This window comes from Mauremys reevesii, linkage group 14 (genome assembly GCF_016161935.1).
Source record: "Mauremys reevesii isolate NIE-2019 linkage group 14, ASM1616193v1, whole genome shotgun sequence".
Classification (NCBI taxonomy): domain Eukaryota; kingdom Metazoa; phylum Chordata; order Testudines; family Geoemydidae; genus Mauremys; species Mauremys reevesii.
In genome coordinates, this window is record NC_052636.1 from 6599279 (window position 1) to 6670975 (window position 71697).

The following is a 71697-nucleotide window of genomic DNA, read 5'->3' on the forward strand; positions in this document are numbered from 1 at the left end:
TAACGTCCATGTTTTGCTCCAGATCATCCCATCCTCTCTGGGGGAAGGGAATGGCTGCAATGGAGCTGGCTCAGGTAAGGGATTCTCAGGGAGCTGGTGGTGGGTTCTGCTTGGAGGAGAAAGGGAGGGGACAGAATGTGACAAACCTGCCGAGTCTTGTGTACTCTAAGGTGTGATGGGTTGTCACCTGGGGTGCAGTCTGGGGGCTTCTGGGAACTGCTGTGCCTCTAACCCTCAAGCTGGGCTGGCCCTTCTCACACGGCTTTGCTGGAGATTCAGCCTTGTTATCACCCAGTAGGACAGCAGGTGGCACAATGCATCCAACTAAGCTACTTGAGTGCTTTACCTGAGCCACTCAAGGACAGATAGAAGAGAACAGCCAATTTCCCAGCAATATGTGTTAGCAAACAGATCAAAGCAGATTACTTAGCAAGTAACCAAAAACTCAAACCAAGCTTAACATATTGGATGGATAGAATTTGAATTAGCAGTTTCTCACCCTGACTGATGATACAAGCAGCCCCCCAAGTTTCCATACACAAGCTAGAAATCCCTTTACCCTGGGAGCAGCACATCCCCCAGTTCAGTCTTTGTTCCTCAGGTGCTTCCAGGAGTTCTCTTGTGTGGAGAATGAGGCCAAGAGATGATGACACCCCCCCCACCTTATGTAGCTTTTCCATATGGCAGGAACCATTTGTTCCAAACTCAGTTCCCAGTCCAGTTTGTGGAAAAATACAGGTACCAAAATGAAGTTAATTGTCATGTAGTCTGGTCACATGCCCTAGAGTGCCCTGCTGAGTCATAGTAGCCATGACTCATAGGCTGGCTGAAACATTCACAGGAAGGCTAAGCGATTCCACAGTCCATTGTCTTTGTTGATGAGCCATCAGCACTGTCTGGCTTCTTCATTGTTCTACCTGAAAGGCTTGTTGTGGGTGTTACCCAGAGTAAGCACATTTGAAAGACAGATACAGAGTCAATATCCATAACTTCAGATACAAACATGATCCATGCACAAAAGTAGGATAATCATATTCAGCAAATCATAAACTTTTCCAGTGACACCGCACGACTCATCTTGTACAAAATGCCTCATAATTATGTCCTAATCATATTATAATTCTGCCACTATGTTGAATATGGGGGTGTAGTGTGAGATAGGGCCTAATTTTAAGGCACAGGAGTTGGGAATGGAACTTCCCGTCTTTGTGGAACAGGAAATAACCCTCCAGTCAGGGCTGGGAAACTTTCCCAGACTCCGGTGCTGAAACCTGAACCTACTGACACTGCATTAGTTCCCCCACCCCCAGTCTTTGTGGCAACTACAAACTTTATCAGTGATGATTTTATATTTTCTTCTAGGTCATTGATAAGAATGTTAAATAGCACAGGGCTAAGATCCAATCCTTCCGGGAACCTGCTAGAAAGAAATCCATTCCACCATGGTTCCCTATTTACAATCCCAGTTTTTAATCTATTTAATGTATGCCGTGTGTATTTTGTACCTTTCTAGTCAAAATATTGTGCTGAACCAACTGATATGCCTACGTATATTACATCAGTACTATTAGCTGCAACCAAACGTTTGATCTCATCCAATAAGGATATCCAGTTAGTTTGATAGGATCTATTGTGTCTACACCTTTTTAATTGGTACTAATCATATTACCCTCCTTTAATTCTTTATTAATGAAATCCAGTATTGGCTGCTCCATTCTCTTGCCCAGTATCGATTTCAGACTAACACTCTTGTAATTAGCTGCATCATCTCTTTTATAGTTTTTAAATATTGGCACAGCATTAGCTTTATTCCAGTCTTCTGGAATTTCCCAAGTGTTCCAAGTCCTAATTAAAATCAATATTAACAGTCCACCACGCTCCTCCAGCAGGTCTTTCAGAACTCTAGTTATCTGGACTCACTGATTTAAACACATCTAACCTTTAATAGCTGCTGTTTAATGTCCTCGTGAGTTATTGTTAGAAAGGAAAGACTGTCAGCGTCAACATCTTATGATATGAGTTACATCATCTGTTTTTCTCCAAATCCAGGAGAGAAATATTTATTGAATAGTTTTACCTCTTCTGCATGATTGTTGATAATTCTGCCATTTCCATCTAGTAATGTACCACTACCACTGTTAGGATTAATTTTGTACTTCTTAAAACTTCCTTCTTATTTTCATTGGTTGATCATTGATTTCTGATAACTTCCCTTAACAATTTTCTACAATTCTGACCGTCTAACTTATAGTCTTTACTATTGACTTCCCTTTTCTTCCATATATTTTATTTAAAGAGTGTTGGGATTCCTACCAGGGAGCTACCAGCAGGGTCCAGAGACAGCTCCATCTCCTATATTAAGCTCTGGCTAGTAGCTATATGATAAATGTGAAGACTCTGCCTCCGTCTGTCAACTGGGAGACACAAAGGTTCTCTCTTTCTACCCTCTGATGCCACCTGGCTGCTCTAAGCAAGGTGGGGTGGGACTCTGTTAACATGTGCCTCCCGGAGCTTCCATTTACCTGGTGCTGCTGTTCCGTGAATAGTGGGGTTGTGAGTGGGGCAGCAGGTACTGAGTGTTGGACTCTTTCTCTTTCAGGGGCCGGTGACCTTCGAGGAGGTGGCTGTGCATTTCACCAGGGAGGAATGGGCTCTGCTGGACCCTGTTCAGAGAGCCCTCTACTGGGATGTCATGCAGGAGAACTATGAGACGGTGACCTCGCTGGGTAAGAAGTCCTGTCCCTGGGTTATTAGAAGCTGTGGGGTCTCTGAAGAACCTGAGTAGTAATAACTTTATACCTTTATTCTTCATACAAGTTTTGACAAGTTTCCTTGCCCCCTTTTTGCCTTATCTCCCACCCACTAGTATCATTTTTGGACATGTGCCTTTTTGGTGCCGTCAGTCATTTTAAAATTGCATTGAATGTATCCTTTTGGCTACATTAGCAACTACATTAGTAACTGCAGCTTTCATGCCTTTTCCTCATTTTAATAGGAAAATATGCCTCCTGTAGAATTCTAAATTAAATAAATAGGTGTGTGATTCATTCATGGCTTGTGTGGCAGTCAGATGAGCTCCTCTTTTGATAGGAGAGCACATAATGTTGCCATTCAGGTGAAGGGAGAACAGAGCTGTGGTAGAGGAGCAGAAGGGGGGGAGTACATAATTCTGGGGTGCCAGGACATGGGGTGTGTGTGTGCAGGGTTAGAGCTAAGAATCAGCAGAGAGGAGGAGGTTGTGAGAGACGAGGAGGGAACACAAGAAGCTCCCAAGGTGCTGGGAGGTGGTGACGGCTGAGAGTAATGGGAAGAAGGGGAGGAGTGTGGGGAAGGGCACCCAGGAAGTGGGCTGGGTGGGTCAGTGGGCAGGAGGAGAGGTTTGGGGATCTAGAGCTGTGGGGGATCCCAGACCTTTAACCCTGAATCCCTACCCAAACCTCAGGTAAATCCCAGGCTTCAGCATAACCACTCTCACAAAGCCTCAGCTTAATATAAGGCCCTGAACTGTAGCACGCTTAGGCTATGTTTACACTACCGCGGTCTGTCGACCTGCGCTGCGCAACTCCAGCTACATGAATGACATAGCTTGAGTGGACGTAGCTTAGGTCGAGTTACAGCAGTGTGTGCACTGAGGGGGGTACACGGGAGACCTTCAGGGGTAGAGTCTGGAGCAGAGAACTGGAGAGCGACTTGCAGTCGCTCTGCAGTTGATTTGGCAGGTCTTTACTAGACCCGATAAATCAACCACGGCTAGATCGATCTCAGAGTGTCAATCCCGGCTGTAGTGTCGACCTGCCCTTAATAACCCATTTATCTGTGTTCACCTCCTTGCCCCTCCACGCATGGTCCAAGCTAATAAGCGATTCTCTGATCATGACATGTTACGTCTAGTGAGTATGAAATTGCCCACAAGACGTGAGACTGGGTCATAGATCGTAAAATCAGGTCGGGGTCAAGAAGAGTGAGAGTTTGGAGAGAGTCTTGTCCCCCCTCTCCCCATCTGCAGCAGCCACAAGCTGTCTTCCCTCCAGGCTCCTTGGATCTCTGAGCCTGTCCCTCCTGAGGTTGCGTGGCCCAGTTCTTGTTTCTGACCTTCTCCTTTTCGGGAAGAATTAGAGGCTGTTGCTCCTGAATGTTAGTGTGTAATTCCCCAGCCTTCTCCTCCCACTGGGGGAGTTTAATTCTCCCTCCCATTACCCCTGAGTCACTAGATTTCCTAATTCCCCAAAATGTGCTTTTGCGATGTCACAGTTCTGGGGTAGCGAAGCCTTTGACCTGCCTCCATGGTCTGCTCACGGAATGGCCCGTCAGGTATCAGGCCTCCAGCCAGCCCCTCTCTATGGGCAGGGACCCACCTGCCTCTCGTGTTTGACCAGGGTGTGAGGATTGCAGCTTGTCCTCCACTGTGTTCACTGGACTAACGGCCAGTTCCTGTGCTTTGCTTTCTCTCCAGGGGCTGTGAGCAGTGTGTGTGTGTCTGAGACAGAGGTGGGACTTTTGATGATACTTGTATGATGCCAATACACGCCTCAGTTTCCTGCTGTGATTGGTATTGCTATGATTCTAAAGAGCAGGAGACGTGAGGTGTTTTGTCACGTAGCTGTCATGGGGTGATATGAATGGGTCATTAAGGACTGGCTGGGAGTAACCTACATCAATGGAATACCCAACAGAGACAAGGGAATGATTGTCACCCACGGGGCCTGGGGTCTTCGGCGGCGTATCCCCCTTATCCGCTCTGACACCGCAGAGCCTTGCCTGTGTCCCCGTTCCCTGTTCCTGTTCCCCCTCCTGTTTGACTCAGTTTATATAGTAATATGCTCAGCTGTACCTTTGCTTAACCAATCATTGTACTGAAATTTAACTAACCAATCCTAACACACTGAAACATAATTCTCTAACCAATTGTATCCCACCACCCTCATTAACTTACACCTAGCAAAATTAATTATACAGCAGATAGAAACAATTAGAGAACCAGACTGATTAACATTGTAAAAGTGGTGGCCATAAAGATAAAACAATACAGAAATGAGGGTTTCACAACCACAACCATTGAGAAGTGATTTCTTGCCAGACAGGCTGCTGTCAAACTAGGCATCCGAAGAAGTGAGCTTTAGCTCACGAAAGCTCATTCTAAAATAAATTTGTTAGTCTTTAAGGTGCCACAAGTACTCCTGTTTTTTTTTAGGTTTTCTTTAACCATTTTAAGATCTGTTTCTTTATCTGGTGGTGATGGGCGCTATCAGGACAGGATCATCTTCCTAACAGCCCAGTAGCACCTTATTTCAGTGTGACTGGTTTGGGATGTGAGGATGTGACCCTTCGCTTCCCAGCTGATGGCTGCCCCTGCTGCTTAGCCAAAGGCCTTAGCCTAAGAACAAGGCCTCAGACGATCCTAGTGCGAGAAGGCCCAGACACAGGCAGACTGTGATTTTGATTCTTTGTTTTTATACCCCTGTGTAGCAGGCTGGTCCCTTTCTCCTGCCCTGAAGGATTAAAAACAGCCCTGGGAGGGGGCTGTGGCTGGAGAAAGCAGCCTTTAGGCTGAGGTGATTGGGGGAAGTGGCTGCAGCTGGGGCCATGCCCCAGACAGACTCAGCTGGCCCTAGAAAGACAGACAACTCGGGGCAGACAAGAGTCTCCCTCTGCCTGTAGAGGAAGAAGGGCCTGGCTGCAGGGAGCTGGACACAGGGTACCTGAGTGGAGCAGGGCTGGGGAAAGGCAGAGAAGCTGGGGAGCTCCTGCCTGGAAAGCCCCAGGCTGCGGCCTAGCACAAAGCCAACAGGTACTGGGGGTTGCAGAGGCAGCCTAGGGGTAGGCAAAGGCAGCAGGTCCAAACCCCTTTGCCTGTGGTGAGTGGCTGACACTGCAGCCTGCCCCAGTGAACGGGGGCTAGATGGAGACTAGGCAGTAACTGAGGCAAAGTGGGGATAGTGGCTTGGGGGTTCCCCTGGGAGGGGAGACCCAGATTGGTGGGGTACTGCCAGTGGGTAGCACCCCAAATAAAGGGACACCGGGTCCAGGGAGGGGCAGGGGGGCCAGAGGACAGGTGGATCACCGGCCTGCAGAAGGCGCTCCAGAGCTGGAATGAGCTAATTCCCAGGAGTCACCAGCAGAAGGCACCGCAGGGGTGAGTCCGCTCATCTACACCCTGTAACTAGCTAAGTGATAAAAATACACCTAACAGTGGGTTCTACCCCTTCCCCCATTCTGTGTCTGTCTTGCGTATTTAGATTGTAAATTCTTCAGGGCATGGCCCAGCTACTATTCTGGGTTTGTACTTGTCCTAGCACAATGGGGACCCATGTTAGTTGCTCCTTAGGCACTAAGGTAATTCATATGATTTATTATAATAACTCTCCTGCCACTTGGAGCCAAGGAAGCTGGCCTTGGGATGTTACTGCTTAAAAATGAGCTGGGGGTTAAAACCATGGAATATTCTTTGTGACAAGTATCCCACAAATTCCACTGACCTCCCTCATTTTCTTTGCCTGCAGTAGGGTTTCTAAATTCCAAACCTGATGTGATCTTGCAGCTGGAACAAGGGGAAGAGCCATGGGTCCCAGACCTCCAGGGCTCTGAGAAAGAAATGCTTCCAAGAGCTGCCTGCACAGGTGAAGAATTGGTTAAACCAACTCAAAAACTGTGTGGGAATGCAGGAAACATTTGGGATGCCCTACAAAGACCCTATGAGCTCTCCAAGTTCAGGATTGTTCCCTGCAGATATGGAATCATTATGGCAGATGTCACTCATGGCTTCACTCCTATTCTGACTGACAACTGGCAGCAGGTCCCTCCCCGATCTCACTTTCCCCTGAATTGTTTACGAAGTTAAAGCAGGTAATCCTATAGATGCAGACGAGTTGCAGTCTTAGATTTCAAAGGCAATAGAAGCTTCTGTAATAAGCAAGCTCTATATCTTCCTTAGGACTAACCCCGGCTAATCAGCTGGGGATCTCTTCCTGATGCGTAAAAACTTTGCCCCCCAGAGTCCAAGCAGCATACAGATAATCAGTTCCTTCTGTGTGGGGTTTTTCATCCCCTTCCTGCCATGTGCTCTGAGCTGCCAGCTCAGCTAATGGGAAATCAAGAGCACAACAACAGCCTTGTGTTTTCTTTAACGTCCCATAATAGTCTCTCTGGTGTGGATGGACCTTTCCTGCCAGGCAGGGTGTAATGCATTCGGCTGTCAATCAGCACTTCACCTAGGTAAAGTCTCTCTCCTGTCTGATGATTTACAGAGCCACAGAGGCTCACAATGGAGCTAGTCAGATATTAACCCAGGCAGCAACTCACAAGCATTTAATGAAGTCTAAACATGTTCTTATAATCCTAATACCTGTTTTAACAATACTAACACAGATGAGTCAGACCGATTCCACTGTGCGTTTGTCCATGTTCAGTTAAGACACAGAGGCTTGTGTAAGAGCTAACACCTCATCTGCCAGTGTCACAGGCAGGCTGGGCAGGGATGGTGTCTCTAGCCTCTGTTTGCCAGAAGCTGGGAATGGGCAACGGGGGGGATCACTTGATGATTCCCTGTTCTGTTCATTCCCTCTGAAGCACCTGGCATTGGCCACTGAGCTAGATGGACCATTGGTCTGATGCAGTGGGCAGCTCTTATGTTCTTATGTTCACAGTCTGTATGAAGAGTATCTGCTCATTGGGACTCGCTGGGGAGCCACAGAAAGGAACAAGATGTGCTGAGGCAAGAAGGCCCAGTTTCAGCACCCCCGGGGTCACACTTCCCAAAAGCTAAAACTAGGCCCAGCCCATGAAGGGGGCACTGCCAGGAGAGATTGGATAAAGGCTGGAGCATCAAACAACTTTGTAAACCTGAGAGAGCTGCCTTGGGGACAGTGACAGGGAGAATCCCCAGAGTGACTCCTTTGATTCCGCTCGTCTCTGGCCTTTCGTTCATAGAATCATAGAACTGGAAGGGACCTCGAGAGGTCATCTAGGCCAGTCCCCTGCACTCAAGGCAGGACTCAGTATTATCTAGACCATCCCTGAGGTGTTTGTCCAGCCTGCTCTTAAAAATCCCCAGTGATGGAGATTCCACAACTTCCCTACACTATTTGTTCTGGAGTTTAACCACTCTGACAGTTAGGAAGTTTTTTCCTAATCTCCATCCTAAATTCCCCTTGCTGCAATTTAAGGCCATTACTTCTTGTCCTATCCTCAGAGGTTAAGAATTTTTTCTTCCACATCCCTGTAACAACCTTTTATGTACTTGAAAACTATTATCATGTCCTCTCTACTCCAGACTAAACAAACCCAGTTTTTTCAATCTTCCCTCATAGGTCATGTTTTCTAGACCTTTAATCATTTTTGTTGCTCTTCTCTGGACTTTCTCCAATTTGTCCACATCTTTCCTCATATGTGGCACCCACAAATGGACACAGTACTCCAGTTATGGCCTAATCCACACAGGGTGGAGTGGAAGAATTACTGCTTGTGTCTTGCTTACAGTACTCCCTCAAATACATCCCAGAATGATGTTTGCCTTTTGCACTGTTGACTTATACTTAGCTTGTGATCCACTATGGCCCCCAGCTCCCTTTCCGCAGTGCTCTTTCCTGGGCAGGAATTTCCCATTTTGTACATGTGCACCTGATTGTTCCTTCCTAATTGAAGCACTTTGCATTTGTCCTAATTGAATTTCATCCTATTTACTTCAGGCCTTTTCTCCAGATCATTTTGAATTTTAATCATAGAATATCAGGGTTGGAGTATCTAGTCCAATCCCCTGCTCAAAGCAGGACAAATCCCCAGACAGATTTTCTCCCCAAATCCCTAAATGGCCCCCTCAAGGATTGAACTCACAGCCTTGGGTTTAGCAGGCCGATGCTCAAACCACTGAGCTCTCCCTCCCTGGTCTATCCTCTAAAGCACTTGCAACCCCTCCCAGCTTGGTATTGTCTGCAAACTTGGTAAGTATAACAGAGGATGTTACTGGGAGGGTTTCACCGTGTCTCAGAGGGTTACACCATGGTGGGAGGGGGCTAGGCCTGTACTGGAATAAGGTCACTCTGTGCTTCACAGTGTGGCAGAACCTAGAGTGTCCATTAACAGGGAAAAATCAGGGGGGAATCAGCATGTGGAATGGACAAAAGCCCCCTCTGCATTCTCTCACATTGCCCTTCTCGTCCTGGCAGGCTACAGATTAACGTCCACGTTTTGCTCCAGATCATTTCATCCTCCCAAAGGGAAGGAAATGGCTGCAATGGAGCTGGCTCAGGTAAGGGATTCTCAGGGAGCTGGTGGTGGGTTCTGCTTGGAGGGAGAGGAGCAGTAAATGCATAGGAGGGTAGGAGTTGCTGGAGGTGGTGGGAGGCAGGAAATATCTCGGGTGGAGAAAGGGAGGGGACAGGATGTGACAAACCTGCTGAAACTTATGTAATTTAGGGTGTGATGGGTTGTCACCCCGGGGTGCAGTCTGGGATGGTTCTGGGAACCGCTGTGCCCTCTAACCCTCAAGCTGGGCTGGCCCTTTTCACACTGCTTTGCTGGAGATTCAGCCAGCCTCTCCAGGCCCTGTTATCACCCAACATGACAGCAGGTGGCGCCATGCATCCAACTGAGCTACCTGAGTGCTTTACCTGAGCCACTCAAGGACAGATAGACGACAACAGCCAATTTCCCAGCTCCCCAACCTTGCACACCTGCTGTAGTATAAATTTAGAATTATACCATCTTATAGTGCACAGGGATCTGTATAATGTAAGCTCATTAATATAGTTCGCCTTCCCCTCGATATGGGAAAGATGTGCACAACAAGCCTGTGCTAACCAAGCTCAGCTTTTCCCCAAACACTTCATTCAAAATGCACTGATTAAGATAAAGCATAAAACAAGTTTATTAATGGCAGAAAGGTAGATTTTAAGTAATTATTGTTAGAACAAAAAAGGAGCCGGTTGATCCAGAGGCGGATATGAATACAGGCTTCTTTATTGTGTTACTTGTTCCCCTTGACCCAACTATCGAGTAAGTACTGGATAAGTTACATCACATGCCTTTTATCTAAATTTGTATGTAAACACCTACATCCGTTACAACACCCCAAAACCCCTTATTAAGTAGTAGAAACACTCATACAATTAGTATACCCACCCCTATCCACTATCACAGTATTACACATATCATAGAGGCATTTTTACCTTGAAAATACCGTTCTTTGCAATAACGTGTTGCTACAAATTTCCTAAACAGCAGTTCTCAGGGTATGGAGGAAGGGTCAATGAGCAGTTCTCGGGAGGGAGGAAGGGGCCATAAGCCAGGGCTTGTTTATGTAGCTGGGAAAGGAAGGGGAATGGGGAGATAACATTTCTTTTACTTTCTTTCACACAAAGGACATTCATTCCAGCAACTACACTTCTCATGCAGCTGCATCAATGTCAATTCTTACAAGCAACAGAGAGAGAAAAAATATGGCAACTTATTTGTTAAGCAAAGAATTACTGCCTGCTTATGCCTTTGTCCCCAATGCATGTCAGCACATGAGCAGCTTCCCAGCTGTTTTACTGAACCCTAACGTATCCCAACACTTCTAAGTGATAGCAAACAGATCAAAGCAGATTACTTAGCAGATAACCAAAAACTCAAACTAAGCCTAACATACTAGATGGATAGAATTTGAATTAGCAATTTCTCACCCTGACTGATGGTACAAGCAGTCCCCCAAGTTTCCATACACAAGCTAGAAATCCCTTTACCCTGGGACCAGCAGTTCCCCCAGTTCAGTCTTTGTTCCTCAAGTGTTTCCAGGAGTTCTCTTGTGTGGGGTGTGACATCATCTCTTGGCCTCATTCCCCACCTTATGTAGCTTTTCCATATGGCAGGAACCATTTGTTCCAAACTCAGTTCCCAGTCCAGTTTGTGGAAAAATACAGGTACCAAAATGGAGTTCGTTGTCATGTGGTCTAGTCACATGTCCTAGCATGTCCTGCTGAGTCATAGTAGCCATGACTCATAGGCTGGCTGAAACATTCACAGGAAGGCTAAGCTCTTCCACGATCCATTCTCTTTGTTGATAAGCCATCAGCTCTGTCTGGCTTCTTCATTGTTGTACCTGAAAGGCTCGTCGTGGGTGTTACCCAGAGTAAGCACCTTTGAAATACAGATACAGAGTCAATATCCATAACTTCAAATACAAACATGATCCATGCACACAAATAGGATAATCATATTCAGCACATGACACATCTTGCACAAAATGCATCATAATTATGTCCTAATCATATTATAACCATACCACTATGATGAATATGGGGTGTAGTGTCAGATAGGGCCTAATTTCAAGGGATTTGGGAATGGAACTTCTCCTCTTTGTGGAACAGGAAATAACCCTCCAGCCAGGGCTGGGACAACTTCTCTGACTCCCAGTGCTGGAGCCTGAATCTACTGCCACTTCATTAGTTACCACCACCCGCAATCTTTGTGGTACTGCAAACTTCATCCGTGATGATTTTATATTCTGTTCTAGGTCATTGATAAGAATGTTAAATAGCACACGGGCAAAAAGCAATCCTTGTGGGAACCCGCTAGAAATAAATCCACTTGACCATGGTTCCCCATTTACAATCCCAGTTTTTAATCTATTTAATGTATGCCGTGTTTATTTTGTATCATTCTAGTTTTTTAGTCAAAATATTGTGCTGAATCAAGTCATATGCCTTACAGAAGTCTAGATATATTACATCAATAATATTAACTGCAACCAAACTTTTGATCTCATCTAATAAGGATATCCTTATTTTCTCTAAACCTTTGTTAACAGGTACTAATTATATTACCTTCCTTTAATTCTTTATTAACAAAATCCAGTATTGACTGCTCCATTATTTTGCTCAGTATTGATATCAGACTGACACTCTTGTAATTAGCTGGGTCATCTCTTTTACACTTTTTAGTATTGGCACAGCATTAGCTTAATTCCAGTCTTCTGGAATTTTCCCTGTGTTCCAAGTCCTAATTACAATCAACATTAATAGTCCACCACGCTCCTCCACCAGGTCTTTCAAAACTCTTGGATACAAGTTATCCAGACCTGCTTATTTAAACATATCTAACTGTAATAGCTGCTGTTTAATGTCCTTGTGAGTTCTTGTTGGAATGGAAGGAGTGTCGTCGTCAACATCTTATGATACGAGTACAGCATCTGTTTTTCTCCAAATCCAGGAGAGAACACTTATTGAACACTTTTACCTCTTCTGCATTATTTTTGATAATTCTGCCATTTCCGTCTAGTAATTTATCACTACCATTGTTAGGATTAATATACTTTTCAAAACTTCCTTCTTATTTTCATTGATTGGTCATTGATTTCTGATAGCTTCCTTGACGAGGCGGTTCTGGCGGGACCCAACTGAGAGTGCCAATTCAGGACCACTTGCTCAAACAGGGCAGTCACAGCCCTAGGCTGGGGTTTTTCCACCTCTAAGGCAAACCAAACCAGCCAGACAAAGAGGACTTCGGTTTCACCCCACTGGCTAACCACAAGTCACACGAGCAATTTCCTTAGACACTCCAGTCTCCCAGTGCCACCCGTCCCGGGGAGGAATGGTTATGAAAACCAACACCCCAATAAAAGAAAAAGGTTCTCTCGATTCCAAAGAATCAAGCCCCAGACCCAGGTCAATATACACATCAGATCTTACCCACAAATCACGCTGTTGCCAATCCTTTAAAATCTAAAGGTTTATTCATAAAAGGAAAAAGGTAGAGATGAGAGGTAGCATTGGTTAAATGGAATTAATTACATCCAGTAATGGCAAAGTTCTTAGTTCAGGCTTGTAGCAGTGGTGGCATAAACTGCAGGTTCAAATCAAGTCTCTGGAGAACATCCCCCGCTGGGATGGGTCATCAGTCCCTTGTGTAGAGCTTCAGCATGTAGCAAAGTCCCTCCAGAGGTAGAAGCAGGATTGAAGAAAAGATGGAGATGAGGCATTAGCCTTATATAGGCTTTTCCAGGTGTAAGAACCTCTTTGTCCTTACTGTGGAAAATTACAGCAAAATGGAGTCTGGGGTCACATGGGCCAGTCCCTGCATACTTTGCTGAGTCACAAGGGGTGTCTGCCTTCTCTCCATGGGTCAGTTGTGTAGCTGATGGTCCTTAATGGGCCATCAAGCAGGCTAGGCAGAGCTAACACCAACTTGTCTGGGATGTCTCCCAGAAGCACAGCACCAGCTTGAAATACAGACAGTATGGAGCTAATATTCATAACTTCAACTACAAAATGATACATACATACAGACAGCATAATCATAACCAGCAACCCATAACCTGGTCTTAGACACCTCATATTGACCCCCTTTACATCAGATTTGGTGCCACTACAGGACCTTGGTTGCAACCCATGTTCTATATGGTCCCAATTTATATCAGTAACGTCACACTTCCCTTACCAATTTTCTACAATTCTGACCGTCTAACTCAGGGGTGAGCAACCTTTCAGAAGTCTTCATTTATTCACTCTAATTTAAGGTTTTGAGTGCCAGTAATACATTTTAACATTTTTAGAAGATCTTTCTCTGTCTATAATATATAACTAAACTATTGTTATATGTAAAGTAAATAAGGCTTTTAAAATGTTTAAGAAACTTCATTTAAAATTAAATTAAAATGCAGAGCCCCCCGGACTGGTGGCCAGGACCCGGGCATTGTGAGTGCCACTGAAAATCAGCTTGCGTGCTGCCTTCAGCACTCATGCCATAGGTTGCCTACCCCTGTTCTAACTAATATTCTTTACTACTGACTTCCCTTTTCTTTCTTATATTTTATTTGGGGAGTGTTTCCTACCAGGGAGCCATTAGTAGGGTCCAGAGCCAGCCCCATCTCCTATATCAAGCTCTGGCTAGTAGGTATGTGATAAACGTGAAGACCCTGCCTCTGTCTGTCAGCTGGGAGACACAAAGGTTCTCTCTTTCTACCCTCTGATGCCGCCTGTTTGTTCTAGGCAAGGTGGGGTGGGACTCTGTTAACATGTGCCTCCCGGAGCTTCCATTTCCCTGGTGCTGCTGTTCCGTGAATAGTGGGGTTGTGAGTGGAGCAGCAGGTACTGAGTGTTGGACTCTTGCTCTTTCAGGGGCCAGTGACCTTCGAGGAGGTGGCTGTGTATTTCACCAAGGGGGAATGGGCACTACTGGACCCTGTTCAGAGAGCCCTCTACAGGGATGTCATGCAGGAGAACTATGAGACGGTGACCTCGCTGGGTAAGGAGTCCTGTCCCCTGGGTTATTAGAAGCTGTGGGGTCTCTGAAGAACCTGAGTAGTAATAACTGTATACATTTGTTCGTCATACAAGTTTTGACAAGTTTCCTTGCCCCCCCTTTTTTTGCCTTATCTCCCACCCACTAGTATCATTTTTGGATATGTGCCTTTTTGGTGCCGTCAGTCATTTTAAAATTGCATTGAATGTATCCTTATTGAATACATTCATAACTACATTAATAACTGCAGCTTTCATGCCTTTTCCTCATTTTAAGAGGAAAATATGCTGCCTGTAGAATTCTAAATTGAGTAAATAGGTGTGTGACTCATGCCTGGCTTGTGTGACAGTCAGATGAGCTCTTTTAGGAGAGCGTGTAATGTTGCCGTTCAGGATCCCATGGGGGAAGGGATAAGCGAGCCATGGGAGGAACGGAGATGGGGGGTAGTAGATATGCCAGGACATGGGGCGGGTGTGTGCAGGCTTAGAGCTAAGAAGCAGCAGGGAGGTAGGAGGCTGTGAGAGACGAGGAGAAAATACAAGAAGTTCTCAAGGTGCCGGGAGGTGGTGCTGTCTGAGAGTAATGGGAAGAAGCGGAGGGGAATGTGGAGGAAGGGCACCCAGGAAGTGGGGTGGGTGGGTCAGTGGGAGGGAGGAGAGGTTTGGGGATCTGGAGCTGTGGGGGATCCCAGACCTTTAACCCCAAATCCCTACCGAAGCCTTGTTGCTTTAGAGCCTCCACTCCAGTTTTATTTCTGTTCAGTTTCACTTTATTATACATTTTTTCCCCAAATATTATTATTTTAACACTTGACCCCCCTCCTCACATAACCTCCCCATCTCCTATGCACAGCGACCCCGGCCACCGATCCTGAGTCCTTGCTGTATCCTCCCTCCCAGAGCAGGGCCCCTACCCAGGCACAAATGGGCACTTCGTTGATGATGTCACAGGCTGGTATAGTCTGTACAATTTTTACACCTATAAGATTACATATTCCGAAGCCCTTCACACCAGTCGGGCTTATCTCTATACGCCGATACAGTCTGTTCCCTTCCCAGCTCTGATGCTGCAGAGCCTTGCCTGTGTCCCTGTTCCCGTTCGCCCCCTAACCAACATTCATGGGACCTCATCTGGAGCACTGTGTCCAGTTTTGGGCCCAACACTATAAGAAGGATGTGGAAAAATTGGAAAGCATCCAGCGGGGGGCAACAAAAATGGTTAGGGGACTGGAACACGTGACTTCTGAGGAGAGGCTGAGGGAACTGGGATTATTTAGTCTGCAGAAGAGAAGAATGAGGGGGGATTTGATAGCTGCTTTCAACTATCTGAAAGGGGGTTCCAAAGAGGATGGATCTAGAGGTACGTCTTCACTACCCGCCGGATCCGCGGGTAGCAGTCTATTTCTCGGAGTTCGATATATCGCGTCTCATCTAGACGTGATATATTGAACTCCGAACGCGCTCCTGTCGACTCCGGAACTCCACCACCGCGAACGGCGGTGGCGGAGTCGACGGGGGAGCCGCGGACGTCGATCCCGCGGCGTGAGGACGGGTAAGTAATTCGAACTAAGGTATTCGACTTCAGCTACGCTATTCGCGTAGCTGAAGTTGCGTACCTTAGATCGAACTCCCCCCCCAGTGTAGACCAGGCCTAGACTGTTCTCAGTGGTAGCAGATGACAGAATAAAGAGTAATGATTTCAAGTTGCAATGGGAGAGGTTTAGGTTGGATATTAGGAAACACTATTTCACTAGGAGGGTGGTGAAGCCCTGGGATGAGTTCCCTACGGAGGTGGTGGAATCTCCTTCCTTAGAGGTTTTTAAGGTCAGGCTTGACAAAGCCTTGGCTGGGATGATATAGTTGGGGATTGGTCCTGCTTTGAGCAGGGGTGGGACTAGATGACCTCCTGAGGTCCCTTCCAACCCTGATATTCTATTATTCCAATTTCCTTCCCCCCTCCAGTTTGACCCCATTTATAGAGTAATAGTCTCAGCTATACCTTAACCAATAATTGTGCTGAAATTTAACTAACCAATTCTAACATATTGTGACATAATTCTCTAACCCAGGCGTCGGCCACCTTTCAGAATTGGTGTGCTGAGTCTTCATTTATTCACTCTAATTTAAGATTTCATGTGCCAATAATACATTTTAACGTTTTTAGAAAGTCTCTTTCTATAAGTCTATAATACATAATTGAACTATTGTATGTAAAGTCAGTAAGGTTTTTAAAATGTTTAAGAAGCTTCATTTAAAATTAATTAAAAATGCAGAGCCTTCTGGACCGGTGGCCAGGACCTGGGCAGTGTGAGTGCCACTGAAAATCAGCTCGTGTGCCGCCATAGGTTGCCTACTCCTGCTCTAACCAATTATAAACCACTACCCTAATTAACTTACACCTGGCAACATTAATTATACAGGAGAGAGAAACAATTAGAGAACCAGACTGATTAACAATGTAAAAGTGGTGGCCATAAAGATAAAGCAATACAGAAATGAGGGTTTCACAACCACAACCATAGATAAGTGGTTTCTTGCCATACAGAATGCTATCAAATTAAGGTTTCTTTAACCATCTTAAGATCCAGACAGGACTGTCTTCCTAACAGCCCAATAGCACCTTATTTCAGTGTGACTGATTTGGGATGTGAGGATGTGACCCTTCGCTTCCCAGCTTATGGCTGCCCCTGCTGCTTAGCCAAAGGCCTTAGCCTAAGAACAAGGCCTCAGGCTGTCCTAGTGAGAGAAGGCCCAGACACAGGCACACTGTGATTTTGATTCTTTGTTTTCATACTCCTGTAACTAGCTAACTGATAAAAATACACCTAAGTGTGTGGGGAAGGCTTTGCAGGCAGGCCTGAATATCGCCATTCTAACAGAGGGTTCTACCCCTTCCCCCATGCTGTGTCTGTCTTGTCTATTTAGACTATAAATTCTTCAGAGCACGGGCCATCTACTATTCTGCATTTGTACTGTGCCTAGCACAATGGAGACACACTGTTAGTTGGTCCTTAGGCACTTAGGTAATGCGTATGATTAATAATAATAATAACTCTCCTGCCACTTGGAGCCAAGGAAGCTGGTCTTGGGATGTTACTGCTTAAAAATGATCTGAGCTTAAAACCATGGAATATTCTTTGTGACAAGTATCCCACAAATTCCACCGACCTCCCTTGTTTTCTTTGTCTGGCATAGGGTTTCTAAATTCCAAACCTGATGTGGTCTCACAGCTTGAACGAGGGGAAGAGCCGTGGGTCCTGGACCTCCAGGGTTCTGAGAAAGAAGTGCTTCCAAGAGCTGCCTGCACAGGTGAGGACTTGGTTAAAGCAAGTCAAAAACTGTCCGTGAATACAGGAAACATTCGGGATGCCCTACAAAGACCTTGTGAGCTCTCCAAGTTCAGGATTGTTCCCTGCAGATGTGGAATAATTAGGCAGATGTCACTCATGGCTTCCCACCTATCCTGACTAACAACTGGCAGCAGATCCCTACCTGATCCCACTTTCCCCCCTCCATGTTCTGGTGAAATGCAGACCAAAACTGATCCCTTCCTCTCTCCTCTGGGGAAAATCAGCTCCTGATAGGTTTGATCTCTCCTGCACATATTTTGGTTTGTTCATCCCTTTTAAAATTCCTGTCTCTGAGATTTCCTTTCTCTCAGGCATAGGGAGTGACCTATGTCTGGATTCTCTCTGTCTCCCATCAGGTGATAGGATGGTGCGTGAGAATGAGGAGCAGAAACCCCAGCAGGAAGATGCTGAGCAAGGAGCACCACATGGGACGTTATCAGAAAGACCCAAAGGGAATGTTTCCAGGAGTTGTGCACTCCGAGAAACAGTAAAAGCCTCTGAGACTCAGCAGAGGCCAGAGGAGAACTTCAGTAGCCTCTCAGACCTTATTACACATGAGAGAATCAACTTGGAAGAGACACACTACACATGCCACAAGTGCGGGGAAAGCTTCAGTCAGCGCTCACTCCTTATCAGACATGAGAGAATCCACACAAGAGAGACGCCCTGCACGTGCGCTGAGTGCGGGAAAAGCTTCAGTTGTTGCTCAAACCTTATCAGACATCAGAGAATCCACACAGGGGAGACTCCCTACACATGCGCTGAGTGCGGGAAAAGCTTCAATTGGCGCTCAAGCCTTATCACACATCAGAGAATCCACACAGGGGAGACGCCCTTCACGTGCGCTGAGTGCGGGAAAAGCTTCAGTCAGCGCTCAACCCTTATCAGACATCGTAGAATCCACAGTGGAGAGAGACCCTACACATGCTCTGCATTTGGGAAAAGCTTCAATCAGATGTCATTCCCTATTAGATATCAGAAAATCCAAATCGGAGAGAACTGTAAGAAATGCCTTTATTAGGGCTTTCCAAAGATTTGTTTTAAAAAATCACATTTGCTAATTCCAATATAGTGATCTTTGCACCATCTTCACTGTGGTCTCTCAGCTCTGCCAGATGAGTTGCCTGCTTCTCCCTTTTGCAGCTCACCCTTCTTTGGGGTCAGTCCTGTGATCTTTTCTATCAGCTCCTTCCCTTTTGACTTGTAGGAGCGTGTGTCCCTCCAGCCAGGAATTTCATCAGCTCCAGGTGGGAGAGAGGGTTGATGCCAACAAGCTACCGTGAGGCAAAAGTTACCTGTGCCTTACATCCACTAGGACTGTACATGGAATTGGGTGCTCAAGTTAGTGATTTTGGTGTAAAAAGACAATTATAGTTGTAGAGCAGAAGCAGCCCAGGGAGTGAACCTAACAGACAGTGATCAAGTGATCTCTCTCCTGCCATCCATCTCCATCCTCTGACTAACAGAGGCTAGGGACACCATTCCTTACCCATCCTGGCTAATAGCCATTAATGGACTTAACCTCCATGAATTTATCCAGTTTTCTTTTAAACCCTGTTATAGTCCTAGCCTTCACAACCTCTTCAGGCAAGGAGTTCCACAAGTTGACTGTGCGCTGTGTGAAGAAGAACTTCCTTTTATTTGTTTTAAACCAGCTGCCTATTAATTTCATTTGGTGGCCCCTAGTTCTTGTATTATGGGAGTAAGTAAATAACTTTTCCTTATCTACTTTCTCCACATCACTCATGATTTTATATACCTCTATCATATTCCCTTAGTCTCCTCTTTTCCAAGCTGAAAAGCCCTAGCCTCTTTAATCTCTCCTCATATGGGACCCGTTCCAAACCCCTAATCATTTTAATTGCCCTTCTCTGAACCTTTTCTAATGCCAGTATATCTTTTTTGAGATGAGGAGACCACATCTGTACATAGAATTCAAGATGTGGGCATACCATGGAGTTATATAAGGGTAATAATATCATCAGTCTTATTCTCTATCCCCTTTTTAATGATTCCTAACATCCTGTTTGCTTTTTTGACCGCCTCTGCACACTGCGTGGGCATCTTCAGAGAACTATCCATGATGCCTCCAAGATCTTTTTCCTGATTTGTTGTAACTAAATTAGTCCCGATCATATTTTATGTATAATTGGAGTTATTTTTTCCAATATGCATTACTTTACATTTATCCACATTAAATTTCATGTGCCATTTTGTTGCCCAATCACTTAGTTTTGTGAGATCTTTTTTAAGTTCTTCACAGTCTGCTTTGGTCTTAACTATCTTGAGCAGTTTAGTATCATCTGCAAACTTTGCCACCTCACTTTTTACCCCTTTCTCCAGATCGTTTATGAATAAGTTGAGTAGGATTGGTCCTAGGACTGACCCTTGGGGAACACCACTAGTTACCCCTCTCCATTCTGAGAATTTACCTTAATTCCTACCCTTTGTTCCCTGTCTTTTAACCAGTTCTCAGTCCTTGAAAGGACCTTCCCTTTTATCCCATGACAGCTTAATTTATGTAAGAGCCTTTGGCGAGGGACCTTGTCAAAGGCTTTCTGGAAATCTAAGTACACTATGTCCACCGGATCCCCCTTGTCCACATGTTTGTTGACCCCCTCAAAGAACTCTAATAGATTAGTAAGACATGATTTCCCTTTACGGAAACTGTGTTGACTTTTGCCCAACAGTTTATGTTCTTCTATGTGTCTGACAATTTTATTCTTTACTATTGTTTCAACTAATTTGCCCGGTACCGATGTTAGACTTACTGGTCTGTAATTGCCGGGATCACCTCTAGAGCCCTTTTTAAATATTGGCGTTACATTAGCTAACTTCCAGTAATTGGGTACCGAAGCCGATTCAAAGGACAGGTTACAAACCATAGTTAATAGTTCCGCAACTTCACATTTGAGTTCTTTCAGAACTCTTGGGTGAATGCCATCTGGTCCCGGTGACTTGTTAATGTTGAGTTTATCAATTAATTCCAAAACCTCCTCTAGTGACACTTCAGTCTGTGACAGTTCCTCAGATTTGTCACCTACAATTTGGCAATGTTTATGCTCCTTTCTAGGATTTGACTTCCACTTTTTAAAGGAAGTATTTTTGTCTCTCACTGCTTCTTTTACATGGTTGTTAAGCCCCGGTGAGTCTTTTTTAGTTCTTTTACTGTGTTTCTTAAATTGGGGTATACATTTAAGTTGGGCCTCTATTATGGTGTCGTTAAAGTGTCCATGCAGCTTAAAGGAATTTCACTTTAGTCACTGTACCTTTTAATTTCTGTTTAACTAACCCCCTCATATTTGTATAGTTCTCCTTTTTTGAAATCAAATGCCACAGTGTTGGGCTGTTGAGATGTTCTTCCCACCACAGGGATGTTAAATGTTATTATATTATGCCGTTTATTTCGAGCAACTGCAGTTATTCGGGAGAGTACAGACAGGCAGAGTTTCCCCTCCCGAGGTAGTCTCGGTTAGATAAACAATTAAGGCAAGCATTTATACCTTTTGCGACATACACTGAGGAGCAACAACTGCATTTTGTTTGTACATATTCCTTTCTGATAGCTTACTTCTCTCAGCAATTTCTGCTACAATCTGCATTCTATTCTTATCTAACACAAGGTCGAAAACCAGCATCTCTTACAGTTCTTTTCTGCTCGCCCACGCCCTGCTTGGAAGTCTCCCGTTATTAGCTGTTAGTTAGCCTGGTAAATATCAAGTCCCTGAGAAAACACAGTTATACGAAGCAAAACAAAATCACAAACAGAAATGTCATTGGAAATTCAAAAATTAAAAAGGAAAATGCAATTCCCATCACTTCATTGTATCTGGGCCATTCCTGCATCGAGAGTACCCACTAAGGGCCCTGTGTGCTTATGGGAAACCTGGAGGAACTCATAGCAGAGCCTGAACATGAAACTCAACTGCTCCCAGGTGCCGCAGTAAAACCCTTTCCCTGCTGTGATGTTGATGATTTTATGAAAATATGCTAATGTGTGAATATAATGTAACTGGAACATGCTTCATGCAAAAGGTCTCTTGTGCAGTATCATTACAAAGCTTATTATCTACTGTGTGTGTTCAGCCTATTTGTATGAACCGATCATTCCTGTATCTGAAGCTAGAAATATGAACTATAACTCTGAGGTCCTGTTGTAATGATGCAAAGTGTGGGCCATTAATAGTGGTTTGGACTCCTGATGGCTCCCATTAACCAGGACAATTGACTGGAGATCGCTCTGTCCTGCACCATCTGTGAGTCAGGCCAGGAACAATGAAGGCTTGGGGTCTCACAGGGCATGTGACCATGTCACCTGGTACAGGAATCCATCTTAAACCTGGGGCTTTTCCCCAGGAGAAAGACAAAAGATTCCTGCCTTGTACCAAAGCTGTTTAAGGGGGTGGAACAGAAGAAAGGTGGCTGCAGTCATGAGAAATCCCCTAGCTACCACCTGAGCTGGAACGAGGACTATACCAGGTGAAAATATTGGGCCCAGACAAGAAATAAGTCTAGTCTGCAAAAGAAACTTATTGGAAGATCTCTGAGGATGAGATTTTATCTGTATTGAGTTTCATACTGTATTAGTCTTAGACTTGCATGTTTTTGTTTTATTTTGCTCTATGGAGAATACAAACGCCACAGAGTAGGAAAAGTTAATGCCTTAGAAAAATCTGTGTGTGTTACAGTGTCTAAGAGCCACTCTCCTATAGCTTCTTTTCTCTGATTTCCTTTAGAAAATCTGAAGCAGGGAGCAGAAAACTATTGTCTTTTCTGAGGTGTGAGCTCAGGACCTACTAAGTATGAGACTGACATGCTGCCAACTATGCTAAGAAGGCCCAGGAAAATGTTTAGGCTCAGTGCATATAGGATCCTCCTACAGCAGTGACTGGAGCAGGGAAGGAACTGGAAGAAGCAGAGAGATCTGGTGCCCACAGACCTGTCCTGGCATCTTTCTCAGCAGCAAAGAAATCAATTTGCCCTTCCAGTGAACAATCTACTGGAACTAATGGCAGCACAGGGGAGATGTTTCTAAAGTATTCACCCACCTCTACATTTTAGAACTTACTCTCCTTTTTCTAGTGTAGCACTTTGTATATGAATTAGGCAAAACAAACTACATAGGTAAGAGAAACAAGGGCTTGAGAGAAAGCTTGAACTCATAACCCCAACAGATGGCCCCTCTGCACTAACCAGTTGCACCCCTAAAGATGTTTTTTAAACACATTTGGGAAGCAGGCAGTTATCAGTCTCTGTGCTTCACACCTTTGCCTGGTAATTGAAAGGCTGCTGGTTCAAACTTAACTCAAGATGCGGCCTTTCAGCGATGAGACTCCAGTGCATTTTAACAGGAAGAAAATCTCTATTCTGGCTTTGCCCCATTTGACTCCTTCTGCCCATCTTCTCCCCCTCCCCCAGTCTCTTTCCTTCCCCACTGGGGCCATGCAGAGAGGAGCCCCAGTCAGTCTCTGTCACAGAGTCTGTATCCCATAAAGGGAGGGAAGGTTTACTTTAAAACATTGATAATGGGGAGGGGAGTGGTGCGTGGTTAGGGGGAGACAGGATGGAGAACTAACAGTGGGGCACAGAGAGATTCCCCCAGATTTGGGAGATCCCCTGCTGCCCCCCCATCAGCCAGCTGTGAGAAGAACAACTGTGGGGGTGGGGGGTCTCCACATGCTGCCCCCGCCCCAACTGCCAACTCTGCCAACTGTGGCAATGGGAGCTGCGGGGGTGGAGTCTGCGGGTAGCAGTGCTCAGAGACGCCCCCGGCCCTCCAGCTTAGGGGCTGCGGGTTGCTTTCGGGAGATGCCTGAGGTAAATGCTGCACCCCTCACCCTCTCCTGCAACCCCTGCCCCAGCCCAGACCCCACATCTTCACCCAACCTCCCTCCAAGAGCCTGCCCCCCACACTGCCTACTTCACCACAACCCCCTGACTGAGCCCAGACCCTGCACCCAAACTCTCCCAGAGCCCAACCCCTCTCTCTCCCACACCCAAACTCCTTCCCAGAGCCTTACACAGGTGTGTGGGGCAGGACTTGGTCCCATTCTGGGCACCACCAAAAATTATACAAACCTCCTGCCCAACCGTCTGCTGATGCACCTCAGCCCACACCCATGCAGGGTTTGAAGCTTTCGTTGCTTAAATTCCAGGATGCGGAGGGATTTCAGCTCCCCTTTGCCCAGAGGGAGCCTTCACCCCACTCCTAACCAGGTTCTTGTCCATGGGATCACTGTAGGGGGGCTGGGTCCCTCGGTGTCTTTTCTCTGTCTAGGTGCAATAACTGGGGGCATCTGAGCACCCAGGACCTTCTGTGGGGCTGCCATTCCCCTTCCCCTTCTGTGGTCCCATCTGCCATTGACTCCAGCCTTTTTTCTATCCATCGTCAGCACCATCCCAAGCCAGCAGCACTCGCCTCAAAAAGACAGAGTCCAGTGGCACCTTACGGACTAACAGACATATTGGAGCATAAGCTTCCATGGGTGAATCCCACTTTGTGAGATGAATGTAGTGGAAATTTGCAGGGGCAGGTATAAGTATGCAGGCAAGAATCAGTCTAGAGATAACGAGGTTAGTTCAATCAGGGAGGATGAGACCCTCTTCTAGCAGTTGAGGTGTGATCACCAAGGGAGGAGAAACTGCTTTTGTAGTTGGCAAGCCAGTCACAGAATTCCCACTCCATTCATCTGACGAAGTGGGGATTCACCCACGAAAGCTCATGCGCCAATACGTCTGTTAGTCTAGAAGGTGCCACAGGACTCTGTCGCCTTTTACAGAGCCAGACTAACACGGCTTCCCCTCTGATACTCAAAAAGACAGTGTCCCCTGCTGGGAGTAAATCACTGACCTCTCTCTACCCTGCCCCTCTGTTTCCTTGCCTCTCAGGCTGTGCAGATGGGACCTTTCCCTCCAGTGCTGGAGGATTCGCCCTTCTCATCTACCCTTGTCCCAAGCAGACAGCGGGTGGGAATCTTAAATGTACCGCGGTGACTTAGGAGCAGAACCCCCCCAGACCTTCCATGCAATTATCACTTGCTCCTCACTGAGCAGGACTGAAACTGGTGCAGGGAGACTGGTGGGCCACATCCCCTCTGGGCATGAGCAAAGCAGCAGGGTGAAAAAATGATCATGGAGATGCTGGGGATTGAACCCAGGGCCTCATGCACACAAAGCATGTGCTCAACCACTGAGCTACATCCCCTAGCAGGTTGTGTTTGCTATGGGTTACACTCAGAGCCCTCCTGTTTCCAGAGCATCCAGTGACCTATAAGCTTCACAAGAAGCCCGTTCCCCTCTCTGAGGACCAATCCTGCTCTCCTGGAGGTGACTTGTTCATAGGGGTCACTTTTCAGCAGGGCCAGATTCTATGTGTGGGGCACAGAGTGTGGGTGCCCTGGTCTCAGGGTGCAGAGATACACTCAGCCCTCTCCCCTGCATTGGGTTGGGGGTGCGGCAATCCCCTGCTGCAAGGTCATAGTGGGAGATGCTGTGAGAAGCTCAACACCTCACCCTGGTGGCAGCAGTGGTGTGGGAAGCTCCAGGTATTTCTAGGATCTACTATTTCCACCTGCCTGTGAAGTCCAGCCTTCCCCAGCACATTCACTGCAGTGCAATTGGGTCACTGTTTCCATGGCTGAACAGCAAAGAATGGCTCCCAGTTTCCCTTCTATTGCCAGCAGGATTAGCCTGTGTCAGTGCTTAATGAGGTGGATCTTGTTGTAGATTGTTATTCATTCCCTACCTTGACAATTCACACAGTCCCTTTCCCAGGCAGATTCCCAGCCCCTCAGTGATCCTGGTAGCAGGGGTTGGGTCCTGAGATTTTCAGGGTTCTTTTCCCCTCCACCTGGAGTGAACTCAGCTTTTCCCCCATCCCAGACAATCCATGAAATAGCAGCAGCAGCATAAAGAAAGAGGGGAGGGAACATCTCACGGCCAGGGGCCAGGGCTGGATGTGCCCAGAGCCCCCTGCTTGTCCATTGTTTCCATGGAATTTGGCCCCCTGCTTTGCACAAGGGACAGAGAAAGATCTTGCTGTTCCTGTGTCTGTGCAAAGAAAATTGTGCTTCTGTATGAAAGAGAGGCGGGAAATGGCCCCATGATGGGGCAATAGCCTCAGGATTAAGAGCAAAGGACAATGATGGGAAAGTTCACAATTGACTCAGTAGTTGCATACAAAGGTGCACGTTTGGCAGTTACACTGGGAAATTCTGGCTCCTTCTCAGGCTCAGGGTGGCCACCCCGGTCTAGATGTAGAAGTGACAACATTTAAACTTGAGAGAGGAGCCAATTTCCCCATCATTTCACACCTTTACACCCAAACACGATGACTTTCTGAATGAACCCTCCTCGTTCAGCCAGAAGATCTTGGGGTGGATGTAGGAGTCATTGGGTAAAATTCTCTGGACTCTGTTCTGAATCAGGTCAGAGCAGAGGTACCTAGTGATCTAGTCTGGCTGTAAAATCTATAGATCAACACCATTAATATGAAATTAATCCTCAGAAACGGCTGTTCCCCACCCAGACCCCAGCAAAGGGCTCTCCAAGGAAGGGGGCTGTTGAGGAAGGAAAGAAGAAAGATGTCCTTCTCCCTCTGGAGGAACTGGGCTCTGTGCTTTGGACAGAAAGGAGGGGAAGGAAATGGCCACACGATGGCAGCAGAACCTAAGAAATGAAACACAATAGGCTTATGTCCACACTGCAATGTAACACCCAGGGCTGCCCCATACCAGCTCAGGCTCCCAGGGCTTGGGCTGTGGGGTGGTAAATTTGCAGTGTAGACATCTCGGCTCAGGCTCAGTACCGGGCTCTGAGACCCCACAAGGCTGGGAGGGAGTTTAGCAAGTAAAAAAGGTAGAACGGCAGTGGAGTATTACCCTGGTCTCAATGGCATTTCTCCATCAGTCTGTCTGCTTTGGGGCAGGGACAATAACATGTCCTGCTGCTTTTGTTATTTCAAAGGGCGGTTTAGGATTTTCATTCTCACACATGGTGCACGAAGCAGGACTCAACCCTCAGTGTAAACTAAATGAGCCGCCCATAGATTCTGGCAGCCACAATGAGGCATTTGGTGTGAGAGCTCAGACCTGCCCCTGTCCCAGAGGGTCGGGGTCATCTGTGAGAGGACTGGACCACTGACCTATCAGCTCCTAACTCCCAAACTTTCAGTAACTCTATCATCAGTGCCTGTGAGTGTAATTTAAACCATCAAAAGAGTCATAGTGGGCTAGACCATAGTCTGGACTTCGGGTCTGGAAAAGAGCTGGCACAATCCATAGACCAGGTTGTTATATAAAATGCACATGGATTTTAACCCTTCACATACAGTAATGGGAAAGTTCTTGGTTCAGGCTTGTAGCAATGATGGAATAAACTGCAGGTTCAAATCAAGTCTTTGGAGCACATCTCCCGCTGGGATGGGCCATTCAGTCCTTTGTCTAGAGCTTCAGTTTGTAGCAAAGTCCCTCCAGAGGTATGAAGCAGGATTGAAGACAAGATGGAGATGAGGTATCAGCCTTTTATAGTCTCTTGCCATGTGGTCTTTGCTTTCTTTGTCCCAAGGACACTCTATCCAGCACGTGGCATAGAAAAACCTTAGCGTTCTCTCCATAGGCAGGTCCCTGCATACTTTGCTGAGTCACAAGGCGTATCTGCCTTCTCTCAGTGGGTCGATTGTGTAGCTGATGGTCCTTAATGGGCCATCAAGCAGGCTAGGCAGAACTGACACCAACTTGTCTGGGGTGTTCCCCGGAAGCAGATCACAAGTTTGAAATAATGACAGAACAGAGCCAATACTTATAACATCAACTACAAAAATGATACACATCTAGAGATGGCATCATTATAATCAGCCAATCAGAACCTCTCCATAGACCCCTTACATGACAACCTTTCTATAATATTGGCTTCAAATATAGAACAGCGGTCGCAACGGTGATCTATACAGTTACAGATTATGTCAATAACGTCACAGGAGGTGACACGGCATCAGTGAGACTGATACTGGAATACTGCCTCCAGTTTTGGTGTCCTTAGTTGAAAAACATGTTGTGAAACTGGAGCTGGGGCAGCAAAGAGCCACCAAATGTCCTGAGGGCTGGAGAAAAATGTCTTCTAGTGAGCTATTGAAAGAGCTCAACCTGTTTAGCTTATCAAAAGAAGGTTGAAAGGTGACTTCATTGAAGTGTTGAAGTGCCTTCAGGGAGAGAAAATATTGGCTATTAAGGGGCTCTTTAATCTAGCAGAGAAAGGCATAACAAGACCCCGTGGCTGGAAGGTGAAAAGAGACAAATTCATATTTCAACTAAGGCAAAAATATTCAACAGCGAGGATGATTCACCACAGGAACAAGCTACCAAGGAAAGTGGTGGATTCTCCATCTCTTGATGTCATTTAATGAAGACTAGATGCCTTTCTGGAATGTGTTTGCCCCAAAAGTAGCTATTGTGTCCTACAGGAGGCCTGTGACATGCAGGGGGTCAAATTAGATGCTCTAATGGTCTCTTCTGGCCATAAAGTCGAGTAATTTCTGAAAAACTGAGTGTAGCATTGGGAGCAGCGTCTGATGTTTCCCTGTCTAGCCGGCTTGCTGCCTAGAATGAACGCTCCTTGAGTGGGGTGATCCACAGGGAGTAGCTCAAACCTGCAAAGTGCCTGGCCAGGGGCAGGACATTGGCACAGCAAGGGAGGGGTGTGGCAGTGACATCACAAAGGCCTTTTGCAGGACTTCAGACTATTGGTCAAAGGCGGTGGGAGGTGGTGACCTCACAGAGAGATGCTGACATCAGCCAGGCAGGACAGGGGTGAGGGGCCAGGGAAACCTCAGAGACCCCTGTGGCTTTGCTCCAGCAAGTCTCCTTCTCCAGGTCTCTCTTTGAGGACCGAGAGAGTATTCGGGTTCATGGACGTGAGCACCAGGAGGAACCTCTTCCAAGTTTTCTCCTTCCCTTGTAGTGATTTTACTAGAAAACAGCCGTCCCTGTTTAGAAGGTAAGAGCCTCCTGGAGGTTTGAAACCTGTTCAGTCTGATCCATGTGGTGACAGTTGAATTCTAGGCATGGAAAACACGAGCTTAAGGAAGCAGAATTTTATTGTGCACCTGAGATTTTGTCCCTCAGAATCACTGGAGACATTAGGGTTTGTCCTTTTTGTTTCACCTTTTCCTCCCTCCCTCCCTCCTTTCTCTTTGTCTCTTGCTTCTTTTGTCCTTTCTCCTGTTCCCCTCCCAAGACCAGGGGGTGGATGGGTGGGTGGGTGTGGCGGGGGGAGTGCTCTGCAGCTCCCACTGTGGGAGATCCATCCAAAAATGTGGGGCTGAAATAGTGCTCAGGCAGTCAGGGCCAGATTAACCTTTTGTGGGCCTCAGCACCAAACATATTTGTAGGCCCCTATATAGTCACTGTGGGCTCTGAGTGTGGGCCTGGTGGGGCAGTGCCATTGGTGCCTTAGCATACCCACTACTGAACCTCAGAGACATTTTTCATTTTGATCACACACCTCTCCGTGACTATATGCATTGCCCTACACAGCTCCTCAGCCCCCAGGTTTTCTTATTTAGCTGTACACCCATGTGGGTTTACCAGTGTCCACAGTGAGCAGAACTTTCATAGTGATCAAGGAAACTCCCCACAAATTTATCTCCTTCCTCATTCAGACCTTCTCTAGCCATGTCTCCAGTACCCCCCACGTCACCAGTCACCGCATGTGATCCTAGTCTCAGCTCAGAGTTCTAAAGCCAGCAGACACCTGATCAGTTCTGACAGATCCCTCCCTCAGCAGCCATCCTGCCATGTGAGCCAGCCACCTGCAAACACCATCTCCCCGAAGTCAGGACTTAGCCCTTGGGAATCTGAAGCCACCAGCCTCTCTCCCTCTGCTCCCATCTACATGCTAGTCTGCTACCTGGTCACCACCACCTCTCCCCATACTTGTTTCCTTTCCACTTTGGACATGCTCCCACCCAGCTGGAAGCTTCCTCTGCCAGCCTGACCTGCTCCCTCTTTCCCTGCTCCCCTTGACATTCCTGTCCTACTGGTGACCTCTGTTCCTTGAGGTGAACTCCAGTGTCTTTAGCTGCTCTAGCTTAATGGCCCCAGTAGTCACAGAGCCACCTGCAGCTTCTCTGGCTACAGCCATGGGGCCAGTTCCCAGAGGCCAGCCTTAGCCAGCTGCAGCTACTAGCCGCAGGAGGGGTGGCAATGGCAGGGCTGAGCCTGCTTGAACCTTGCAATGGCTGCACTAGGGACTCTAAATCCTCAGCCCTGGCCCTAGGCAGCTGCAGACTCTGGAGTTAGGCACTTCCCTCCTCTAGGCCATGGCTTTAAATACCCGAGATTCCCATCACCTGCAGCAGAGGCCACCAATTCTCATGCCCCCCTCAGCCAGCACCTAGTCGTGCAGAAAGTGCAGCCTGAGTGATTTTGGAGGCTGGGGTGGCAGGAGGTTCCCGTCCCTGAGCAGCAGCTCTGCAGCAAGCTCATGTGCTTCCCAGTTGGGACATTAGCCGTTACTGACAAGGTTTGTCTGTGTTGTTCTTTTATTATCTCATTGTTAGGTGTGAGAAGTATAAACTGTTTAATATGTTCAATGAGTTGGTTAATAAGATGTTGCTGAAGTAAATCACTGGCTTTAAAATAAGATCCAATCTGGAGCATATGAACTATTGACCCCTGGACTCCATCTCTGAGAGGGGACTTGTTTACCATCAGGGGACAGGCTCAAACCAGTCCAAACCGGTTTTTCCCGCCAAAACCAGCCCTCAGCGTTCCATCTCCTCAGCACTTTTCCCGCCACAGAAGTGATATAAGGATGTGCTCAGCGCCTGCGCGGGGCCGTCCCCCCCCAGCGACGGCCCGTCCACGGTCGGGTCTTCCCAGCGCTCCCGAGCCGGAGAGCGACGAGCCCCCTCGGTCCCGCCGTGAGACTGAGGACCAGGAGGCCTGTCACCCCCATTCCTGCCGTCCTGCATCCCTGGTGTCCAGCCTCCCACGGAGCCCCGGGAGTGAGAGACCCCGGGGCACTGGGGCTGGGCAGGAAAGTGACTCTGCCCCGGGGAACCTGGGAGAAGCCTCAGAGCTGCCTCAGCCCCAGTGGGATTTGGGGGGCAGAGACTGGGGCCTGGCGGGGGGGATCCCCTGTGGGGTGGGGGGAGATGGGGGGTGTCAGGCAGGGAGGGGAGAAGCTGGAGTTGTGGGGAAGGTCAGTGGGACGCGGCGGGGTTGAACTGTCTCTGGGCAGCCAGGAAATTCCCGGGTGGCGGGCGGGCGACGGGGGGAGGGGGGTTAATTGGATCCTGTCCCTGTTTGTGCCACTTGCCTCTCGCCCCCGATACAAATTCTCTCTAGTTCTGCCCCTTTTCTCTCTCAGTATCTCACATGGGATGGGGCTATAAAATCTGGGGCGATTTCCCCCCCATCCCCTCCAATGATCACCTCTCCCATCTCCCCCGATTTCCCCCGTTCTCCCCACGAGTCTCAAACGTCAGTTTAAAATCTTCTCTAGTGAGGGGCATTTTCCCACCCATTTTATCTGCAGCGATTTGTCCTTGTTTAGGTGGGAAATTGTTGCCCTGAGTCATTCCCCAGCACATGGCTGCCCCTGGAGTGGGGGTGGGATGGCTCAGTGGTTGGAGCACTGGCCTGCTAAACCCAGGGCTGGGAACTGACTCCTTGCGGGGGCCATTTGGGGATTTCGTTGGGGATTGGCCCTGCTTTGAGCAGGGGGTTGGACTAGACACCTCCTGAGGTCCCTTCCAACCCTGATATTCTATGAGATGCCTGTTCTCTGCCAGGGCAGAGAAGGGAGGCGCACGTGTCCCCCATGGGGACTGCCCAGACCCCCGTTTCCCAATCCCAGTTGCTGCCCCCTAACTACCAACACAGTTACCCCCAACCATCAGTTGCCAGTCACCCACCCGTCCCCCACTGCTGCCCCCTTCCTTTATCCAGGGACCTTCCAGCTCCCCCTCCCTTGCCCTTTTAATCAGCTCCTCAAAGGGCTCCCTGCTGCCCATGGCAATGGTGGGGGTGGGGGAACCATCACTTTGTGTTTATGTATTGGACAGTCGTATAAAATCCAGTCCAACAGTCCCCATTTTCATAAAATCATAGAATCATAAAATCTCAGGGTTGGAAGGGACCTCAGGATGTCATCTAGTCCAACCCCCTGCTCAAAGCAGGACCAAACCCAACTAAATCATCCCAGCCAGGGCTTTGTCAAGCCTGACCTCAAAAATCTCTAAGGAAGGAGATTCCACCACCTCCCTAGGTAACCCATTCCCGTGCTTCACCACCCTACTAGTGAAAAAGTTTTTCCTAATGTCCAACCTAAACCTCCCCCTCTGCAACTTGAGACCATTACTCCTTGTTCTGTCATCTTCTACCACTAGTTCGTTAACAGCAATATAAAATCCCCTCAGATCTTGGTGTTTTTCTCTCATGTTATCAAATACGCAGTTTGTGACACATTTTCTGTGCAAATCTCAAAGGTTCATATAAAATACCTAAACCTTTGCCCCACTGCTCTCTAGTTGTCTGTTTCTAATTGAATATGCCCTGAGATTTTCCCCTGTCTCTCTAATTATAAAATACCAAGAAAATCTCAGGTTTACACCTTTGCTCAGATTCTTGAACCTGGATATAAAATGTTTGCAAATGTTGCCCATTTCCTCTTTATTCATTTATCAGATATTGATGTGAAACACTCAGATTTTACCTCCTATCAACAACTGATATAAAATCCCTCTGATTTTCCACTTTCCTCTCTATAATTTGCAAAGTGGATCCAAAATGTCTCAGATTGGGAACTCTTTCATTTCTGAACGTTGCTCTCAAAGCTCAGGTTTTGCCTCTTTCTGTGTCATTATCAAATGTCAGTTAAAAATCCTCTGGGGTTTGAGGCTGTTCCCCATGTTTCTAAATCCCAGCAATTTCTTCCTTCGAGGGAACCTGTTGCCTTGAGTTCTTCTCCATCCTGGATGTTGTAGGGGGTTAAATTGCCAGAGATCATCTTTCCCGTCTCCTTTGTGAATCATTTGTTCCCTACTTTATCTCTGTTAAAATGTTTGCCGAAGAAAGAGACCAGCCACATATTTAATACCCATCAAAGTCAGAGGCCTCCCCATGTTTGGGGATCAGTGGTTCCCAGCTGGTAACGGGAGAGTTGGCTGGACTCTTTTCTTTTCTCCAGCTGGCACGGGATGAGGAGGTCACTCTGAGTGCAGTGTGGGTCCAGAAGTATCCCAAACCCCATGACAAATGGCCTCTGTGAGGGGTTGCTTCCCACAGTGCTAAGATGTAGCCACCTCTGGGGTGGATCCAGGGTGGCCATTATTTGCTAGTGACAGGCCATGGACATTTCTTACCTATTTTGTCCCTCCAGGCCTTCCATACTCCAGTTCAAAAGACATCCCCCAGGGCTCCCTCTGCCTGTGTGACTGGCCAGCAGGGGGCGGTGGTCACTTTCTATCCACTTCTCAGGCACTGTGAGGTAACAGTGTTGCTGGGTGGAGGTGGGGCTGTGTGGGGAGATTGCAGCTGAAGGGGGATTGTGGTGGGAGAGGCCTCTGGGTGGCTGGGCAGGGGGTACCCTAGTGAGGTTGGTGGGTTCTGGAGATTTGGGGTTTCAGGGGGTGGGTGTGATGTGCCCAGCCCTGAGGCTGTGGGTCCTGGAGGTGGGTATCGCTGGGGGCCTGGTGGCTGCAGAACAGCCGGGGTGGACGTCTCTTGGGGAGGCAGGACAGGGGGTTAGAGGGAGCCTGGTGCTGTGCCAGGGGCTCTGTCTGGGCTTCCCCCGCAGACTCCTGGGATCGCTGCCGAGCCCAGTGCACAGAGTGTGTGTGGGAGAATCCCCGGCGCTAGGCCAGGGGGTGCCCCTGTAAAGCATCAGGGGATCCTGCAGGGGAGGAGGGGTGCCAGGCAAAGGGCAGGGCAGATCCTGCTGGAGGGCGGGGAATCCTAGGCAGGCAATGAGGACTGAGTTCCCAATGTGTGGGGGTCCCTTTTGGGGTCTCTGGCTGTTGGGGTCTTTTGGTGGGGGGAACCCTTTGGGATTCCCAACCTGGCAGTGATGATCTGGTGGGGGTTCTCTGGCCGGTGGGTCTCTGAGGGGTATCTGAGCTCCCTAGCCAGGGACTCTGGGGGCTGGGTCCCAGGGAATATCTGGGGGGGGGGATGGCTGGGGCTCTGGGAGCTGCTCCTGACCCCTCTTCTTCTCCCTGATTAGCTTATGCCAGAATCCTGGCTCCAAGCACTGCCCGACATTCCCCGGCCAGGCCCAGTCACTGTGATAACTTTCTAGCCACTTATCAAACACTGTGAGGTGAAATCACAGATTTTTGCTTTTCTCCCCTCTTGAAAACTGCAGGAACTTCTGGTTCTGTTGGGAAAATGCACCCCCATTTCCCCCATCCTTGTCCTAGATCTGGGGGTGAGGGAGGTGGGAGGGGGGTCAGCACTGCCGCACAATGGTCTCTTCCACAGCGTTCTGGACTCATTCTTTCTGAACTCTGGTTTCACTGAGACCATTGTTAATCCAGATGGACAGTGGGGCAAATGAGATCAGCAATTCTCCCTGTGAGGAGGGGCTCTCATTAGCTGCTCTCCCCAGAGAGCTAAAGGAGGGAAGCTGCTCAAACGCTCTGTCCCTCTCTGCTCAGGATATTGGGGTTCAGCTTCCTGGGTCAGATGCTGCAGCCTCCATTGTGATCTGGGAGATCAGGCGTAGCAGCTGCTGCTCCCCCAACGGGGTTTTGTGCTGGGATGTGACCTGAATTAAAGCTGCTTCTCTGCCTGGCCCAGGGGATGACTTTCTCCAGCTGGTCCTAGCCCCCTAGGGCAGCCCTGGGCCCTGTTAATACTAAATTCTGAGCCAGAGTCTCCAGGTAACTGACAGACCTCAGGGAAAGTGCTGGGGACTGGCAAGAATGTGACTCTGCACAAACAGCCCCTCCTCGTTTCTCCTCCCAGTAGCAATTGCCAGGAGAAAATCCAGCCATGGGAGAGCAAAGCCCCCAGGAATGGGACTGTCCCAGCCAGAGGGGCAGGGAGAGAGGACAGAGGAAGGAGAGACTGAAAGCAGCAGTGGTTGAAATGAGGGGGGAGAGATTTCCAGCTCTCTAGTCCACCCAGACACATGTATTGCTGCATCCCTGGGCAGAACCACTTTCCAGTGAACAAAACAAGGATCAGAGAGGGGAAAAGCCAGTTCCTGACTCCATATTCCCTCTGCTGGGGTGTGGCTGCCGTGGGGTCAGAGTCCGAGGGAATCCCCCACAGTGACTCCTTTGGTTCTGCTCTTTTCTAGCCTTGTGTTCAGAGACTTTGTTACGGGGTGAGGGGAGGGAGAAGGGAGGTTAAAAATGTGTCTGGGCTTAGCCTGGCAGCAGGGGCCAGGTCAACATTGTAATAAACAGACTGAGCATTTCCCAGCATGGCAGAATCTAGGGTGTCTGTCTGCAGGGAAGGGGCCTGGGGGAATTCTGATGTGTAATTAACTAAAACCGGTTCTGAAACCCCCACAACTGCCCTTCTCCCCCAGACAGGCTGCAGAATGGTGTCCATGTTTTGCTCCAGCTCATCCCAGCCTGGCGTGGGACAGGGAAGAGAAATGGCTGCAGTGGAGCCAACTCAGGTAGAGATTATCGGGGGGTTGCTGATGGGTTCCTGCTGGAGGAGAGGGAGAGCAAATACACCGGAGATGGGAAGGTTTGCACAGTCTGGTCTGGAGGTTGGAGCGGGGCAGGAAATTCACAGCGTGGGGAAAGGAGGAGGCCAGGGTGTGGCAAACCTGCTGGGAGTTATTTAATAAGTGCCCTAGATTCTAGGAACAGACCCAGGAGGTTGGGAGGTAGAAATGCCCTAATTTGTGAAGAAAGAAAATAGCCCACCTACATGGAGCTGGTAAAACTGACCAGACTCCCAGTGCTGGAGCCTGAGCTCACTAACCAGTGGCTGCTGTGAGCTATGAAGGGGGCACCCAGGTTTATTGGAGCTGCCTCTCCCTTCATATCCCGCTCCTCACAATGGGGAGGTTATTGGGCTTCCTACCAGGCAGCTGTCCCTGGACCCTGCTAGGGGCTCCGTCTCCTGTATCAGTCGGTGGCTAGTAGGTGTGTGATGGATCTGCTGGGAGAGACAAGGGGCTCTCTCTTCGTCCCCTCACCCTGGTATTTGCTGGATACGCTGAGCGGGGTGGGGGTGGGACTCTGTTGACTGCGATCCACCCACAGCTTCCATTTGATTGGCTCCTCTCTGCCACAAATAGTGGGGCTGTGAGTGGGGAAAGAGGTCCTGAGTGTTGGACTCTTACTGTTTCAGGGGACGGTGACCTTCGAGGAGGTGGCTGTGCATTTCACCAGGGAAGAGTGGGCTCTGCTGGACCCCACTCAGAGAGCCCTCTACTGGGATGTCATGCAGGAGAACTATGAGAATGTGACCTCGCTGGGTAAGGGTTCCTGTTCCCTCTGTTCTTTCAAATGATACCTCACAAGCCATACTGTATACAAAATTTATCATAATTTTCTAGAAGAGTGAACACAGGGGTGTAGACAGATACAGTGTCTGTGTGTGTGTGTGTGTTCCCAGCAGATATGTGGGTATTTCAATCCCTCACAAGCATAGTGTTCGGCATCTTCAAGGACCTGGGGAACTGGTCCTGGGAATTCACTGGTTTACCAAGTGTGACACTGTATGGAATTGTGAGACACTTTGGTATTAATAATAAAATAATAAAATAATCTGATAAAATTGCAATGAATCATGCTAGATATGCCATGTAAGGTGTCAGTGAAAATGTTATGATTTGCCAAGTATGATAATTTTGTTTCTATGTTTGTATCACCTTTGTATTGTGAGTTATTAGATATGTAGGGTATATCTGTATTTCCAGACTGGTGCAGTGTTTCTGGGTGACACCCTCAGATATATTGGCATCAGCACTGCCTACCCTGTTTGGTGGCCCATTGAGAGTCATCAGCTGTACAATGAGCCCATGGAAAGGACCAAGGGGATACACCTATTGAGTCAGCAAGACATGCCGGGGTATGCCTGTGTAATGAGAACTTCAAGGCTTTTCCATGCCATGTGCTGTGAATCTTGTATTTGGGACACAGGAAGTACAGGCCACATGGCAAAAGGAATGTAAAGGGCAGCTGCATCATCTCCATTCTGTCTTCAAACCCCCTTCCTACCTCTGGAGCAACTTCTCTACAAACTGAACCCTGGAACAAAGGACTGAATGACCATCCAAGCTGTGGATGTGTTCCAGACAGATTTTCACACTGGCAACTCACCAATACTGCTAAGAACCTGATATATCCATTTTGGAATGTACCTGACTGCTTTCCCATTTAACTTCTTTCTGTCTTTCTTTTGTTTAAACCTTTAGTTTAGATACTAAAGGATTGGCTGGAAGGATGGAATTTTGGGTAATATCCAAACCTATAGTGACCTGGTGATGTGGCTGTGACCCTTTGGGGTCAGAGGAACACTTTGTTTATGTGAGCAGAGTTTTTAAATAACCTCTCACTGTACTGGACCTCGCTGCTGATTAGGAGCCAGAGAACTGGGATGCAATAAAGGGGGCCGTGTGATTTCTTTTTTCAGCTTCTCGATAACCCAGTTGGTGACTGGTCAGTGAGTTTAATTTCAGTGTTAACCAGCAGTTTTGGGAGCATCTGCTCTCCCTTTTTCAGCCTGCCCTAACTTTGGCATTTTCAGTGAGAACTGCCCCTGGCCCACCAGGTCACACTAAGCACTGAAGTTAAATTAATAGAATGTTTGTTTTTTTATGACCAAGTCTTTTGAAATCAACTGAACTCCTTTGTTTTCTTTCATCTGAGCAGGGTTTCTAGTTTTCCAACGTGATGTGATCTCCCAGCTGGAACAATGGGAAGAGCCATGGGTCCCAGACCTCCAGCGGTCAGAGGAAAGAGAGATCCTGAGATCTCCCTGCACAGTTGAGGAAACATTAAACCACCTCAGAATCTGTAAGTGCCTGAAGGAAACATCTGGAATGCCCAAAAAAGCCCTTGGGGAGGTCTCTCAGTTCATTATTGTCCCTAGCAGGGGTCGTATCCTCAGGGTAAATATAGTTCATGGCTTCCTATAAATCCTAGCAGACCACAGGCAGTAGCTTCCTCCCTTCCCCCTGCGTATTTGGATGGGATGTGAAGGCTGAATTCATCCCCCTCCTCTCTCATATTTGGGGGAAGAGTTTGGGGGAGTTGAGCTCCTGATTTTTATTTGACCTGTCTTCAGCACTTGTTTTTGTTTGGTCTTCCCCTTTCCATCCCTGTTTGAGGTTTCTGTCTCTATCACAGCAGGTGATGCAATGGCATGTGAGAAAGAGGAGCAGAATTCGCAGGTTGAAAATGTTGAGCCAGTGGGTAAAAACAGAGCATTATCGCAAAGATCGAAAAGGAATGTGTCCAGGAGTCCTGAGCAGGGAAAATCCTGGGAGATTCAGCACAGACCAAAAACAGATCAAGGAAACCAGCCAGGGAAGAAAGTGGATACATTTATTTCCTGTTGGGGAACTCAGAAGCTCCTCATGGAAACCACAACACAGCAGGATATCTCAGGTGAAAGAGAAAAAATACATAAACTGAGTGTGGGAAATGCTTCACTAGCAGCTCAAACCTTTCTCAACATCAGAGAATCCACACAGGGGAGAGGCCCTATGAATGCACTGAGTGCGGGAAAACCTTCAATCGCAGTTCGCACCTTATTAGGCATCAAACAATCCACAGAGGAGAGAGGCCCTACGAATGCCGTGAGTGCAGGAAAAGCTTCACTAGCAGCTCAGACCTTTCTAAACATCAGAGAATCCACACAGGGGAGAGGCCCTTTGAATGCCGTGAGTGTGGGAAAAGCTTCACTAGCAGCTCAAACCTTTCTCAACATCAGAGAATCCCCACAGGGGAAAGGCCCTTTGAATGCCGTGAGTGTGGGAAATGCTTCACTAGCAGCTCAGACCTTTCTAGACATCAGAGAATCCACACAGGGGACAGACCCTATGAATGCCCTGAGTGCGGGAAAACCTTCAATCGCAGTTCGCACCTTATTAGGCATCAAACAATCCACGGAGGAGAGAGGCCCTATGAAAGCCGTGAGTGTGGGAAATGCTTCACTAGCAGCTCAAACCTTAGATTTAATTTACCCTGGTTCCTCAACTGTTGCTACAGCTCTACTACCCATCAATCCAAAGACTGAGAGAAATGGAGGGTTCCAACCATTGTCCTTTTAGTATCTTATTGTTCCTCTCTCTGTTTTTTGTGCTGGCCTTTCTATTCTATCATTTTCTGCCTTTGTTTAGTGGTAACAGTTGGTTTCCATCACTCATGTTTATCTGTTTAAATCTCTCTCCATTGTTAAATAAATGTTTTACTTGTTCGATAACTGTACTCAGGTGCTGTGTGAGATACAGTAGCAATGGTCCACAGTAAAACTAGTAACCAGGGATACTTGGGGAAGAGAGGATCTGGGATTTCACCGAGTATCTGGTGATCCGGGCTGGACCCCAGAGGGGGACACATTGAAGGAACTCAGGGGTTAGCGTGGCTGCTTTAGCTCAGAGGAGGGTGCTTGAGTTCCAGCAGGCTGGTGAGTTTGGTCACTAACATCCAGCTGCCAAATGCCAAACTCCCTCTTCCTTGTGGCAGGTGCCAACAAGGAGACTCACAGCCCTCAGCACCCTGAAAAGGGTCACAATGTGTCTCTATGTTGATCCACCTGTCAAATTCACACAGGGAAAGCTCCCGATAGCACAAAACTCTGCCCTATGAAATCATGGAACATGTGCTCTTTGCTCTGTGAAAGCATTTAAAGAATCCAAGCGCTGGAGGACAGGGTTTGGGGCCAGAGTGACCTAGACAAATTGGAGGATTGGGCCCAAAGAAATCTGAGGAGGTTCAACAAGGAGAAGTGCAGAGTCCTGCACTTAGGAGGGAAGAATCCCAGGCACTGCCACAGACTGGGGACTGACGGAGTGAGGGGGGATTTGATAGCAGCCTTCAAGTACCTGAAAGAGCAGCAGTGTGGGCTTTCTCCTGGCCACTTTTGCTGGGCTGGGCAGGCGTCCTGGAGGCCTTTCTAGAAGAGCATTGGGAACTGAGTTAGAAAAACCAATGTGAAAACCAGAACCTCAGGTTTAGACTCATTTATTTATAATATTAAATCTTCAATTCTAGTGTCACAGTCAATACAATTGCTTCAGCCTGATAGTTGCCCAAAGGGAAACTTAACGTCTCTCCAAGGGGAGTGGAGAGAAAACACTTTTCAGAGTCCAAGAGAGACAAGGTGGTGAGGGTAAGAGGACCAACCTCTGTTGGTGAAAGAGACAAGCTGTGGAGCTAACCCCACACACTTCTTCAGTTCTGTGTAGCCTGGAAGGTCGTCTCCTCCATAACCAGCAGTTAGAACATAAGAACAGCCACACTGAGTCAGACCAGTTCATCTAGCCCACTCTCCCGAAAGTGGCCAATGCCCGGCGCCCCAGAGGACCCCTGGGGCCAACATGGATACAAAACCACCACCAACAAGGTTAAAATCAATGCACATGGGAGAAGGATCTTGTGTTTCATTCCTTATGTCCTAATCCCATCGTGTGGCCATTTCCTTTTCTTTTCTGTTAAAAGCTTTGGTGTTTTGCACAGAAACATTATTTCCCCAGGAGAGACCCAGGAGTGGGGGCTGCATTCCTGTGCCAAACAGTCACTGGAAGGGGGCAGACAAAGGCCTTTAGGACGAGGCGTCCGTCACTGTCAAAAGATCATCTCCCTCCTGCAGGTCACTGGCAGCCTGAATTTGTTCCTTATCCTCCCAGAGTCTGGGGGCTGGAATCAGCACTGCCCAGCCCCTCCGTATGTAGCAGGAACAAACACAAACCTGGTCTTTAAAACAAGCTGTCCCCTTCCTTCTCAGGGAAGATTTTTCTGTGATTGAAGTTGAGCTTCAGTTCCCCTTTCCTAGGGGCGGGGCGGGGCGGGTGTGGGGCCAGCTCCCAGTGAGATCTGTTTTCACCATTGCCCCGTTTCAGTCACTCTGGGAGCCTAACTCTGCTCCCAGCTGTCAGGCAGCTTCCAGCCCATCCACTCTGTTCATTAACTGCATGGTCATGTGTCACCCCCTTTGCCAGCGCACAGAGCCTGCAGGAAAGCTACTCCTGCCAGATGCATTGGTGATATAGTGGTGTGTGTAGGTGTTTTCCAAGCAATTTATCTGGGTTTGATTCCCAACCAATGCAATAATGGATTTTCTCTTCTGTTACCTCACCTGGAAGTGGTTTAATTTCAGTCACATTGTGTTACAGTCACATTATCTATAGAATGAGACAATAAATGTGTCAGAGTCCAGCAGGTCATACAGGATGGAGGCACACAAGGGGCTGGAATATGTCATCTGAGAAAGACAGAACCCTTGGAAACCTGCATCTCCCATCCCCTGGCCTTGCGTGTTATGATTCGAGCTGTTTGTAGGATGTTCCGGCACGATGGGGAAATGAAGTTTTGAGTCAGTTTTTGCTCCTGCAGATTCCTTTGCTGTTACAATTATAATGACATGAACAACAGGGAGGCAAAATAAACATAAACCCCACATTGCAATACAGGTGGGGAAAGAGACGATCACGGTTAAGCCAAACACGTCAAAATAAAAATTAATACTAAAAAAGGGGAGAGGGAAGAGATCAGGTATGTGGAGATCCCCTTGATATTTCAATGCACATTGTTAGAATCAAAGTTCATACTTGACACTGGAAAACCCACAACTACCTGTCTCTCTGAACACCTATGATCATAGAATCATAGAATTCAAGATCAGAAGGGACCATTATGATCATCTAGTCTGACCTCCTGCAAGATGCAGGCCACATAAGCCGATCCACCCACTCCTTAGCAAGCGACCCCTGCCCCATGCTTCGGAGGAAGGCGAAAAACCTCCAGGGCCATTGCCAATCTTCCCTGGAGGAAAATTCCTTCCCGACCCCAAATATGGCGGTCAGCTGAACCCCGAGCATGCGGGCAAGACTCTCCAGCCAAACCCTCTGGAAAAGGTTATATCATACCATTGACCCATTGTACTATTTACCAGTGTGGCACTTAATTGACCTATTGACTAAGCCCGTTATCCTATCATACCATCCCCTCCATAAACTTATCTAGCTTAATCTTAAAGTCATGGAGGTCCTTCGCCCCCACTGTTTCCCTCGGTAGGCTGTTCCAGTATTGCACTCCCCTGATGGTTAGAAACCTTCGTCTAATTTCAAGCCTGAATTTCCTGACTGACAGTTTATATCCATTTGTCCTCGTGTCCACATTAGCACTGAGCTGAAATACTTCCTCTCCTTCCCTGGTATTTATCCCTCTGATATATTTAAAGAGTGTAATCATATCTCCTCTTATCCTTCTTTTGGTTAAGGAAAACAAACCGAGCTCCTCAAGTCTCCTTTCATACGAAAGGCCTTCTATTCCTCGGATCATTCTAGTGGCCCTTCTTTGTACCTGTTCTAGTTTGAATTCATCCTTCTTAAACATGGGAGACCAAAACTGCACACAATACTCCAAATGAGGTCTCACCAACGCCTTATATAACAGGACTAGCACCTCCTTATCCCTACTAGAAATACCTCACCTAATGCATCCCAAGACCGCATTAGCTTTTTAACCACATCAAATTGTCTACTCATAGTAATCCTACGATCAACCAGGACTCCTAGGTCCTTCTCCTCCTCCGTTACTTCCAACTGGTGCGTCCCCAGCTTATAACTAAAGTTCTTGTTAGACATCCCTAAATGCATAACCTTACACTTCTCACTATTGAATTTCATCCTGTTACTAATACTCCAGTTTACAAGGTCATCTAAATCTCCCTGGAGAATATCCCGATCCTCTTCCCAATTGGCAATACCCCCCAACTTGGTGTCATCCGCAAACTTTATCAGCCCACTCCTACTCTTGGTTCCCAGGTCAGCAATAAATAGATTGAATAAAATCGGACCCAAAACCGAGCCTTGAGGAACTCCACTGGTAACCCCCCTCCAACCGGACAGTTCCCCCTTCAATACTACCCTCTGCAGTCTCCCCTTCAACCAGCTCCTTATCCACCTCTGGATTTTCATTTCGATCCCCATCTTTTCCAATTTAACCAGTAATTCTTCATGCGGTACCGTATCAAACGCCTTACTGAAATCCAGATATATTAGATCCACCGCATTTCCCTTGTCTAAAAAATCTGTTACTTTCTCAAAGAAGGAGATCAGGTTGGTTTGGCACGATCTACCTTTCGTAAATCCATGCTGTAATTTGTCCCAGTTGCCATCGGCCTCATGCTCCGGAACCACTCTGATGAGCAAGATGGAGTTGGGACACCTGTTCTGCTTCAATCATTTACTGTCTCTCTGTTCTCTCCTTCTTCTCCCCACAATTCCTCGTCTCCAATGTCTCTGCCTTTCTCCTCTTGCTCCCTCTCCCCTGCCCTTTCCCAGGAACTCACACTCTACAGCATTTAGGACAAGCCAGAGCTCCCATGTTCTGCACATGAGCCTGTGTCAGAGGACGTGTGACCCCGGTCAGAACCAGTCACCAGATCAATATGACCCTTTATGGGCGACTTCTCTGCCTGCTCTGCAATTTACATCTCCCCTTCCCCCCCCCCCCCCGCAAACAGGGTGGGGTACAGCTCTGACAGAGGCCTAACAGGAGAAATTTCAGCCCAAAGACAAATTTGTGTGAAATGCTGAGAAGTGAAGAGCCCCCTTCCCCTCCCCCCAAATCCCCAGAACTCTAGTGTCACCCCCATGGCACCCGCACCGGGACCCCCGTGAAATGGGGTTACAGAATACAAGGGAGGCAGCAGGAGAGAGGTGACAGGAGTCTCTCTCTTTCCTTCTCTCGTCACTTTCTGTTCTTCTCTTTCCTTCCAGGAACTGCAGTCACAGCAGGGAAGGGTTTGTCTCCGTGTCTATCACGGAGATGGTGGAAGTGATGGATTCTGTGATTTCCTGCAACCTCCGTGACTTCTGCAGTGGCCACAGTGGCTGACTCCAGGGCCACTCAATCAACTGGCTCCAGGGACCGCCCAAGCAGCGGCCAATGCGGCTGGCCCTGGGGACCACTTGACCAGTGGTCCCGAGGGCAGCAGGAGCAGCCACAGCTTGGTGGCCTCTGGCAGCACTTCTGGGGTGGCCAGAGCAGCAGCTGGCCCCCTGGGGGACCCCCTGCCCTAGCAGCAGCTGGAGTGGCAGCGACTCTCAGGGCTTCTCCCCTGGTAGCTGGTGCTCATTATCCATCAAATAAATCAAAACACTTCCCCCTGCAAGTGGATTTAGCCCGGGACCCTCAGAGTCAGCAGCTGTTACGCCCCCACTGAGCTCTCTGGTCAGGTGTCCTAGTGCCAGGAGCCTCCGATGTAGATCCTAAAATAGCGTTTTTGCACCAGGGGCAGCTGAAATTTTGGACCGGACATTGTAGCTCCACTGTTATTTTACTGAATTGCTTCAAAACAGTAAGTGTAGAAAGTCTCCTAAGTGCCAGGCTCTCTGCCATGGAAACAGCTGCCCCTGCTCTGCAGGAGTCTGTGCGTTCTACCCAGCAACGTACACACCTGCTCCTCACTGAAGGGGGGTCAGACAGTGATGGTAACGCAAATCTTCAGACTATTAACCCAGGTCCCTTTCTTTAACCCAGGACATGCCAGTCACCTGTTAGCCATGGCGTTATCTTCATCTTCAAATACCTCTCAGGACATTGAACAGAGGGAGTGAACCCCCCCAAATGGCTCCCTGTTGAGGCGTTGTACCGAACCTGCCCCTGTAGACTGTCTGGTTTTATACTCTTAGAGCTTTTTCTCTTCAAACCCCTTATCCCAATCTCTGGGCCAACCTCCGCATTTCAGAGTTTAGAATTTACTCTCATCACCCTCCTATGGCACTTTCCATGTGAATTGGGCAAAGCAAGTGGGGGAAGCTCCGTGGCTAATGAAAACCAACACTCTGGGTGAGGCCTGAACTCACACCCACAGCTGTATTTCCCCCTGCATGAGCCACTATAGGTGCTTCTTAGACAAACTTGGGCTGTTGGTGGTTATGTGTGTCTGTGCTTCACCACTTTGGCTGCTCTGTGAAAAGCTGATGGTTCAAACAGAAGCTGGTGGGGTTTTGTTTTGTTTTAAGCAATTAGAGTCTAGTACATTTTAACAGGCAGAAAATGTCCTATTCTGGTCTAGCCCCATTTGACTCCTTCTGTCCATCTTCTTCCTTCGCCCTCAGTGTCTTTCCTTCCCCATTGGGGACATGCAGAGATGAACCCCAGTCAGTCTGTGTCACAGAGAGTCTGTATCTCCTAAGGAATGTGGGTGAAGGATTCCAGCTGAATTAACGCCACTCACCTGGGTTAGAAACATTTGTTTCTTTCGAGCACATAGTGGGAAATGGGACATTAATTCAGACCCAGGAGGCAAGGCAGAGGCTTCATGATCTTGATCTCCATGAAGGGAGAGAGGATCCCCAGGAAGGAACAGAGCTTCGTTTAGATTCAAGCTGGGTCTCCTGGAAGTTGGAAAAGACCCTTGGTCACTGAGGATCTCATGGGATCATGCTGCTCCAGAGGCTCGAGAGTCCTGGGTGCGGGAAGGGTGTCACTGCACAGTCTGAAATGGAAGGGAGGACCCTGGAAGGGACGGGGAGGAACAGAAAATGGAAAGGAATGAAACAGAATAAACCCCTCTTCTCTCTCCCATCCCCAACCCAGCAAGAACTGTTATCAGTGGGGAAACTCCCCATGATGAATGGCAGAGACCACAGAGACATTCGCCTCATGCTGAGAAGTAAGGTGACCAGACACCAAGTGTGAAAAATCAGAAATTATCCCCAGATGCATTGGTGGTATAGTGGTGAGCATAGCTGCCTTCCAAGCAGTTGATCTGGGTTCAATTCCCAGCCAATACAATGATGTGATGATTCCTCCACTGGGAATTGGTTTAATTTCAGTCATGTTGTATCAGTTTATCAATGGAATAAGAGAATCAGTATCCCAAATCCCAACAGGTCATTAAACACCCAGTGGAGGAAGAAAGGGGTGGGACTATATAATGAGCAGTTGGAGTCATCCTGGTATTACAATGCTTCATTTTTTTTTTTTTAATTCCTTTAATTCCCTCTCCCTTTTAGACTCAGAGCCTTTAAGGTCAGAAGGGACCAGTGTGATCATCTAGTCTGACCTGCTGCACCTTGCAGGCCAAAAGACCCCACCCACCCACTCCTGTAATAGACCCGGGAGGGGAGGCAGCTCTGTGCACTGCCCCTACCCCAGGCAGCACATAGAGGCCCTCTGCTCCCCTCCCACAACGGGTGTGCAGAGATGTGCCAGCAGCACTAAGGTGGCTCCCTGCCCACTCTACCTCCGTCCCTCCGTGCCGCTCCCAGAAGTGGCTGGCATGTCCCAGCATCCCCTGGGGTGGGGGGAGTGTCTCCACGTGCTGCCCCTGCCCTGAGCACCGACTCTGCAGCTCCCATTGGCCAGGAACTGTAGCCAATGGGAGCTCTGGAGGCAGCGCCTGCAGACAGCAGCACATGGAGATCCCCTGGCCCCACTCTTCTAGGAGCTGCTGCCAGAGGGTTGTGTGTACCGGTCACTTTGGGAGCTGCACCACCCCTCCTGCACCCCACCCCCACCCCCACGCAGAGCCCACACCCAAATTTCCTCCCAGAGCTTTGCTTGTCTTTCTTTCACCAGAACCATCCTTCTTCTCCTGGGCTGCAAGTAGCCATCCCTGGGAAGCCAAGAGGCAGGCACAGGATTCTGCCAAGTAAGTGTCCCACAGCACCGTGATGGACAGTGCGATGAAGGTAAGTCTTCCTGAGGCACAATGAACTGCAATGCAGCGAACCACTGGCCAGGCGGTCGGGGCGAAGGGCATTCACTGGAGGTACAAGCTTGTGAGTGACTCCTGAGCACAGGGCCCCTTCCCCTTTTAAGGACCTGCTCCTCATGGCCTGCGACTGGAGATGACTTGGCTGCATCTGGTGGGTCACACTCCACCTTGGGCAGTGTCCATGCTCTGGGTGTGTGAGTGCTGCCTAATGAGAGTCCCAGACACCTTCTCTATCTAGGAGCTCTTCTGCTCTTTCAGCTGTTCAACCAGCCCCTTCATCCCACAAGCATTGCAGGAGGGAGCGGGAGGGGGAGGGGGAAAGCCACTTCACAGGCATTCAGAGAGGGAGAGGAGACAAAAATGGGAATGGGGGAAGTATAACAGACCTATTGAGCATAGAAATCACTGCTGCTCCTACAACAGCAGGGACAGGCCACTAGGAGCTGGGAAAAATTAAGCCATCATGTTTCTGCCTGGTTTTGAACCAAGGACCTTTTGCGTGTTAGGCAAACGTGATAACCACTACACTACAGAAACTCTGTTGCAGGGCTCTGCCCCTCCCTTCATAAGAACATAAGAACGGCCATACTGGGTCAGACCAAAGGTCCATCCATCCCCATATCCTATCTGCCAACAGTGGCCAATGCCAGGTACCCCAGAGGGACTGAACCTAACAGGTAATGATCAAGTGATCTCTCTCCTGCCATCCATCTCTACCCTCTGACAAACAGAGGCTAGGGACACCATTCCTTACCCATCCTGGCTAATAGCCATTAATGCATAACCTCCATTAATTTATCTGCAAAAGAACAAGGAGAACATGTGGCACCATAAAGACTAACAAATGTATTTGAGCATAAGCTTTGTGGGCTAAAACCCACTTCATCGGACGCATGCAGTTAAAAATACAGTAGGATATATATACACACAGAGAACATGAAAAAAATGGGTGTTGCCATATACACTATAACGAGAGTGATCAGTTAACGTGAGCGGTTATCAGCAGGAGAAAAAAACCTGGTGTTGGGAGGGGAACAGGAGAAAGGACAAAGGAAGCAAGAGACGAAGAGAAAAGAGGGATCAGACAGTGGATGGAGCAAGAGGTGAAACAAAAAGGACAACCCCCAATGTCCCCAGTGATTCTAAGGGACAAAATCCAGGTGTGCAATAAAATTCTGCCTCCTTAAGCTCATGTTTTCCATGCCTAGAATTCAACTCTCACCAAATGGATCAGACTGAACAGGTTTCACACCTCCAGGAGGCTCTTACCTTCTAAACAGGGACGGCTGTTTTCCAGTAAAATCACTGAAAGGGAAGGAGAAAACTCAAAAGAGGTTCCTCCTGGTGCTCACATCCGTGAACCCGAATACTCTCTCAGTCCTCAAAGAGAGACCTGGAGAAGGAGACTTGCTGAAGCAAAGCCACAGGGGTCTCTGAGGTTTCCCTGGCCCCTCGCCCCTGTCCTGCCTGGCTGATGTCAGCATCTCTCTGTGAGGTCATCACCTCCCCACCGCCTTGGACCAATAGGCTGAGTTCCTGCAAAAGGCCTTTGTGATGTCACTGCCACACCCCTCCCTTGCTGTGCTAATGTCCTGCCCCTGGCCAGGCACTTTGCAGGTTTGAGCTACTCCCTGGGGATCACCCCACTCAAGGAGCATTCGTTCTAGGCAGCAAACCGGCTAGACAGGGAAACATCAGACGCTGCTCCCAATGCTACACTCAGATTTTCAGAAATGAGTCGACTTTATGGCCAGAAGAGACCATTAGAGCATCTAATCTGACCCCCTGCATATCACAGGCCTCCTGTATGACACAAGAGCTACTTTGGGGGCAAACACATTCCAGAAAGGCATCTAGTCTTCATGAAATGACATCAGGAGATGGAGAATCCATCACTTTCCTTGGTAGCTTGTTCCTGTGGTGAATCATCCTCGCTGTTGAATATTTGTGCCTTAGTTGTAATATGAATTTGTCTCTTTTCACCTTCAGGCCACGGGGTCTTGTTATGCCTTTCTCTGCTCAATTCAAGAGCCCTTTAATACCCAATCCTTTCTCTCCATTAAGACACTTCAACACTTCAATGAAGTCACCTTTCAATTTTCTTTTGATCAGCTAAACAGGTTGAGCTCTTTCAATAGCTCCCTAGAAGGCATTTTTCTCCAGCCCTCAGAACCTTTGGTGGCTCTTTGCTGCCCCAGCAGAGCAGTTTGCAGGGACCACTGGAGTGGTTCATGGAACGACTGGTGGAGTGGAGCGGCTCAGACTCCCTGCTTGCGAGAGGGGAAGTATTGCCTCCTAGAGGCGCCCGGGGGGGTGGTATGTAATTGTCCCAGGTCACTGGGTGGGGGCTCGAGCCACTTTTGCATTGTGTTATTGAAACAGAACCGCTAGATACTGAGCCCGGCCCTTGTTGCTGACAACTCAGAGGGGCAGAAGGGTTACAGGAATTTATCACACAACCCTCCCTGCTCCCCAGAGCCCCACGGGGAGAAGCTAGAGAAGGGGGAGTCATTCCTCCCCTGCGCTCCCAGAAGAGCTGCTACGACTCCTCCCTGCCAGCTACTCACCCCTGGATCCATCCTCAGCTCCTGGGATCTTCCTGCTCCAAAGGCTCCAGAGGCCTGGGGTGGGGAGGGCATCACTGCACCGTCTGACACACAAGGGAGGTTTATGGAATTGAAGGAAGGAGCAGAAAACGGAGAGGAAAGAAACAGAAAGAAAACGCATCGTCTCTCCCCTCCCCCTCCCAGCAAGAAAGGTTACCAAGGAGCAGCGTTAGGGGAAATGGTGCCCTGGGCAAAACTTGTACTTTGGCACTTCCCCATCACCCCTGGATGATCCCCCTGACCCTTTACCCCCAGCTCCTGCACTCCCGACCCTTGCACCTCCACCACCCCTAACTCTGCCCCCTCCTGTGCCCCAACCCCTACGCTGTGTCCCCTTTGCCCTTAACTCCTGCACCCCCTCCTGTGCCCCAGCCACTGCCCCTCTCCTGCACCCCCTTCACCCTAACCCCTGCACCCCCTCCTGTGCCCCAGCCACTGCCCCTCTCATGCCCCCCCTTCTCCCCTAACCCCTGCACCCCCTCCTGTGCCCCCAGCGACTGCCCCTCTCCTGCACCCCTTCACCCCAACCCCTGCACCCCCTCCTGTGCCACCAACCACTGCCCCTCTCCTGCACCCCCTTCACCCTAACCCCTGCGCCCCCTCCTGTGCCACCAGCCACTGCCTCTCTTCCAGGGCCGCCCAGAGGATTCAGGGGGCCTGGGGCAAAGCAATTTCAGGGACCCCTTCCAGACAAAAAAGTTGCAATACTGTAGAATACTGTATTCCCGTGGGCAGTGGCGTAGCCAGGTTCTAACATGAGGAAGCGAACACACATAAAAAGGCACCACCCAACATATCAAATTACTAATTACATCCGCTCCCTCCCACTTCCTGCCCCCTTCAAAACCCCCAACACCCCCCCACTCCTTGTCCCCTGACTGCCCCCTCCTGGGACCCTGGTCCCTAACTGCCCCCTAGAACCCTACCTGTCCCCTGACTGCCCTGACCCTTATCCACACCCCTGCCCCCAGACAGACTGCCAGGACTCCCACACCTATCCAACCACTCCCCGCTCCCTGACAGGACCCCCAATATACACCAAGACACACCCCGTAATCCAAAGTGGGGGGGGGCGGGGCAGGGACCACGCACAGCTCCTGCCATTGAGGGTACATGGGCAGCTGCTTCTGCCCTAGCACCTGGCTTTAGTGTGTAGCCAGAAGCCCTTGTGAGCAGGCGGAGGGATCCTGCTAGCAAAGGGAGCGTTTGATTTTAGAGTCTGATCCAAACAGACCCAGCAGAGAACACAGCAATAGCTCTGCCTCTGCCATCCCAGCTCAGGGCCCATAAACAAGAGAGGCAGAAACGTGCTCAATACAGTGCATGGGGTGGAGAGGGAGCACAGACCAGGGACGGGGCATGGAGAAAAACCACAGAGAGGGAGAGAAGGAGAAAGTGAGGAAGGAGGAGAAGCCAGGACTGTGTCTCTGGAGGGAAGGCCTGGGGAGGGGCGTTCGGATGCAGCATGTTAATGAGACCCTTGCAAACACAAGGGAAAGAAGCAGGGAAGGGCTTGCAGAGGACAAGCCGGGCTATTCACTCAGTCTCCCCTGTGGGGCCCTGTGGCATTGGGTAGCAGGGCCCAGGAAATGAAAATCTCTTAACCACACAGAATTGTTAACTGCTCCCAAATCCTTTTGTGCCACAGCTGCAAGCTTAGAAGAGCTTAAGCTGTGAGCTGCATGGACGGCCTCAAGAAACCTCTCTTGTGCGGAGCTTCAAGCAGGTTTGCATTGTATGACCCAGATGAAAAGCCCAGCAGAGAAAGCTTGCAACTGTCCCAGCTCTTTCAGCAGCGTTTAGGGCCTTTAAATCACTCAGGCTGCATCTTCCAACTAAAATGCATTAACAATACAGCTCAGGCAAGTGAGCCAGGGGCCGTGCAGGCTGCCCGGGCCAGCTGATAGCACTTCCCGCTAACGGCTGCTTTTCTAGGCTTGTGTTTTGCTGTTGGACAGAGGCCCAGACTTCCCCCCATCTAACCCCCCCGGCTCCCTGACTGCCCCAGCCCCAGAAAGTCCCCGAACCCTCCAACCCTCCCCTGCTCCCTGACTGCCCCCCAGGACTCCTCTTACCACCCAGCAGCTCGAGCTGCTGGCTGCCTCTGGAGCCAAAGTTAAACACGTGCCAGCACACAGCCCCTCCCCCGCAGCGTGCTGAGGCAGCGGGTGTGTGTGTGTGTGTGTGTGTGCAAGGGGGGGTCTGGCTGCTGGAGGCCCAATGGGAGCAGCTCAATCAGGCCCCGGCGGCCAATCAGCAGTGCCGCACTCTGCAGGGGGGGAGAAATCCAGATGTTTCCACCTTATTCCAAATTCCTACTAAGGCGCCACTTTGGGGGACTGTGCTCAGGGGGGGAGCGGCAGCCCCCCCTGCTCCCCCCTAGCTACGCTCCTGCTTGTGGGGGCCCCTGCAAGACCCAGAGCCTGGGGCAAATTGCCCCCCTTGCCCCCGCCTCTGGGCGGCCCTGCTAGCAGCTCTTCTGGGAGCGCAGGGGAGGAATGACTCCCCCTTCTCTAGCTTCTCCCCGTGGGGCTCTGGGGAGCAGGGAGGGTTGTGTGATAAATTCTATCCAACTCCCCCTTTGATCCAAGCCGAGGGGCGTCTCAGCCTCCACGATCCCCTTGGCAGGGCCAAACAAGGGATGTTTTCCACTGCCCAGGAGACCCAGCCAGGGACTCAAGGCCGCCACAGACTTTCCCTTTCTCCCTTCTGGGAAATCAAGTTCAAAAGTTTTACAAGGAGCTAAAGAAGCCTCAACCTTGCAACTGAATTAATGTCAATTTCTCACTGCCTGACACAAACAAATGTCATTTCAATCCCACATGAGTCTACTTCAGTCATTCCTCAGCCCGATTCCTTCACCCTCCTGCCTTAGCTTAGGGCATTGCGCCACCCTGTGGCCGCTTCATTTCCCTTCTCAGTTTCACACAGACACACAATTTCCTTTTCATGGATCCCTGAACAGCAAAACCTCCCTGTGTCTCTTGTCTGAGCCAGGGCATTCGATTGTATTGACAACTTCTCTCCTGCAATGGTAATGGTCAAACAGCGGGGACGTGGCCACCTTCAGCCCTGGCAGTGAGATATTCCCTCTCCTCTTTCTGCATGCTGATGTTGTTATTCCATAAAACATGAACCATGGAATAAAAAGCTGAGTTTACTCCAGGGTGAGGAAAGAAAAAAACTCCCCAAAAAATCTCAGTGCCCCAGAGAAAAGCTGCCCCTGGTATTGGAACTAATGATGTGCTGGAGATATGTTGGGAAAAGGGACTGTGTGAATTGCCCAGGCACGAAATGAACAATCTACAGCAACATCATTAACCACAGACACACTCTAGCCATGCTCCAGCCAGTGGGGAAATGGGCAGGAATTCATAATGTCAACTATAAAAATGATACACATCTAGAAATAGCATAATTATAATCAGCCAATCAGAACCTCTCCATAGACCACTTACACGACAAGCTTTCTACAATATTGGCTACAAGTAGAACAGCGGTCGCAACAATGATCTATACGGTTACAGATTATGTCAATAACATCACAGGAGGTGACACGGCATCAGTGAGACTGATACTGGAATACTGCCTCCAGTTTTGGTGTCCTCATTTGAAAAAGATGTTGTGAAATTGGAGGTAGGGCAGCAAAGAGCCACCAAATGTTCTGAGGGCTGGAGAAAACTGCCTTCAAGTGAGCTATTGAAAGAGCTCAACCTGTTTAGCTGATCAAAAGAAGATTGAAAGGTGACTTCATTGAAGTGTTGAAGTGCCTTAATGGAGAGAAAAGATTGGGTATTAAAGGGCTCTTTAATCGAGCATAGAGAAAGGCATAACAAGACCCAATGGCTCCTTCCTTAGAGGTTTTTAAGGTCAGGCTTGACAAAGCCCTGGCTGGGATGATTTAGTTGGGTTTGGTCCTGCTTTGAGCAGGGGGTTGGACTAGATGACCTCCTGAGGTCCCTTCCAACCCTGAGATTCTCTGATTTTAGGAAGGTGAAAAGAGACAAATTCACATTACAACTAAGGCACAAATATTCAACAGCGAGGATGATTCACCACAGGAACAAGCTACCAAGGAAAGTGATGGATTCTCCATCTCCTGATGTCATTTAATGAAGACAAGATGCCTTTCTGGAATGTGTTTGCCCCCAAAGTAGCTCTTGTTTCATACAGGAGGACTGTGATACGCAGGGGGTCAGATTAGATGCTCTAATGGTCTCTTCTGGCCATAAAGTCGACTCATTTCTGAAAAACTGAGTGTAGCATTGGGAGCAGCGTCTGATGTTTCCCTGTCTAGCCGGCTTGCTGCCTAGAACGAACACTCCTCGAGTGGGGTGATCCCCAGGGAGTAGCTCAAACCTCCACAGTGCCTGGCCAGGGGCAGGACATTGGCACAGCAAGGGAGGGGTGTGGCAGTGACATCACAAAGGCCTTTGGCAGGACCTCAGCCTATTGGTCCAAGGTGGTGGGGAGGTGGTGACCTCACAGAGAGATGCTGACATCAGCCAGGCAGGACAGGGGCGAGGGGCCAGGGAAACCTCAGAGACCCCTGTGGCTTTGCTTCAGCAAGTCTCCTTCTCCAGGTCTCTCTCTGAGGACTGAGGGAGTATTCGGGTTCATGGACGTGAGCGCCAGGAGGAACCTCTTTCGAGTTTTCTCCTTCCCTTTCAGTGATTTTACTAGAAAACAGCCGTCCCTGTTTAGAAGGTAAGAGCCTCCTGGAGGTTTGAAACCTGTTCAGTCTGATCCATCTGGTGACAGTTGAATTCTAGGCATGGAAAACACGAGCTTAAGGAGGCAGAATTTTATTCTGAATTTTATTTGATCCCCACCAGTGACCTGGACCATCCTTTGGGCTCTCTGGTGAGAACCCTCAGCCTCCCGTCCTCAGTCTCTACCCTGATTGGCTGAGCAGGGGGTTATTGACAGGGAGGAGACTCAGGTCCTTGTTCTCTTTCAAGACCAAGGAAATAAGTCAGAACCAGTTCTATGTTTGATGAATTTTGCTGCTTCTCTGCATTAATGGTCTCTGAGCAGTTCATGATTCTCTCTAACATTGCAGTTCTCCTCAAATACTTGCTGAATAATTCCTGTGCACTGTTGTTGGTCTGGAGCTCATCTGAGAGCACTTTACTCAGGTCATTCCATGTCTGAAATTCAAGATCCGATGGTGAGTTTGAAAATCAGGGCTCTTGGGTCCTATTCCCAACTCTGCCACTGACTGGCTGTGTGACCTCAGACAAGTCAATTCTCCTTTCTCAGCCTTAGCTTGTCCCTCTTTGGAGTAGGGATAATAATGATCCGCTCCTACCTACCTCACGGTGGGTGGAGGCAGGGCCGGCTCTAGGTTTTTTGCCGTCCCAAGCAAAAGAAATTTTGGCTGCACCCACCCAAGCCCTGGGCTCCCCACTGCACCTCCCTGGCACCCCAGCCCTGGGCTCTGCCCCCTCCACCCACACCCCCTGCCATCCCAGCCTTGGGCTCTCCACTCCCAACCTGCACCCCTGCCAGCCCAGCCCTGGGCTCTCCCCCACATGCCCTATGCTGCCCCAGCTCTTGGCTCTGCCCTTTCCCCACTGCTCCCCACCGACACCCCCACCACCACCCCAGCCCTGGGCTCTGCCCCCTCCACCTGCACCCCCTGCCAACCCAGGAGCTGTGTGGGGGGAAATTCCAGATCTTTCCACCTTATTCCAAATTCCTACTAAGGCGCCACTTTGGGGGAATGTGCTCAGTGGGGGGAGCGGCAGCCCCCCTGTTCCCCCCTAGCTACACTCCTGCTTGTGGGGGCCCCTGCAAGACCCAGGGCCTGGGGCAAATTGCCCCACTTGCCCCCACCTCTGGACGGCCCTGCTAGCAGCTCCTCTGGGAGCATAGGGAGGAATGACTCCCTTCTCTAGCTTCTCCCGTGGGGCTCTGGGGAGCAGGGAGGGTTGTGTGATAAATTCCATCCAACTCCCCCTTTGATCCAAGCCGAGGGGCGTCTCAGCCTCCACGATCCCCTTGGCAGGGCCAAACAAGGGATGTTTTCCACTGCCCAGGAGACCCCAGCCAGGGACTCAAGGCCGCCCCAGACTTTCCCTTTCTCCCTTCTGGGAAATCAAGTTCAAGTTTACAAGCAGCTAAAGAAGCCTCAACCCTGCATCTGAATTAATGTCACATTTCTCACTGCCCGACACAAACAAATGTCATTTCAATCCCAGGTGAGTCCAGTTCAGTCATTCCTCAGCCCGATTCCTTCACCCTCCTGCCTTAGCTTAGGGCATTGTGCCACCCTGTGGGCATTTCATGTCCCTCCTCCATTTCACACAGAGACACAATTTCCTTTGCATGGATCCATGAACAGCAAAACCTCCCTGTGTCTCTTGTCTGAGCCAGGGCATTCGATTCCATTGAAACCTTCTCTCCTGCAATGGTAACGGTCAAACAGAGGGGACGTGGCCACCTTCAGCGCTACAATCTTTCTACAGTATTGGCTACAAATAGAACAGCGGTCGCAACGGTGATCTATACGGTTACAGATTATGTCAATAACGTCACAGGAGGTGACACAGCATCAGTGAGACTGATACTGGAATAGCCTCCAGTTTTGGTGTCCTCCTTTGAAAAAGATGTGAAATTGGAGCTGGGGCAGCAAAGAGCCACCAAATGTTCTGAGGGCTGGAGAAAACTGCCTTCTAGTGAGCTATTGAAAGAGCTCAACCTGTTTAGCTGATCAAAAGAAGATTGAAAGGTGACTTCATTAAAGTGTTGAAGTGCCTTAATGGAGAGAAAAGATTGGGTATTAAAGGGCTCTTGAATCGAGCAGAGAAAGGCCTATCAACACCCAATGGCTGGAAGGTGAAAAGAGACAAATTCATATTACAACTAAGGCACAAATATTCAACAGCGAGGATGATTCACCACAGGAACAAGCTACCAAGGAAAGTGGTGGATTCTCCACCTCCTGATGTCATTTCATGAAGACTAGATGCCTTTCTGGAATGTGTTTGCCCCAAAAGTAGCTCTTGTGTCATACAGGAAGCCTGTGATATGCAGGGGGTCAGATTAGATGCTCTAATGGTCTCTTCTGGCCATAAAGTTGACTAATTTCTGAAAAACTGAGTGTTTTGGGAGCAGCGTCTGATACACAGCCTAGCCGGCTTGCTGCCTAGAACGAACGCTCCTTGAGTGGGGTGATCCACAGGGAGTAGCTCAAACCTCCAAAGTGCCTGGCCAGGGGCAGGACATTGGCACAGCAAGGGAGGGGTGTGGCAGTGACATCACAAAGGCCTTTTGCAGGACCTCAGCCTATTGGTCCAAGGTGGTGGGGAGGTGGTGACCTCACAGAGAGATGCTGACATCAGCCAGGCAGGATGGGGCGAGGGGCCAGGGAGACCTCAGAGACCCCTGTGGCTTTGCTCCAGCAAGTCTCCTTCTCCAGGTCTCTCTTTGAGGACTGAGAGAGTATTCGGGTTCACGGACGTGAGCGCCAGGAGGAACCTCTTCCGAGTTTTCTCCTTCCCTTTTAGTGATTTTACTAGAAAACAGCCGTCCCTGTTTAGAAGGTAAGAGCCTCCTCGAGGTCTGAAACCTGTTCAGTCTGATCCATCTGGTGACAGGTCACTTCCCTTCTCTATACCTCAGGCTCCTCCCCATCTGTCCAATGGGAACAGGGACAGTTCTCGAACTCTGGGCAGTCCTGAGCCTGAGTGAGATAAGGGGCGATAAAGCCCTCTGTGAAGGAGAAAGGAGAGCTTCACGGTGTTTAGCACCAAGGAATTCTAAAGTTTGCTAAAATGTCTAGTCTGCGGAAACAAGAAATGGTTGGGGCCAAACTTTTTAACCACTGCCTTTCTTAAAGCCGATTCAGGGATGTTTAGGTACCTGGGGTTCTTTGCCAGCAGGAGAGAAGAGGTTCCTGCCTCCATTTTTGTGGCCTTAACAAACCAGGTGTTGTGTCCCAGTTCTCGTCTGAGATCCCTGAAAAAGAACATCTTCCCATCCATGAACAAGACAGGACCTATATTTCAAAGGGGAACAAAGAGACCCCTGGGCCTTACAGACTAGCTAGCCTCACTTCCATAGCTGGAGAGGTAGTGGAATACATTCTTAAACACTCAGTTTGACAGCAGCACCTACAGGATAATTTGGTTCTTAGCACGAGGGATCATGGATTTGTCAAGAACAAATCATTCCAAACCCAGCCTCTTTCCTTCTTTGGCAGGGTTCCAGGCCTAGTGGAGGTGGGTAAACAGTATGAATGATGATTTGGAAAATGGAGTGGAGAGTATCGTTCTAAAATGTGCAACTGACACCAAGCACTTTGGAGCACAGGACTGGAATTCAAAACACCCTTAACAAATTGGAGACTTGGTCTTCTTGAGTCAAACCCCATGGCTGGGCCCCTCTCTCTAGACTGGGCTGAAGTGAAACCCCAGAGCCAGACACTTCTCCTCTTGGGCAGTGTGCTCCGACCTTGAATGGTCAGATGCTGCTTAGCGCTGTCAGAGCAGCTTTGGCTGGGGGATTCTCCCAGCACTTTCCAATAGCGGGAAGGTACGAAATCCCCATTTGCCTGCTGGGGACGGAGCCCTAGAGGGGGGAGCAACTTGCCCAGAGTCCCCCAGGAAAAGGAAAACAACCAGTAGTGGAACCGATAGGAAACCCAGCAATGGAACCCAGGAGTCCTGGGGGTGTGCTATGGTGACCAGATGTCCCAATTTTATAGGGACTGTCCCAATTCTGGGGTCTTTTTCTTATCTAGGATCCTATTACCTCCCACTCCCTGTCCCGATTTTTCACACTTGCTGTCTGGTCACCCTCGGGTGTGCACATGTGTGGGTCCCAGCTGCTCCCTGCCCCCCTCATTGAAGCAGGTGTGCAGGGTTACTGCCCTGGGAAGTGCAGGGCACCAGTGGCCATGGGGCTGGCTGCAGGCAGGGCAGGGGCTGACTGGAGGTAGGGTCTGGCTGCAGGCAGGGCAAGGCGTGCAGGGCTGGCTGGAGACAGGGGTGTGTGGGGCAGGCTGGCTGGCTTCAGGCAGGGGTGTGTGGCAGGAGTTGGCTGGAGACAGGGCAGGGTGTCCACGGCTTGGGGTGTGGGGGCGCTGGCTGGCTTTGGGGGGGCCACAGGGGGTGCGGCAGGAGATAGCTGGAGACAGGGCAGGGGGTGTGGCAGGGGCTGGCTGTGGGCAGGGGGTGTGGGGCTGGCTGCAGGCAGGGCAGGGGGTGCAGGGCTGGCTGCGGGCAGGGCAGGGGGTGTGGGGCTGGCTGCGGGCAGGGTAGGGAGGATGCAGCTGGTGGGGGCAGGGCAGAGGGTGCAGGGCTGGCTGCAGACAGGGGCTGGCTGCAGGCAGGGCATGGGGTGCAGGGCTCACTGAAAATGTCCTGAGCGGTATTTTAAGGTGAAGATAACACCATGGTTACCAGTTGACTGGCACATCCTGGTTTAAAGAAAGGAAGGGACCTGGAGTTACTAGTCTGAAGTATTTGTGTTACCAACCCTGTCACTGTCTGACCCCTCTTCAGTGCGGAGCAGGTGTGTACGTTGCTGTGTGGAGCGCACAGACTCCTGCAGAGCAGGGGCAGCTGTTTCCATGGCAGAGAGCCTGGCACTTAGGAGACTTTCTTGACTTGCTGTTTTGAAGCAATTCAGTAAAATAACGGTGGAGCTATAAAGTCCAGTCCAAAATTTCAGCCCCCCTGGTGCAAAAACGCTATTTTAGGATCTAAACAGGAGGCTTCCAGCGCTAGGACACCTGACCAGAGAGCTCCGTGGGGGCGTAACAGCTGCTGACTCTGAGGGTCCTGGGCTAAATCCACTTGCAGGTGGAGGCGATTCGATTTATTTGATCGATAATGAGGAAGGCAAAGATTTAATCCCAGGTATTTTTAGTAAATGTCATGGACAGATCACAGGCAAAAACCAAACGCTCATTGCCCATGACCCGGCCATGACTTATACCATAAATACCCCTCATTGAATCTTGGGGAGGGAGGCCCAGGGGGTCCATGGCACCAGCTGTGGGCGCAGGGAGTCCTGGGGACCCGTGGCACCATGTGCTGGGGGAGAAGCCCTGGGGACCCACTGCCACTCCCAGGGCCGGCTCCATACCCCAGCGCACCAAGCGCGCGCGCGCGTGGGGCGGCATTTTGCCGGGAGAGCGGCAGGCAACTCCGGCGGACCTTCCACAGTCATGCCTGTGGGAGGTCCACCGGAGCCGCGGGACCAGCGGACCCTCCGCAGGCACATGCTTGGGGCAGCCAAATTCCTAGAGCCGCCCCTGGCCACTCCAGATGCTGCCAGGTGAGGGGATCCCCAGAGGCCAACCCTGCTCCGGCCACCTTGGGACAGGTGCCAGGAGCCACTGAGCTGTGGCTGCTCCTGCCACCCTTGGAACCACTGCTCAAGCTGCCCCCAGGCCAGCTGCTGGGGCAGCCAAGGAGTCAGCCACAGGGGCCACTGCAGAAGTCACAGAATCTATGACTTGTGCAGCCTCCGTGACACAGAGGGATCCCTGATAAAGAGACAAACCCCTCCCTGCTGTGACTGCAGTTCCTGAAAGGAAAGAGAAGAACAGAAAGTGAAGAGAGAAGGAAAGAGAGAGATTCCCTGTCACCTCTCTCCCTGCTGCCTCCCCCCTTGTATTCTGTAACCCCATCTCACTGGGTTCCCTGTGCTGGTGCCATGGGGGTGACACTAGAGTTCTGGGGATTTGGGGGGAGGGTAAGGGGGCTCTTCACTTCTCAGCATTTCACACAAATTTGTCTTTGGGGCTGAAATTTCTCCTGTGAGGCCTCTCAGTCAGAGCTGTACCCCACCCTGTTTGCAGGGGGGGGGGGGAGATGTAAATTGCAGAGCAGGCAGAGAAGTCGCCCATAAAGGGACATATTGATCCGGTGACTGGTTCTGACCGGGGTCCCACGTCCTCTGACACAGGCTCATGTGCAGAACATGGGAGCTCTGGCTTGTCCTAAATGCTGTAGAGCGTGAGTTCCTGGAAAGGGCAGGGGAGAGGGAGCAAGAGGAGAAAGGCAGAGACATTGGAGATGAGGAATTGGGGGGCGAAGGAGAGAACAGAGAGACAATAAATGATTGAAGCAGAACAGGTGTCCCAACTCCATCTTGCTCATCACAGGTGTTCAGAGAGACAGGTAGTTGCGGGTTTTCCAGTGTCAAGTCTGAACTTTGATTCTAACAATGTGCATTGAAATATCAAGGGGATCTCCACATACCTGATCTCTTCCCCCCGCCCCTTTTTTAGTATTAATTTTTATTTTGAAGTGTTTGGCTTAACTGTGATCTTCTCTTTCCCCACCTGTATTGCAACTTGGGGTTTATGTTTATTTTGCCTCCCTTTGTTCATGTCATTATAATTATAACAGCAAAGGAACCTGCAGGAGCAAAAACTGACTCAAAACTTCATTTCCCCACCATGCCGGAACATCCTACAAACAGCTCACGCAGCTGGAATCATAACACGCAAGGCCAGGGGATGGGAGATGCAGGTTTCCAAGTGTTCTGTCTTTCTCAGATGACACATTCCAGCCCCTTGTGTGCCTCCAGCCTGTATGACCTGCTGGACTTCGACACATTTATTGTCTCGTTCTATAGATAATGTGATTGTAACACAATGTGACTGAAATTAAACCACTTCCAGATGAGGAAACAACAGAAGAGAAAAGCCATTATTGCATTGGCTGGGAATCAAACCCAGATGAATTGCTTAGAAGGCACCTACGCACACCACTATACCACCAATGCATCTGGCAGGAGTAGCTTTCCTGCAAGCTGTGAGTGCTGGCAGAGGGAGTGACATATGACCACAGAGTTAATGAGCAGGGTGGATGGGCTGGAAGCTGCCTGACAGCTGGGAGCAGAGTTACCATCCCAGAGTGACTGAAAGGGGGCAATGGTGAAAACAGATCTCACTGGGAGCTGGCCCCACACCTGCCCCGCCACTAGGAGAGGGGAATTGAAGCTCAACTTCAATCACAGAAAAATCTTCCCTGAGAAGGAAGGGGACAGTTTGTTTTAAAGACCAGGTTTGTGTTTGTTCCTGCTACGTACGGAGGGGCTGGGTAGTGCTGATTCCAGCCCCCAGACTCTGGGAGGATAAGGAACAAATTCAGGCTGCCAGTGACCTGCAGGAGGGAGATGATCTTTTGACAGTGACGGACGCCTCGTCCTAAAGGCCTTTGTCTGCCCCCTTCCAGTGACTGTTTGGTACAGGAATGCAGCCCCCACTCCTGGGTCTCTCCTGGGGAAATAATGTTTCTGTGCAAAACACCAAAGCTTTTAACAGAAAGGAAGAAAAGGAAATGGCCACATGATGGGACTAGGACATAAGGAATGAAACACAAGATGCTTCTCCCACGTGCATTGACTTTTAACCTTGTTTGTGGTGATGGTGTATCCATGTTGGTCCCAAGGGTCCTCTGGGGCGCCGGGCATTGGCCACTTTCGGGAGAGTGGGCTAGATGAACTGGTCTGACTCAGTGTGGCTGTTCTTATGTTCTAACTGCTGGTTATGGAAGAGACGACCTTCCAGGCTACACAGAACTGAAGAAGGGTGTGGGGTTAGCTCCACAGCTTGTCTCTTTCACCAACAGAGGTTGGTCCTCTGCAAGCTCTTACCCTCACCACCTTGTCTCTCTTGGACTCTGAAAAGTGCTTTCTCTCCACTCCCTTTGGAGAGAAGTTAAGTTTCCCTTTGGGCAACTATCAGGCTGAAGCAATTGTATTGACTGTGACACTAGAATTGAAGATTTTATATTATAAATAAATGAGTCTAAACCTCAGGTTCTGTTTTTCACATTGGTTTTTCTAACTCCGTTGCCAATTCTCTTCTAGAAAGGCCTCCAGGACACCTGCCCAGCCCAGCAAAAGTGGCCAGGAGAAAGCCCACACTGCTGCTCTTTCAGGTTCTTGAAGGCTGCTATCAAATCCCCCCTCACTCACTCAGTCCCCAATCTGTGGCAGTGCCTGGGATTCTTCCATCCTAAGTGCAGGACTCTGCACTTCTCCTTGTTGAACCTCCTCAGATTTCTTTGGGCCCAAACCTCCAATTTGTCTAGGGCACTCTGGACCCAAACCCTGTCCTCCAGCGCTTGGATTCTTTACATGCTTTCACAGAGCGAAGAGCACATGTTCCATGATTCATAGGGCAGAGTTTTGTGCTATCGGGAGCTTTCCCTGTGTGGATTTGACAGGTGGATCAACACAGAGACACATTGTGACCCTTCTCAGGGTGCTGAGGGCTGTGAGTCTCCTTGTTGCCACCTGCCACAAGGAAGAGGGAGTTTTGCATTTGGCAGCTGGATGTTAGTGACCAAACTCACCAGCCAGCTGGAACTCAAGGACCCTCCTCTGAGCTACAGCAGCCACCTTAACCCTTGAGTTCCTTCAATGTGTCCCCCTCTGGGGTCCAGCCCGGATCACCAGATACTCGGTGAAATCCCAGATCCTCTCTTCCCCAAGTATCCCAGGTTACTAGTTTTACTGTGGACCATTGCTACTGTATTTCACACAGCACCTGAGTCCAGTTATCGAACAAGCAAAAAATTTATTTCACAACAGATAGAGATTTAAACAAACAAACGTGAGTGATGGAAACCAACTGTTACCAACTAAACAAAGGCAGAAAATGATAGAATAGAAAGGCCAGCACAAAAAACAGAGAGAGGAACAATAAGATACTAAAAGGACAATGGTTGGAACTCTCCATTTCTCTCAGTCTTTGGATTGATGGGTACTAGAGCTGTAGCCACAGTTGAGGAGCCAGGGTAAATTAAATCTAAGGTTTGAGCTGCTAGTGAAGCATTTCCCACACACTGCATTCACAGGGCCTCTCTCCTCGTGGATTGTTTGATGCGAACTGCGATTGAAGGTTTTCCCACACTCACGGCATTCAAAGGGTCTCTCCCCTGTGTGGATTCTCTGATGTTGAGAAAGGTCTGAGCTGCTAGTGAAGCTTTTCCCACACTCACGGCATTCAAAGGGCCTCTCCCCTGTGTGGATTCTCTGATGAACAGAAAGGGCCGAGCTGCTAGTGAAGCATTTCCCACACTCACTGCATTCAAAGGGCCTCTCCTCTGTGTGGATTCTCTGATGTTGAGAAAGGTTTGAGCTGCTAGTGAAGCATTTCCCACACTCATGGCATTCATAGGGCCTCTCTCCTCTGTGGATTGTTTGATCACTAATAAGGTGCGAACTGCGATTGAAGGTTTTCCCACACTCAGTGCATTCATAGGGCCGGTCCCCTGTGTGGATTCTCCGATGTTTAGAACGGTCGTGCTGCTAGTGAAGCTTTTCCCACACTCACTGCATTCAAAGGGCCTCTCCTCTGTGTGGATTCTCTGATGTTGAGAAAGGTTTGAGCTGCTAGTGAAGCATTTCCCACACTCATGGCATTCATAGGGCCTCTCTCCTCTGTGGATTGTTTGATCACTAATAAGGTGCGAACTGCGATTGAAGGTTTTCCCACACTCAGTGCATTCATAGGGCCTGTCCCCTGTGTGGATTCTCTGATGTACAGAAAGGGCTTAGATCTGAGAGAAGGTTTTACAACAATCACTGCATGTATTTTTCTCTTTCACCTGAGGATATCCTGCTGTGTTGTGGTTTCCATGAGGAGCTTCTGAGTTCCCCAACAGGAAATAAATTTATCCACTTTCTTCCCTGGCTGGTTTCCTTGATGTGTTTTTGTTCTGTGCTGAATCTCCCAGGATTTTTCCTGCTTATGACTCCTGGACACATTCCTTTTCGATCTTTGAGATAATGCTCTGTTTTTACCCACTGGCTCAACATTTCCAGGCTGAGAATTCTGCTCCTCTTTCTCACATGCCATTGCATCACCTGCTGTGATAGAGACAGAAACCTCAAACAGGGATGGAAAGGGGAAGACCAAACAAAAACAAGTGCTGAAGACAGGTCAAATAAAAATCAGGAGCTGAACTCCCAAACTCTTCCCCAAGTAGGAGAGAGAGGAGGGGGATGAATTCAGCCTTCACATCCCATCCAAATACGCAGGGGGAAGGGAGGAAGCTACTGCCTGGTGTCTGCTAGGATCTATAGGAAGCCATGAACTATATTTACCCTGAGGATACGACCCCTGCTAGGGATAATAATGAACTGAGAGACCTCCCAAGGGCTTTGTAGGGCATCCCAGATGTTTCCTTCAGGCACTTACAGATTCTGAGGTGGTTTAATGTTTCCTCACCTGTGCAGGAAGATCTCAGGATCTCTCTTTCCTCTGACCGCTGGAGGTGTGGGACCCATGGCTCTTCCCCTTGTTTCAGCTGGGAGATCACATCAAGTTGGAAAACTAGAAACCCTGCTCAGATGAAAGAAAACAAAGGAGTTCAGTTGATTTCATAAGACTTGGTCTAAAAAAACATTCTATTAATTTAACTTCAGTGCTTAGTGTGACCTGGTGCGGCAGGGGCAGTTCTCACTGAAAATGCCAAAGTTAGGAAAGGCTGAAAAAGGGAGAGCAGATGCTCCCAAAACTGCTGGTTAACACTGAAGTTAAACTCAACGACCAGTCACCAACTGTGCTTCTGATCCCCCACTAGGGTTATCGAGAAGCTGAAAAAAGAAATCACACAGCCCCCTTTATTGCATCCCAGATCTCTGACTCCCAATCAGCAGCGAGGTCCAGTACAGTGAGAGGTTATTTAAAAACTCTGCTCACATAAACAAAGTGTTCTTCTGACCCCAAAGGCTCAGCCACATCACCAGGTCAGTACAGGTTTGGATATTACCCAAAATTCCATCCTTCCAGACAATCCTTTAGCATCTAAACTAAAGGTTTAAACGAAAGAAAGAAAGAAAGAAGTTAAATGGGAAAGCAGTCAGATACATTCCAAAATGGATATATCAGGTTCTTAGCAGTATTGGTGAGTTGCTGGCTTGAAAGTCCATCTGGAACACATCCATAGCTTGGATGGGTCATTCAGTCCTTTGTTCCAGGGTTCAGTTTGTAGAGAAGTTGCTCCAGAGGTAGGAAGGGGGATTGAAGACAAAATGGAGATGATGCAGCTGCCCTTTACATTCCTTTTGCCATGTGGCCTGTACTTCCTGTGTCCCAAACACAAGCTTCACAGCACGTGGCATGGAAAAGCCTTGAAGTTCTCATTACACAGGCATACCCCAGCATGTCTTGCTGACTCAATAGGTGTATCCCCTTGGTCCTTTCCATGGGCTCATTGTACAGCTGATGACCCTCAATGGGCCATCAAACAGGCTAGGCAGTGTTGATGCCAATATGTCTGGGGGTGTCACCCAGAAACACTGCACAAGTCTTGAAATACAGATATACCCTACATATCTATAACTCACAATACAAAGGTGATACAAACGTAGAAACAAAATTATCATACTTGGCAAATCATAACATTTTCACTGAAACTTGGCATGGCATATCTAGCACAATTCATTGCAAATTTATCAGATTATATTATTATTTTTATTATTAATACCAAAGTGTCTCACAATTCCATACAGCGTCACACTTGGTAAACCAGTGAATTCCCAGGACCAGTTCCCCAGGTCCTTGAAGATGCCAAACACTGTGCTTATGAGGGATTGAAATACCCACATATCTGCTGGGAACACACACACAGACAGTGTCAGTCTATACCCCTGTGTTCACTAGAAAATTATGATCAATTTTGTACGCAGTATGGCTTGTGAGGTATCATTTGAAAATGCATAACCTACTGAATATTACCCTCCTGTTAAAACGTGTAGTAACACTGTATGTAAATTTATGAGATTTTAGAGTATGATATTACTGAAAAAGTTACAATTCTGGGGAACACCCACAGAGCAGTTCCTCAGAGACAGCAAGGCAAACAGCTGGTCAAACAGCCATTCTCCTGCAAGGGGAAGGTGTGAAGAAGACATTTATATTCCATCACAGGGACCTCTTGAAGTTGTTGTGGAAAACGACCACACGATTGATTTTGAATCAGCTCAGCCTGAGGCTCTTTTCTTGGTTAAAAGTGTGCAGGGGGCAACAGCTATTGGAATACTGTCCCCGAGCTAAAAATCACACAAGCCTTTTAAAGCTTAAAACCCCAAACAATGACACATACGTTGCGCGTTAATTTCCTTATTTGGAATATATTGCAAAATATGATGCAGGTCAAAAGCAAGCTGAACAATCAGTTTTCCATATTCGGCCTTTCCTGTTATTGTTATTACACCTGGTGATATGGGAGCAAGACTCTGCATGTCTCAAGAAATGTCACTACCAACCTAGGCCATTTTCACATGCTGGGGTGCAATCCAGAGCAGTGAGGAGTTGTGTCATCTGTAATCCTGGGTGAGATTCAGTGTTCTGCTGCTGGAGATCCCCTGTATGGATACCCTCAGCCAGCATTCAAGGACGCACAGAGTGTTTGTGTGATAAGTAACCCTGGACCAGCAGCTCTGACTCCAGCTGCCTGCTTGTTACACTCCAAGCACATTCTGGTTTGGGTAGAGAAGGCTCAGGGTTTGAGAGAAGGCCGGAGGTAGGAAGCTTCTGTTCGTTATGCTGGACCTAACCCCCAGTTTTACTTGAGTAAAGAGGAGCTATTTGACACTGTGTGATATTGCTCCTCTGCTGTGTTCCCGAAGTGTTCTGCAGCATGGGAGGGTCTCTGGTAGTGTGTGTGTCACTGGCATATTGGGGTGATGCAGAAACAGGACAGAGTAGAGGTGGCATTGTGGGGCTGGCGTGAACCTTAACTCTTCATTTCCCCTTCCAAGAACCGAGGGGACAGGAACCCTTACCCAGCGAGGTCACAGTCTCATAGTTCTCCTCCATGATATCCCAGTAGAGGGCTCTCTGAGCGGGGTCCAGCAGAGCCCACTCTTCCCTGGTGAAATGCACAGCCACCTCCTCGAAGGTCACTGGCCCCTGAAAGAGCAAGAGTCCAACACTCAGGACCTCTTTCCCCACTCACAGCCCCACTATTTGTGGCAGAGAGCAGCCAATCAAATGGAAGCTCTGGGTGAAGCCCACTCAACAGAGTCCCACCCCCACCCCGCTCAGCGTATCCAGCAAATACCAGGGTGAGGGGACGAAGAGAGAGCCCCTTGTCTCTCCCAGCAGATCCATCACACACCTACTAGCCACTGACTGATTCAGGAGTTGGAGCACCTAGTAGGGTCCAGGGAGAGCTCCCTGGTAGGAAGCCCAATAACCTCCTCATTGTGAGGAGCAGGATATGAAGGGAGAGGCAGCTCCAATAAGCCTGACTCATGGGTGCCCCCTTCATATCTCACAGCAGCCGCTGGTTAGTGAGCTCAGGCTCCAGCACTATGAGTCTGGTCAGTTTTACCAGCTCCACCCCGCTCAGCGTATCCAGCAAATACCAGGGTGAGGGGACGAAGAGAGAGCCCCTTGTCTCTCCCAGCAGATCCATCACACACCTACTAGCCACTGACTGATTCAGGAGTTGGAGCACCTAGTAGGGTCCAGGGAGAGCTCCCTGGTAGGAAGCCCAATAACCTCCTCATTGTGAGGAGCAGGATATGAAGGGAGAGGCAGCTCCAATAAGCCTGACTCATGGGTGCCCCCTTCATATCTCACAGCAGCCGCTGGTTAGTGAGCTCAGGCTCCAGCACTATGAGTCTGGTCAGTTTTACCAGCTCCATGTAGGTGGGCTATTTTCTTTCTTCACAAATCAGGGCATTTCCACCTCCCAACCTCCTGGGTCTGTTCCTAGAATCTAGGCCACTTATTAAATAACTCCCAGCGGATTTGCCACACCCTGGCCTCCTGCTTTCCCCACCCTGTGCATTTCCTGCCCCGCTCCAACCTCCAAACCAGACTGTGCAAACCTTGCCATCTCCGGTGTATTTGCTGTCCCTCTCCTCCAGCAGGAACCCACCAGCAACCTCCCGATAATCTCTACCTGAGTTGGCTCCACTGCAGCCATTTCTCTTCCCTGTCCCACGCCAGGCTGGGATGAGCTGGAGCAAAACATGGACGTCATTCTGCAGCCTGTCTGGGGGAGAAGGGCAGTTGTGGGCGTTTCAGAACCAGTTTTAGTTAATTTCACATCAGAATTCCCCCAGGCCCTTTCCCTGCAGATAGACACCCTAGATCCTGCCATGCTGGGAAATGCTCAATCTGTTTATTACAATGTAGATCTGGCCCCTCCTGCCAGGCTAAGCCCAGACACATTTTTAACCTCCCTTCTCCCTCCCCTCACCCCCTAACAAAGTCTCTGAACACAAGGCTAGAAACCAAAGGAGTCACTGTGGGGGATTCCCTCGGACACTGACCCCACGTCAGCCACACCCCAGCAGGGGGAATATGGAGTCAGGAACTGGCTTTTCCTCTGTCTGATCCTTGTTTTGTCCACTGGAAAGTGGTTCTGCCCAGAGATGCAGCAATACATGTGTCTGGGCGGACTAGAGAGCTGGAAATCTCTCCCCCCTCATTTCTACCGCTGCCCCTTTCAGTCTCTCCTTCCGTCCTCTCTCCCTGCCCCTCTGGCTGGGACAGTCCCATTCCTGGGGGCTTTGCTCTCCCATGGCTGGATTTTCTCCTAGCAATTGCTACTGGGAGGAGAAATGAGGAGGGGCTGTTTGTGCAGAGTCACTTTCTTGCCAGTCCCCAGCACTTTCCTGAGGTCTTTCAGTTACCTGGAGACTCTGGCTCAGAATTTAGTATTAACAGGGCCCAGGGCTGCCCTAGGGGGCTAGGACCAGCTGGAGAAAGTCATCCCCTGGGCCAGGCAGAGAAGCAGCTTTAATTAAGGTCACTTCCCAGCACAGAACCCTGCTGGGGGAGCAGCAGCTGCTAAGATCACAATGGAGGCTGCAGCGTCTGACCCAGGAAGCTGAACCCCAATATCCTGAGCAGAGAGGGACAGAGCGTTTGAGCAGCTTCCCTCCTTTAGCTCTCTGGGAGAGCAGCTAATGAGAGCCCCTCCTCACAGGAGACTTGCTGATCTCATTTGCCCCACTGTCGATCCGGAGTCACTCCTTGTCTTTCCATACAGTGACTCTGGATTAACAATGGTCTCAATGAAACCAGAGTTCAGAAAGAATGAGTCCAGAATGCTGTGGAAGAGACCATTGTGTGGCAGCGCTGACTCCCTTCCCTCCTCCCTCACCCCCAGATCCAGGACAAGGACTGGACAATCTAGGACCATGGAACTGGAAGTTCCTGCAGTTTTCAAGAGGGGAGCAGAGCAAAAATCTGTGATTTCACCTCACAGTGTCTGATAAGTGGCTAGAAAGTTATCACAGTGACTGGGCCTGGCCAGGGAATGTCGGGCAGTGCTTGGAGCCAGGATTCTGGCATAAGCTAATCAGGGAGAAGAAGCGAGGTTAGGAGCAGCCCGCAGAGCCCCAGCCCCCCCTCCCCAGATATTCCCTGGGACCCAGCCGCCAGAGTCCCTGGCCAGGGACCTCAGATACCCCTCAGAGCCCCACCGGCCAGAGAACCCCCACCAGATCTTCATTGACAGGTTGGGAATCCCAAAGGGTTCCCCCCACCAAGAGACCCCAACAGCCAGAGACCCCCCAAAAGGGACCCCCACTGGGAACTCTGTCCCTCACTGCCTGCCTAGGATCCCCCCCTCCCCGCCCTCCAGCAGGATCTGCCTGCCCTTTGCCTGGCACCCCCTCCTCCCCCCTGCGGGATCCCCTGGTGCTTTACAGGGGCACCCCCTGGCCTAGCGCCGGGGATTCTCCCACACACACTCTGTGCACTGGGCACGGCAGCGATCCCAGGAGTCTGCGGGGGAAGCCCAGACAGAGCCCCTGGCACAGCACCAGGCTCCCTCTAACCCCCTGTCCCGCCTCCCCAAGAGACGCCCACCCCGGCTGTTCTGCAGCCCCCAGGCCCCCAGCGATACCCACCTCCAGGACCCACAGCCTCAGGGCTGGGCACATCACAACCACCCCCTGAATCCCCAAATCTCCAGAACCCACCAACCTCACTAGGGTACCCCCTGCCCAGCCCCCCAGAGGCCGCCCCCCACCACAATCCCCCTTCAGCTGCTATCTCCCCACACAGCCCCACCCCCAACCAGCAACACTGTTACCTCACAGTGCCTGAGAAGTGGATAGAAAGTGACCACCGCCCCCTGCTGGCCAGTCACACAGGCAGAGGGAGCCCTGGGGGATGTCTCTTGAACAGGAGAATGGAAGGCCTGGAGGGACAAAATAGGTAAGAAATTTCCATGGCCTGTCACTAGCAAATAATGGCCACCCTGGATCCACCCCAGAGGTGGCTGCATCTTAGCACAGGGGGAATCAACCCCTCACAGAGGCCATTTGTCATGGGGTTTGGGATACTTCTGGACCCACATTGCATTCAGAGTGACCTCCTCATCCCGTGCCAGCTGGAGAAAAGAAAAGGGTCCAGCCAACTCTCCCGTTACCAGCTGGGAATCACTGATCCCCAAACAGGGGGAGGCCTCTGGCTTTGATGGGTATTAAAGATGTGGCTGGTCTCTTTCTTCGGCAAACATTTTAACAGAGGTAAAAGAGGGAACAAATGATTCACAAAGGAGACGGGAAAGATGATCTCTGGGCAATTTCACCCCCTGCAACCTCCAGGATGGAGAAGAACTCAGGGCAACAATTTCCCACCTACACAAGGACAAATCACTGCAGATAAAATGGGTGGGAAAATGCCCCTCACTAGAGAAGATTTTTAACTGACGCTTGAGACTCATGGGGAGAACGGGGGAAATCGGGGGAGATGGGAGAGCTGATCATTGGAGGGGAAAGGGGCGAATCGCCCCAGATTTTATAGCCCCGTGTGAGACACTGAGCAAGAAAGGGGCAGAACTAGAGAGAATTTGTATCGGGGGCGAGAGGCAAGTGGCACAAACAGGGACAGGATCCAATTAACCCCCCTCCCCCCTTCACCCGCCCGCCACTCCCCCCCCCCGGGGAATTTCCTGGCTGCACAGAGACAGTTCACCCCCCCCCCGCGTCCCACTGACCTTCCCCCCCCTACAACTCCAGCTTCTCCTCCCTGCCTGACACCCCCATCTCCCCACACCACAGGGGATCCCCCCCAGGCCCCAGTCTCTGCCCCCCAAATCCCACTGGGGCTGAGGCAGCTCTGAGGCTTCTCCCAGGTTCCCCGGGGCAGAGTCACTTTCCTGCCCAGCCCCAGTGCCCCCCCCCGGGGTCTCTCACTCCCCGGGGGGCTCCGTGGGAGGCTGGACACCAGGGATGCAGGACGGCAGGAATGGGGGTGACAGGCCTCCTGTTCCTCAGTCTCACGGCGGGACCAAGGGGGCTCGTCGCTCTCCGGCTCGGGAGCACTGGGAAGACCCGACCGTGGAGGGGCCGTCGCTGGGGGGGAACGGCCCCGCGCAGGCGCTGAGCACGTCCTTATATCACTTCTGTGGCGGGAAAAGTGCTGAGGAGATGGAACGCTGAGGGCTGGTTTTGTGGAAAAACCAGTTTGGACTGGATTGAGCCTGTGTCCTGATGGTAAACAAGTCCCCTCTCAGAGATGGAGTCCAGGGGTCAATAGTTCATATGCTCCAGATTGGATCTTATTTTAAAGCCAGTGATTTACTTCATAAACATCTTATTAACCAACTAATGGAACCTATTGAACAGTTTATACTTCTTACACCTAACAATGCGATAAAAAAAAACAACACAGACAAACCTTATCGGTAACAGCTAATGTCCTAACTGGGAA

General features: G+C 49.4%; 3 non-coding genes and 1 pseudogene across 3 annotated transcripts; 1 reads left to right on the top strand and 3 right to left on the bottom strand.

The window, feature by feature from the left end:
• Positions 1-24695: 24695 nt before the first annotated feature.
• On the bottom strand, positions 24696-24767 carry TRNAT-UGU. The gene has a single exon. It is a non-coding gene; the product is annotated as a tRNA-Thr (tRNA).
• A 20666-nt stretch (positions 24768-45433) lies between these two features.
• Positions 45434-45505, top strand: TRNAG-UCC. The gene has a single exon. It is a non-coding gene; the product is annotated as a tRNA-Gly (tRNA).
• Positions 45506-46895: 1390 nt separating this feature from the next.
• TRNAV-AAC lies at positions 46896-46968 on the bottom strand. Its single transcript has one exon. It is a non-coding gene; the product is annotated as a tRNA-Val (tRNA).
• A 15763-nt stretch (positions 46969-62731) lies between these two features.
• LOC120381406 overlaps positions 62732-71697 on the bottom strand; it is an 83811-nt pseudogene continuing 74845 nt past the window's right edge.